The sequence below is a fragment of the Zingiber officinale genome, chromosome 9A, assembly GCF_018446385.1.
Source record: "Zingiber officinale cultivar Zhangliang chromosome 9A, Zo_v1.1, whole genome shotgun sequence".
Lineage (NCBI taxonomy): Eukaryota > Viridiplantae > Streptophyta > Magnoliopsida > Zingiberales > Zingiberaceae > Zingiber > Zingiber officinale.
Genome location: NC_056002.1, coordinates 108637009 through 108697956, shown reverse-complemented (window position 1 = coordinate 108697956; position 60948 = coordinate 108637009). Strand labels below are relative to the sequence as shown.

The 60948-nt window shown below is 38.2% G+C and overlaps 3 protein-coding genes and 1 pseudogene across 3 annotated transcripts; 1 reads left to right on the top strand and 3 right to left on the bottom strand.

The window, feature by feature from the left end:
* Window positions 1-10739: 10739 nt before the first annotated feature.
* Window positions 10740-12834, bottom strand: LOC122020902 (transcription factor CSA-like). Its single transcript, XM_042578947.1, has 3 exons — window positions 11860-12834; window positions 11276-11749; window positions 10740-11172 (listed from the first exon to the last, which is right to left on the bottom strand). The coding sequence occupies exons 1-3, from the start codon at window positions 12248-12250 to the stop codon at window positions 10997-10999; spliced, it is 1041 nt and encodes a 346-aa protein (XP_042434881.1). The 5' UTR covers window positions 12251-12834; the 3' UTR covers window positions 10740-10996.
* A 2112-nt stretch (window positions 12835-14946) lies between these two features.
* LOC122020223 lies at window positions 14947-22878 on the bottom strand (annotated as a pseudogene).
* Window positions 22879-23211: 333 nt separating this feature from the next.
* Window positions 23212-28968, top strand: LOC122019452 (probable protein S-acyltransferase 4). The gene is made up of 7 exons (XM_042576913.1): window positions 23212-23227; window positions 23496-23557; window positions 23664-23870; window positions 23984-24301; window positions 24406-24639; window positions 28435-28848; window positions 28942-28968. The coding sequence occupies exons 1-7, from the start codon at window positions 23212-23214 to the stop codon at window positions 28966-28968; spliced, it is 1278 nt and encodes a 425-aa protein (XP_042432847.1).
* Window positions 28969-29107: 139 nt separating this feature from the next.
* On the bottom strand, window positions 29108-30596 carry LOC122018572. Its single transcript, XM_042575923.1, has 3 exons — window positions 30358-30596; window positions 29704-30282; window positions 29108-29592 (listed from the first exon to the last, which is right to left on the bottom strand). The coding sequence occupies exons 1-3, from the start codon at window positions 30491-30493 to the stop codon at window positions 29225-29227; spliced, it is 1083 nt and encodes a 360-aa protein (XP_042431857.1). The 5' UTR covers window positions 30494-30596; the 3' UTR covers window positions 29108-29224.
* Between the last annotated feature and the right edge of the window lie 30352 nt (window positions 30597-60948).

Here is a 60948-nt window from a genome sequence, read left to right as displayed (position 1 = left end):
ATGACATCTAACTAACTTAAGCATTATCATGACATTTCAAATGATAGTAAATTAACTATGATGTCATGACATGACATATGACAAACAATATATGGCAAATAACATATAAAGGTATAAAAAATACTTAATTCTAGCTTTAGTTGTCATTTTTGATAATTTTGATCATTTTGTCATAAATTCTATATTCCTAAGTGTAATAGATCTAAAATCATATACTAAAGATTTTTAGATCACTATGTGCCAATTAGATTGACTCTAGAAAACTCCTCAAATGTGGTTGGCACATCCTAATCACTTAGGAATAATTTTTAATTTCATTTTCAAGGCTTGATTACACCTTGAAAATTCCTAAAGTGCCACCTTTTGTCATGAATAGATTAACTACCTATTCAATTAAGGTTGGCACACTCTAATCCATCTAGCGTGATGGAATCATGCTCTTAGGAACCCAATACCTATTTGAGCTCATTGGGTTCACTAAATATTCACTAGGGATGACTTCCCTAGCAACAGTCCTAACGACCCTCTTAGGCTTTAAAGCCTTGGCCATTTGGGACTCATCAAGATCAACTCTAGGGGTGACTCCCCTTGTGACCTTGGTGATGGTCTTCCTAGCCCTAGGTCTTGTTCCATAATCGAATGGAACATTATGATAAGTGGGCTTGACCACTTGAGACTTAGGTTTGTGACTCAACCCTCTCATGTCCTTGGGCTTTTGCTTTTGACCCTTAGGCCCTAAAGATGATTTCTCCAAATTCTTAAGGGTCTTTTCTAAAGTGTCAAGTCTTGACCTCAAGACTTGATTTTCCTTTTCTAATACCTCAAGTTTTAATTTGTCATTTTTCTTTGAGATATTCCTAGACATATGTCTAGTTGTTTTGTGATTTCTACCTAGGTTTTCCTTAACCTTAGATGAGTTAGTCCTAGGGTTGGCATTTCTAGTATTGTTCTTGTCTAGGCTAACATGTTTTGCATGTAAGCTATCGGTTTCTAAGATTATCATGCTTATCATTATTGACAATTGCAATAAAATTACTAGCATGTGTCTTATAAGGATTGCAAGAATGTGCCTTAAAGGATACCTTAGGGTTTGCCTTAGCTCCCCCTATAGATGTGTTTGGTCTCTTGTCCTTGTGAGGTTGTCTCCCCCTCGGACATTGACTTCTATAATGTCCCCTTCGCTTGCATTGGAAGCACACCACGTGCTCCTTGCTCTTGCGTTTCGGGACTCCGACTTCCTTGACCTTTGGTGCCGGTGGAGTCTTCCTAATCCTCTTTGGACATTTACTCCTGTAATGCCCATATTCCCTACACTCAAAGCACATTATATGTAATTTACTTGAAATTAAATTGCTTGAGTTACCTAGGGTTGAAGATGGTTGTATGCTTTCTTCTTCATCCCTTCCGAAAGTAGAGGCTTCTTCTTCTTGCTCCAATCTTGAAGAAGAACTCTCCTCCTCTTCTTCCATAGATGTTGAGTAACCCTCAACTTCTAATTCCTTACCTCCATGAAGTGAGCTATTTGACTCACTTGACTCCTCTTCATGACTTGAATTGGAGCTTCCCTCATGGAACTTGGCCAAGTTGTTCCACAATTCCTTGGCATTGTTGTAACCACCTATCCTACACAAGATATCGTTAGGTAATGAGAATTCAAAAATTTTCATTACCTCGTCGTTGATTACGGATTGGTGGATTTGTTCCTTCGTCCACCTCTTCTTCTCAAGAATTTCTCCTTCTTCATCCCTTGGAGGAACAAAACCTACTTGTACACAATTCCAATTAACTAAGTTAGTCATAAGAAAGTACTTCATTCTTACCTTCCAAAACGCAAAGTCGTCGCGATCGTAGAAGGGTGGAATCGTGACGTCTTCTCCAAGTCCATCCATTCTCTAGATCGTGCTCCCCGGGTGTTAATCCGATGAAGAGCGACCTCGCTCTGATACCACTTGTTAGGACCTTCGGCTGCGGCTAGAGAGGGGGGTGTGAATAGCCGACCCCAAATTCGTGTTTCTTCCTACGAATTAGGTTAGCGCAGCGGAAATAAAATAATAGAAACGAGAACGAGAAGATCAAACCTTAGACACAGTGATGTAACGAGGTTCGGAGATGATACTCCTACTCCTCGGCGTGTCCGTAAGGTGGACGAAGCCTATCAATCCGTCGGTGGATGAAACCCCGGATAACCGGCTAATATGAACTCCTTCTGGGTGGAGAAACCTCACCACAAAGTCTTTGCAACAGCAAAACAGAGGAGTACAACAATAGAGGAAGCAAACAAGAACAATAGAAATTGTAAACACACTTGCTTGCCTTCTCGTCTGGAGTCCGTTGATGAAGCAGCAGCTTCACGGATGCCAGCAGCAGGGAAGCTCACGCGAAGCTTCAAGACGTATGAGCTCAGCAAAGCTCGCAGAAGGAACCAGGAAGAACTTGCAGAAGCAAGAAGAATATCCTGTAGAGTCGCTCGACTCTTTATATAGCTGAACCTGCAAACTTGTGTAGGCAAAAGAAGACACAGAAGACCGAGATCTAGCCGTTGTCACTCACAACGGCTAGGTCTGGACCGATCAGGCTCCAACCTGATCGGTCTACACTGTCCCTGATCGGTCTTGGGGACCGATCAGGCTATGTCCTGATCGGTCCAGGAGGAGTCTGATCGGTCCCTGGACCGATCAGCCTTTCTCCTTCTTCTCTTCTGTTTGCTTCCTGATCGGTCTTCAGACCGATCAGATAATCCACAGAAGCATTCTGTTTGGTTACTGATCGGTCACCAGACCGATCAGCCGTATCACTGGATCGGTCCCCAGATCGATCCAGAGCTTGGTTTTTCCCAATACCAAGTCCCAAGTCTCCCACACCAACATTCGGTCAACCTTGACCTGTTGGTACATCATGCTTAGCATCTGGTCACTCCCTTGACCTGCTAAGACTCCCCACCAAGTGTCCGGTCAATCCCTTTGACCCACTTGGACTTTTCTCTTCGTGCCAAGTATCCGGTCACTCCCTTGACCTACTTGACCTTCTCAACGCCAGATGTCCGATCATCCTTGATCCATCTGGATTTTTCCTTGCCCGGCTTCACTCACCAGGACTTTCACCTAGCTTTACTCACTAGGGTTTCCAATCTGCCTGGCTTCACTCACCAGGACTTCCAAACTGCCTAGCTTCACTCACTAGGACTTTTACCTGGCTTCACTCACCAGGATTTTCCATCTGCCTTCTTGGTCTAGAGAACGAGCTACCGAGCCCTCCCTGACCTAGTCCGGAGAATGAGCTACCGAGCCCTCTCCGACTTCATCCGGTCCAGAGAACGAGCTACCAAGCCCTCTCTGACATAGTCCGGAGAACGAGCTACCGAACCCTCTCCGACTTCCACATCAGGTCCAAAGAACGAGCTACCGAGCCCTCTCTGACCATAGTCCGGAGAACGAGCTACCGAGCCCTCTCCGACTCCATCAGGTCCAGAGAACGAGCTACCGAGCCCTCTCTGACCACAGTCCGGAGAACGAGCTACCAAGCCCTCTCCGACTTCCACATGCCAAGCTTCCATACTTGTACTTCTCCGTGCCAAGTCCCTGCTTGGACTTTTCCCATGCCAAGCTCCCTGCTTGGACTTCTCGAAATAGATCAACTCAAGTCGGGTCAACCAGGTCAACCTTGACCAAGGGTTGCACCCACAACCTCCCAAGTTTTCCAATATTCTTGATACAACTCTTCTATTCTCGTCAAACATCAGAATAGAACTTTTCTATTCTCGTCAAACATCAAAATACAACTCGAGTCAGGTCAACCTTGACCTAAGGTTGCACCAACAATTTTAACACTGATGACATACGCCCTACCGAGCGGCGAGAGGTCTTCGTCTTCAATGACTTGGCTCGGATAATTTTTACGCCCGGCTGATCGGCCCGGGGTCTTCGACATTGAGTCGGTGCCTCGGATCTTATACATCATGGAGATAGGCCGCTCGGCAGATAATGCCAATTGTGTTTAACATTTTGCTTCCTGCATTTCAAATATACAACCAAACGGAAAATATACAGCACACATTATATTGGTGCACCTTTCACCCTGCCCCGGAAAGGCTGGAGATAATTTGCGCTTCATGGTTGATCCAAGTTCCAATCCATCTTCATCCGCTCGGCGGTGCTCCCCCTTGAATGCTGGTTGGATCATTGTCTCGGGGGAGGCGTCCGCTCGGGGATCATTGCCTCCGCTCGGCCACCTGATGCTGATGTTGTTTGTTGCTTCAGTCGCTCGGCTTGCGCATTCTCTCTCTGTTGCTCCACGAGCTTAGCTGCTCTTGCCTTGATTAGAGCGTCGAACTCCTTCGTGGAGAGCATCACCGTGTGCGGTCGTCCAGCCTCGTCCATTGCTTCCGATCGGATGCAGGAGCGTTCCCACAGACGGCGCCAAATTGATCCTGTCCGAAGGCTGAATCAACGGACGCTGGGCACGTGGCGCTCTCCGGTTGCTAACGTGGGTCTTCGAATGCTGGTGCGAACTTCCGGCGATCCTGCAAAGAAGTCGGGCCGGGAAGGGGTTCCCGGCGGCGACCCTCCGACGCTCAAGTCAGGCAAGCTAACCGTGAAGAAGTGGCTCCCAAAGTTGTAGAACGCGTACCTTCGGCGAAGGATGAGGGCCTTTATATAGGGCAGTAGAGAAGCGAGTGCACACATACAAAGGTGTACACGTGTCCTCAGCCCATACCCCAATAAGGGTCTGTCAGTGAGCTTACCTGACCCCATACTGTTACAGTCCAAGCATGTCTTCGATGGGACAGCGGAACCCCCTGTCGTAAGATTTGGAGTATGGCCTAAACGTAGAACATGCCCGCTGTCAGAAAAAGATGTCCCTTGTCCTTTTTTCCCTTTTGCTTCCGGTCGGGCGTCCGGCCGGCCCGCCTCCGGGCGTCCGACCGGCTAGCCTCTGCCTTACGTCCGGTCGGGCACATATAGTGGTCTACTTGGAAGACTCTCGGTGATGTTCTTTGTGGAGACTGTTAGCAGTATGCTACCTCATATTTCGGCCGAGCGTGCCCTCCGCTCGGCCCTACGATCCTGTACCATGAGCGTCGGGGCCCAGCTTCCTGCTGGGGCGCCCTTTGCCATCAGTTAGACACCGGTCAGACGGCCGGGTGTTCGACCCACCCATCTCCGGTCGGCCACCTGACCCTTTGACTTCCACGCGGCGTTGACTCCCCAGAACGGGGGTCCCCTGTTCTTACCGCCGGATCACTAATCATGTTTTATTTCTGTAGAAATTGATAATTTTCTTATTAGACTGATAACTTGGGTTATGTGAGGATGGGTATTATTTGTTTCTTGATGTTTGAGTATTGTCTTGTAGCCATCATATTTATGTTTAGCTTTATCTTTGCAAAATGCTCCAAAAGTGCTAATTGATAAAAGATATTTTGGAGTGATAGGCAAGTCCAGAATATGCCTATATTGGAGTAAAATTTCATAAATTTCAAAATAGGAGCAGTGCTCATATTCATAAATTGGAGTAATATTTCTAAACATGCTTATATTGTTGTGAGGTAGTTGGTAGTTTCATTATAAAAAAAATGTCAATTTTCTAAACATGACAATTTAACTATATTCTCTACATTCACTTTCATTTTTTCTTTTGATTTAGTGAAGAGGAAGTGAAGAAGAAGGTTTACAACGTCTATGTGAGTGATTCTTTAGATTTGGATGTGAAATTGACAAGGAGACATCTAACAAGCTGGAAGGTTTGTGTTAATTATGAGGAACTAATATTTTCTTTACTTTTTTTCTTTATTTAAAGAGAAAAAATAGTGTTGTTCTATTTCTATGATGTTTAAGTTTTTATAAACTGAGATTTGTTTTACTTTCTGTACTGAGTAACCAAATAGGCCATTTTCTATGGAAAGTTTTTGATTGCCACATGATGCCTTAGTCAATTTTAAATTTTAAAAATTTATAGCATTTTTAATTTTTCTTATTGCTTGGATTTCTATATATAAAATTTAATTCATTTATATCAAGTTTTCACTTATTTAGGATAAAAACATTTAATTCTTAACTACTCTATTGAATATATTGTTTAAGATACTCAAACTCAAAGTGAATATATTTGTGATAGGTTTTTATGGTGTTTTCTTCGTTCTTCTAGATTCCTATGCTGATGCTGACAATAAAGATTATGGAGGTAAATTAATTAGGCTACACTTCTTTATTATTTTTCAATTTGGTGTCAAAATTTTATGTTAAATTACTATACTTATCTTTTTGCATTCTTGAGTTAAAAATTTCTCTATTGTCAGTATTTTTTTTTTGTTAAGAATTCTAAGTGATTGTTCTTTCAAAACACTTCTTGTATTCTGAATGAAATTGATTACAAATAAATTTGTTATTCTTGGATAATTTAATAGTGTAGGAATGGAAAAAGAATTTATATATATAGTTTTGGAATTAATGTTTCATTCTTATTTTTAGGTTAGAATTATATAAATTTATACATAAATAAAAAAGTAATAGTCATTATAAGAAAAAAAATCTTTGTACAACTAAAAAGTTTCCTTATTCTATTTTTAGAAATAAGATTTTATAGATTACAATAACTATTACTTAAATTGATGAAAGGATAAAATTAGGACATAATTAATAATTTCACCTAGGGTATTTCAATAATTAGAGCCGGCTCTGTACTCTACCATATGTGTCGACTCCCATTGGCTCCTACCATTGGCTTTGTGACTCACGTATCAAGCTTTTTTTTCTATGTCATTGTCAACTATGAGGTTCCACCCTCTATGACTTTAACTTTCATTGTGTAATAAAAGTCACTCTTTCCTCTTTTGTTGGGTTAACAAACCGTTCAGTTTACTTAAATGAATATCATTAACTTTTTTCTTTCTTTCTTTCAGGATCATATAAAATAAGATTTGGACTATGTCCTATAATATCAAATTGAATCATCATGCCTGTCAAATCCCGTACCATTTCCATCTGAATTTGTCATTGATTGAAATCTTGTGATTCTAACAATTATGACAAAACTTACCCATAAGTAGTAAATTTGAACTCCTACTCGTCTGAACTACACCATTAAATAATTCTACGTTAGAAAAAATGTAAATGGAAAAAAAATGGTGGATGGAAGAGACTTCACGTGAGAACTTTAGTCCCATGTTTTAGAGTTAAGATGTAATAGTTGGTTTATATAGAATCATAAGTATTGAAGTTTTCTTTTTTAAGTATTGAAATTATGAGCATTTACATGGGGAGATATTCTCTCTCGCAAGTAAATTAATCAGTATTTGACCATGTAAATTAACGGAGACATTAATGTGTCAACGATAAGATGTTAATGGCGAATTCATAACCACTTAGATAATAATAACTGACCATTGATAATCGGTGGGATCATTGACGATCAGATGTTAATAGTGGCTGATCATTGATGACTGACAGGGTCATTCAACACAGCTAAAGGTTGACACTCCTATTTAAGGAGATAGTGATCATGAATAGAAAACTAGTGCAAGAGGCATAAGAAAAATAGATGAAAAATCTATCTACTTCATTTCTCTCCGCAGTGTATTTCGTTTAGTAGAATCTTGATGATAGCGTTCGAGTACACAGTCGGTTTGCCACTAACAATTAGTATTTGGTTGTATACGTGATTTTTTCCTTGTATTTTGAGAAGTAAACGTTCATTGTAACATCGAAGCACTATCGGAGAGGACCAATTTATTTTAGAAAACTGAGTTGAACATCGACCTTGACGAGGTCTTCTATGTTTCCGAGCACTTGAAAACCCATTTGGAATGGAGATTACTTCCCGAGAACTCTACATCAATTCTCGATCGGCTAGACAACCTCCTAAGTACTATGACTTTGTTCCCGAGCACTCGACCCATGTAGACTCTGCCACTTAGCAATCCGTCAGTGACATTCCATTCATACTCGGATAACTCGATAGCTCATATTTTCTATCAACGATTTGGGATTATCATATCACACCATCTAAATTAGGTAAGTCTAACATTTGAGATTATCATATAATTTTCAATTCAAAATATCCTTGGTACAATATTGTCTAACATTTTATCCATATGTTTACCTCTCTCTATTCTTTTATCCTTTTGAGTAACTAGATACGTTATCCTCTGAGTTATCCTCTGAGTAAATAGTCCCTTATGAGAAGAAGAAAAAACAAAAAAGGCCACCTTTGCTTGGGGCTCGGTTGCCATGACTACTGTTTAAGCTTCTCACGTGCCCAAGTCAGTGGGCTTTTGTTCTTTCTCCCCACCCTCCCTCCCTCCTTGGTTATCAGATCGACCTCAAAAGGATCACCAAATCTCTGCACTATAAATATTTGGCCTCAGTTATGAATCCCATGGATTCTGCTTCTGGTTTGGCAGTCTCATCTGTCACCTGCTGCTCCCCATAAATGGTGTCTCTTCAGTTTAGTTTGATGGCACTTTCAAACCTCTCATCAACCCTCTTCACAGACCTCCCCTCACACACGTCTCCATCATGCCTGCCCACTCATTGTAACTAAAGGAAAAGAGATTCACCCTTTTAATTCTTCTACCTTCTTTCCTCCTCCTACTGTTCTCACGTGTTTGAGCTTAATTTGATCACAATTAAGCTGACCGTCTCTGCTCTAGACTAAGACAAAGATAATCCACCTAACTCTACTTCTACAACCAACTGTAGCTGTCCAAGCTCTAGTACTAGCATCAAGATCATGCCATGCTTCGTTAACTTGAATTGTACGTGGGATTTAAGGTCGATTCCTCAGGCAAAACAGTGGTCTTCCGGAGTCGATGCAAACATGCATGTACCACCTCTCGTCTCATGAGAAGACACTTGAGTGTGCATTTTGAATTGAATGGATCTGAATACTGACTGAGAAATTACCGGAGGAAGCAAGTTACCGAAGAGTGAAAACGTTCGTTCCTTCATGTGACATTGTCTTCTTTGCTACCCTGAACATGAAGCATCTTTTCACCTCACTGTCAAACACTGGAACCACTGTGATCGCCAGTCTTTTTTTTTTTTTTTTCTCAACTCCCCTTCCACCACTTCACTGCTGTTTTCCTCACACATTCAGAGAGTTAACTGTTCACCACATGATTGCAGGTCTGCCCGTGTCTCAGCTTTGAGTACACCAAATGGTCCTCAGAGTTGGAAAAGAAGACAACAGAAAAGGTCTTCGCTTGCCTGACCAATGGCCAGGCATTTTTCCATGCCATTTATGGCGGGTGAAATGATGACCCCACACCCTAGCATTCTGGGCCAGGGGAGCTACGAGCCCTGTTACTGTCCCTGTTGCTGCGAAAGGGGGGCCGTTACCACTGACGGAGGGCAAAGGCTGTGGTTGCAGGGCAGGCAGTAGGTGGAGTTGTGTCAAACAAGTTGCTGTTGTTGCCTTTGGCCACATCTCGCTGGGACACTCTCAGTCTTCCACTCGGGATTCATCTTCCAACACTCTTTTAACCATTGGAAACTAGAGTTCTGTTTCAGAATGCTCAGGCCTATTTGATGCTCAATCTCTCCCTCTCCTTTTCATGGCTTGCAAGTTGCAATATAAAGTAGTTGTTTTGTAGAGTAAAAGTAAAACACTTGTTAAGCTTTTGTTCTGTCAGCAAAATAAATGTCTGATTAATTAGTAGATGTATTAGTCTAGTTCTTTTTTTTTTATTTGCAAGTATGGGAATGGTTTAGATCTCTTGATCGAATATAGGAATTATAGATATGAGAGTCTGAACCTTTTGGAACTATAGTTGTTCTTGTTTGTTTGAGACCGATGAAGAACAAGCCATAGATGAATTGCCTCCGTTGTTGTTGTTATTGTTAGATCAAGTGCGTAAGACCCGTAATTCAAAATGTTATGGTTAAAACATATTCTGTCAGACTTAGAGATGTATATACAGAAGTTCTCCATTTAACTATATTTACTAAGAATTTAATTCTAATTTGTGCCATAAAATACTTTATTTCCTATGTTAAATTGCGGTTGGATTTCTTCTTCTTCCACTTTCCCTGTACAATTGGGAAAACAACCTAACTATGTAACTGTATTTGATTCTTAGCCGAAGACAATGCAAAGACTGATCATCTGAAATTAATCACTAAAATGAAACAGGACAACAAGAGTCAACCTAACCAGAAAACGACAGTGAAAACGCTACAATCCAAAAGAACAGAAGATAAGTTTTGTCAAATCTCTTAAATGCATTGGGTGATTCAAGCAGCCATTAGTAAGTACTAACTCATGCTGCACTCGGCAACCGAAATTCTATAAAATGAACACTCCTGCCTTAGAATCTTCTTCCTTTTCCTCATTTCTAAGTTTGCTGCTCATTCGTCCAAAGCCTTTCTTCTCGTTTTTCTGCGTAGGAAATGAAGCTTAATTTATCTAAAAAAGAGACGGTGCAGCGGTTTGGTTGGGAGCTTAAGGCTCTTCCAGAAAGCAAAAGAAATCACTGGAATTTGAGACAATTCTTCTATCCGATGTTCCTCAATTGCCATTATGTCTTCTTCTTGCATGCCGACAGTGCAGTGAAAAGGAACTGGAGTGGGCTTAAAGATAAGAAGAACGACAAATCTGACAGCATTTTGAAAGCTAAGCTTGCATTCACAGCATCAATTTTCTTGATCAATGTTTTTTTTTCTTCATGTCTTCAGTAAGATAAGACAAGACAAGACAAGACAAGACAAGACAACAGAACAGAGAACGATTCAACAACTATGCAGCAAATAGTAGAAGAGATCAATCAAAAGTTTGCATGTGCCTTGGCTTATATATGGAACGTAGAGGCTTACTAGGAATGAAGGAAGGGGAAAGTTCATACATAAATTAATTAAAGATCCAAGCAGCAAAGTATAGGTTTGCTGCTGCTACAAAATTTCCCTTCTCTTTCACACTCGACTCCAAATGTGTATCTTTTACTCCTCACTTTTGCTTTGCTTTGCCCTGCTCTGGTCACTTCCTTTGCCTACTCCCTTATCTCCTATGTTGCACCAACACCAAGGAAATCAATGAAGGCTATCCTGATCTTCTCTCTTCCATGATCTGCTTCCCCTTGTGGCCAAGCGTTGCTCCTTGCAGAAGCCTCGGCAGTCGAGTAATTAGGATGATCGATCGCAGGTTCTATCTCCATGGGGGCGACTCCAGAGACATTCAATCCTGCATGTACAATAAACAAAGGCCTCATACGCATAGATATATATTAAGCATCACGGCATTGCAGCAATGGAACCAATTAGCTAAACAAGAACGTGTCCCGTACCACTGAAGATATCACAGGGAGGGAAGGATTGGGTTTGGAGAGGACTGCAGAAGGTAGGAAAAGTCCTGGCGAAGGAGGAATTGAGGGAGAGGTCAGTGCAGGTGGAGGCGGACTCGTTTCTGATGCTGGTGATGGTGGAGGAGTCACCACTGCAAGCATTGATGGGTATGTTCAGCTCCATCCTTCTGGAAACAAGGGTGTGAGGTGGAAGTGGAGGAGAGTCTAAGGAAGAAATAGCGGTGGGCTTCCTCCTCCTATAGGCAGATTGCTCTCTGTGCTTCCTTGCCATGATCACATGCCAATGATTCTTCACTGCATTATCTGTCCTCCCGGGGAAGAGCCTGGCAATCAGTGCCCATTTGTTGCCATAAAGCCTGTGAGCAGCCAAAAGTCTATCTTCTTCCTCCTCAGTGAAGGCACTTCTGTTGATCCTTGGGTCCAACTGGTTGAACCACCTCAGCCTGCAGCTCTTCCCTGTCACAACTCACAAAGCAAAGCAGAGGAGAATCATCAAAAGCCAGAACACATAAAAAAATGGGCAGCTGGTACAAAGGTTCGTCCATTCGACATGATTGTTTTGTTACCTGATCTTCCTTCCAGCTTCTCAGCAATCAGATTCCAATTCTGAGGGCCATACTGAGAGACAAGCTCCTTGAGCTTGGCATCCTCGGCTGGTCTCCAGTGACCCCTGACACAGAGCTTCTGCTGCTGTTGCACGCTCTCGAGATTGAAACTATCGTCGCCAGCTTGATCAGCTTCCTCGCCTTGGTTGCTGCTCTTCTCGCCCTTCTCATGGTACTCCTTTCCCTCTGCAAAACACTGCAATCCCCAAGCTTGTTCACCACTGCTAGCCAAGCCCTTCTCCCTAGAACTAGAAGGAGGAGAAGAAGCAGAAGATCCAACGAATGAAGGCAGAAGTGGTCCTCCAGCAAACAGCCCAATGTCACCAGCAGGTTTCATCTCATCCGAAGCCATTTTACTTCTTCAAAAAGGACCAGAAGAAGAAGAAGAAAAAAAATACAAACAAACAAAGAAAAGAAAAGAATTTAATGAAGCACTGTTGTTATTGCTTTCTCAGGATGTTTGAGGAACGAGACCTACACAACATGAAGATGGAGGAAATCAAAGGGTGAAGTGGGGGGAGACAGCATTAGCATTGATAGAAGGAAACCGAGCGTCCTCTCTCTCTCTCTCTCTCTCTCTCTCTCTATAACACACACACACCTGTGAGCTGTCTCCATGCTTCCCTTATTCTGAGACTGATAACACTGTGGGGGGTGTGGGCATTGGGGGACGCAACCACAGGGTTCAAAAGGGAGCCACTCGTGTGGGTGGGAAGTCTGAGTCTTCTCGCCATTCTCCTTTATATTGGAGCTGCACCCTGTCTCTCTCGGCCTGGGCAAAACCACCAGAACTCCCTTGTCCATTAGCAGGCACACACAATTCTTGCCAATGCCCCAAAAAACACAGTCGATTCAGATAAACACCAAACAAAAATATTGGCTGAAAGCAAAGGAAAACAAACAAATCTGCCCATAAATGGAGGAACTACTGCTGCCTTTGCTAGTTGGCCATCTCAATTTTCGTGGTACTTGTACAACTTTATTCACTGTACCCCTTTCCTAACTCTTGTCCTTTCCCATGACTCCTCCCAAACTTATCTTTAACTTCTCATTTCAGATTGCTTTTAATCGATCTCAAAAACATAGTTTTTTTTTTTTTTTTTTTTTTTTTGCTTTTCCTGTAGATCTTCAGGGAAAAAGACAATCAACCATGACATTTGACAATTACTGATTGATTTCTTCATTATGAAAGCAGCCACTATCTCACCAGTGACAATTCTAAATTTACAAGCCTTCGTTCATAATGTCAGCGAATTGATATTATTAACTAAATTTTGTTCTTATGAACACATGTTTGTAGAAAGGTTAAGCGTAAACAGTTTAAAGTGTTTGATTCCCTATACTATGCTCTTCTTTCAACTTCAAAAGGTTTCCCTTTCTTTTGTTTTTTCTTTAAGAGAGCTTCTCATAGGTAATCATTCTAACATTTCTTCCAAAAGTGGTATCTTGGAATTTGAACCTGTTGCCTTCTCTCAAAAAATATTAAGAGTGGCATGCAGGGTGGAGTTCCATTAGTTGTTTGGTAGAATTGACCAAAAAAAAAAAAAGAAGGGTAATTGATATCCCCCACAGTAAAAGGCCAAATACGATTCTCGTGTTTTTAAACCTAATATACATTATAACTGACGTTTTAATTCTAAGTCAACTTTGCAACTCATGAGATGAAAATTGTATCCTGCACTGCGAGTGAGACAGAGCATTATGGAGGAGAGCCGATTCTGCTTTTGCTGTACTTTCCACTTTCCCTTTATTAACTGGCTCGAGTAATTACTAGTTGGTTTTAAAATTAGTTCGAGTTAATCCCTGTCCCACCCTCGCCTCTTTATCAGTCAAAGAATAGTTTGGAGTTCAAGAAATTTGACTTGTTGAGTTATGACAAACAACAATCCGAGTCCCACGACATGTTTATGTTTTGATCGTAAAACACAACGTCCAAAATAATAATAATAATAATAATAATAATAATAGATTTGATTTTTGGACTGACTGATGACTTGGTGATTTTGACACCAAACAGATGCTGTGACGCCCCTTGTTTTGGACTGTTCAGGGGCCGTTGCAGGTAGGTGTTAAGGGGGGCAGCAGGGCGAGCTGCTTCCTTTCCACCTGCTTCCTCAATTTTTTTTTTTTCATTTATGTTATAAAATATTTCATTTATTTTTTTTATTTTGGCCTTTTATCCTCTGCATGTGTCATGAATTCTAATATTGCATGAGACGAGTCATCCTTTTCTTCTTGGTTACGTGTTGACGCACGAAATGGGAGACGACTGGGAGAGGGAAAGAAACGGCCACTACGGTCAGATTTGGAAGGACGTGGCGCATGTGTTGGTGGGTGGATGGAGTTGCACTTGAAACCGCCCACTGTCACCTTGCAACGGACCGTTTGATACGAGTCTCGTCCGTTGCGCATTTATAGAAGGATTGTGCTCCTTTTCGGGTACGTTTTCGTCGTCTCGTTATCTCCTATCGGGGGGTTTTGGACGCTTGTGAAACCGTTTTATGCTTTGGCTGCATGAATGGTTACAGGGAGCGGGCGGTGGCTACGTGTGTTCGTACAGTTGGTGCGGGGCTGCGTGAATGGTGACATGGAGATGTGTAAAAAAAACAAAGCCAAATTACAGAAGGAAGATGATTAAATAGGAACGAACAGAAAGATCATTTATCGAACCCAAACAAACTCCTTAAAGCTTATATATTGATGCCCATATAAAATATGTTGTTAATTGATTGATTGCCTAGAGAACGATCACTGGCACTGACCTAGGAATAGAATACTTTTATTTTCAATCTTATTGGCTGTATGGTCAAATGCCTAGGAACAAAAGGGTTATGTTTTCTTTTACTCAACTGGCATTATCTCAAAAGTCCCTTATAGCCAACTTACAAGCTCCACGAAAAACCATCAATCAGATACAAAATTCGTAGTCTTCAATGAGTCTTTTATGCTCGTTACCTTGGCACATTGAATGGTAGCTTCACTCAGCTCCACTTACAATTTTAACTTAAACGCATTAATCAAACATTAAAATCCTATTATTATTGCTAATCACAAGGAACCGACAATCATCCTTTGACAAATAGCTTAAATTAGGTATAAACAGTAGTAAGCATGAATGAAAATTAGATTCAACTCAAATCAATTTTCACTCAGAGCCCAAAACTCTTAACCTATCTTGAAACTCGCCCTTGAATTAGGCTACTGACACTCAAGTTAATTGGATCTAGGTCCTTCTCTCAATGCAAGCTATTAAACAAGGAAACGACACCCTCAAGTTGCCTGCTTCTTGAGGCAGAACTCTACCTTTTTGACGAAAATCTTACAATCTCCACTGTATATAGAAACATCTCCATTCTCCATACGCTACCCACTCCAACAACATAAACGAGAGTTGCACTGATCTATACATGATCATGAACATGATCATAATATGATATATCACAATAATATCACCATACAATATACATGATCACAACATGATAACACAATATCACATTAAGTAGCATTAGCATTCAACAAGAATGACAAGCCAATAAACCAAGGAAAGCTTACTTAAATAACTACTCTTTTGACAAACATCGACTATCAAAGAAGTAAAAATTATCATGTTATAGCAAACACACTTGTAAAAATAAATAAATAAATAAAATAAAATAAAGCATGATAGTAGTAATGGATACATTAAGATAACCGAGAAAATAAACAAACAATACAACAAGATAAGCATCTGCATACAATAAAAAGGGGTAATTAAATATCAAAGGTCCTACACAATTATACACAACCAAGCAGAACTAGTTAAATATGAAAAGCAACGGATACGTGATCATGTATCAAATATCCAAGGCACAACATCAAATATTCAAAGTATAACATCAGATAAGGTAATTAAATGAGATGGTAGACCTAAATTTCATAGGTGAATGGTCAACACGTTTGACTAGACAAAAAAATATATCCTTCAAATACAAAGACAATATAAATTGTTAGTAGCATATGCGTGCTCATGTGTATTCAGTTATCGTGTCAAGAATAGAGACAGCAAAAATAAGAATAAAACATTCCACAATATTAATACATTACAATATAACGTAATTCAAAGAGTATGCTTCTAATCCATAGCCTATGGCGCACCTGATATATCAGGCTCCACTATCCACTAAAATTACTTTTTCATAAGAGATGTTGAAGTAAACAATATGTCCCTTCTCTCAAACAGATGATGAAATGAATATCTTAAGTGAGAAGGAAATTACAAAGGACTTTTGTTGAAACCTTCATCTTCCCTTGGAAGCTTTGAGCACTTAATACTTGTTCGCATGAGAATTAAGAAAGATTTTATGCATAGTTACAAGTACAAAGATGTTCAATGGATCAATTTTGTCTACCTCTAGTCAATTGGAATGCTTCTCCAGTCGGCTATGTCATGGAATTATTTACCTTTAGTTAAATACTAAAGCTGCTAGTCAACTAAAAGTCATATCTAGTTTACTATTGCTCTAGCAGAATCATTTTGTTCGCCGACTCTCAGACTTAATTGACTTCCTAATCAACTAACATGTTTCAGTTTACTATTGCCACCAATGTTTCAGTCTATTGAAAGTGATTCTCCTTCACTTGGCTTACGCCCCCTATAGCCTATGCAAAGACCTAGGGCAAAGCTAAATCCATAAAATATTAGGGACTAGCAACCCCTTGGTCAAAGGCTTCAAAATAAACAATTAGGTAGTCTGCCCTACCCAGCACATTGTGTTTGATGTTGCTACCCAAACACAAACCTCCCTCACTCTCATATCTCCATGTCTTAAGCTCGTCGATGTTCCTTGCTCTAAAGCCCACTTCATGCAACGCTTATAGTCAATCAAATACACCAAGCACCTTGAGCTTGCATCACGTCGTCTAATCCTTCATCCTTATGAATACATCACCACTCAACACTCCACACGCTCTAGACTGTCCTCCAAGCTCTACCAAAGCTTAGACATTCATTCCAGGCCTCTAATCCATTGAGTGCAACCAACATACTGTGTCGAGTCAACCAACTCCGCAAGTTTTATGTGCAATATTTTAAGTTTGGGCACACGATGTATATATATCATTGGTACAAGTCAAACATAACTTAAACTCTTTACCAAAATCATCAAAACAACATATACAAATCTAACCACCTAGGAGCATTTGTTTCCACAACACTAGGATGCCCCTAAGATACAACACTACTCGAGTGGGAATTAACATCCTAAGTTCCACACTTGGAACATGGCCATTATCTATCTCCAGTATTCTTCATCCTACTCATGAAGTTGTTGCAACTTGAATTGCAATCAAGCTCACACTCATCTACTGAACGTATGTGACAAGCAATAAACACATGATAATGTGTGAAAAAGTTTGTCTCCAACTTAGAGTGCCCATCCTGACATCCTCTGAGCTACAAATGGTAGTGGTACTATTATTGGATCCTCATCATGATGCTCCTCCTTATCCTCATCTCCACCCTCATAATCCTCGAGACACTCAGTCCAAAATCGAGCCAAAGCAGAATGGAACATGTTAGGATGAAAATGTCCAATAAGCCCCTCAATGCAACCCTCTCTCCTCACAATCCTCTGGAAGCAGTAATGTCCAATACAAGCAGAGATAAACGACTTTTTCACTTTCACCTCCTTTCACTCTTTCCCCTCTCACTGCTATGGTAGTCAATTCTTCCACGCTTTGCCCATGTCCTTTCCCACCCTTTTCTCTTCTCACTTTCGCCTTCTGCTTCCTTCCTCTCAGGTACACAGAACTCAAGCGAGAGAAGGTGGCTATCCTGATCTAAGGATTGATTGTCTGCAAACAACTTATCCAATCTAAGAATTGATCATCTACATCTCTACGACTCGTGAAGCCTTGACACTATAATGACAAAACTTTACAGAATTTAAGGACATAATGGAATAAATAATGATTTCAGAATGGCCAATAATGAATAGTTTTAATGAACGAACAGACTATTCCAACTTGACCAAAACTTATAGGTGGTCTGTGCAGAGAAGAAACACACTGAAAAGAAAGCGAAAGTACTGACAGTTGACACCAAATCGTGCGATCTACTTTCGGTGCCTAGTTGCACAATATAATAATTCCAATGTAAGATTTATTTCAAAAATATGATAAGGCCACTGATCCAGAAGGGCAAGAGCTATGGTGCAAAATGGTGAATCAAGAAAAAGAAACTGAATCAAGAACTTAAAACAAAATCAAATTTTTGGCCAAGCAGCCAAATCATAGCATTTGTAATCAATAAACATTTTTGAAAGACAAAAATGTACTTTGATAAGTTGAATAGTTATTTTTCCAAAAATATTAATAGATTATGTAACCATTTACAGCCCAAACATCACCTTTAATTTTTTTTAAAAAAAATCATTTTGTAAGAGAATTCAGTACATAAACCAACACCTATAAGTAAAGTGGAAAGAATTTCTTGCCAATTTAACCAATTGCGTGACTAGAAAAATGTTGATGGTAGAACCAGAGTAAACGTATTAGTAACAGAATAATAATAAACTAAAAAAAAATCTTGAGTTTTAAATCAGCAAGGTCTTTACAAGAAACCATTCAGAGGACAGAGGATTTAAATAGGCCAATATAGTTACTCAAAATACTGCATAAGTCAAAAGGATCATGATAAACATTTTACCACCGAGGTGCTCAAAACATCATTTTAAATTATTGTAAAACAAGTTAAAAAATCATTTTATTGATCGCAGAAGCAGGAACTTCAGAAGGAGCAACATTCCAGTACAAAAAAGATTTATGTGCCAAGAAAGGATCTGCCATATAATTAAGTGTGAAAACATTTGCACAAAAGGTTTTCAAAATGCTGCCAAAAAAGAATTAAAAAAAAACAATAACAGGAAGAGGCTGCCAGAAATTTTGATTCAAAATTAATCATCTCATGGCCAGATAATTTTGACAGAAATAAATAGGTTTAGTAGAGAAAAACTAAGATTAATGATAATACTTCACTTCCTAAACTTGGCAATTTTGAAAATATAAACTAAACTCATAATACTTGCTGGAAATATAATGTTTTACCAATTGGGTTAGCATTTTAAAAGTTACGGTGGTATTTTATCATGGCAGAAATTGATGATATAACACAGCAACCTTTCTAATGAACTATGACCAAACAGTTGCATATCATTCTTCACAACATAAACAACCAAGATGACCTAATTAAAAGTATGATCAACATAAATAACCAAAATGTCTTAATTAAAGGTAAGTTCACTAAAGTAATAATCTGTTGAATAATTGAGATTTACAGGAGAATTAACTTGAAACATTAGTCATGAGAGTTGCAACTATTCACGGTCGACTATTGGGAACTTATCAGACAATTGTATTTTATAGAAAGCAATACAAAGGCTCCATGTGGATCTCAATGGAATTTCTCATTAAATTTAGCAAAGATAATTTTTTATTCATGTGAAAAGCTTTTCGGTACACTTGCACTATATTCAATGGGTCCCAACTCAAGGGTGTGTTTATGACAGGTAAATATCAAACATGCAAGTAAATTAAATTAGCTACACTTTTCTGGCTTCTTTAAAAAAACATTATGGATGAGAAAAAAAATTAAATTAGCTACACTTTTCTGGCTTCTTTAAAAAAACATTATGGATGAGAAAAAAAATGAACGGTGGGACTTGGAAAACGGAAACATAAACTACACAAGTAAACAGGGGAAGGAATCAACTATGATTGAGAAAGATCCAAGAATAGCAAAGAGCTTATAGAACTGAAGCATTAGAGTGTGTGCCTTCAAACACATCAAAAGCAATTCCTCAATTTGTTTGAAATTCTAAAGTTAGTAAGAAAACCATAAAAACAAAATCAATGGCGGTTGTCAAATCGAGGTTCATATCATGAATCAGTTTTGTTAATTGTTGAACCATCAATTGTATCGAACCGTCAATCTAAGGTTCAGATAAAAATTATAAAATCTATTAAAAAAAATTACTTAATTCAGAATAATTTCGGTATCTAATAATATGTAAAATAATATAATATTGCATTTGACAACATAATAGAATAGATTTGCTAAAAAAGATGTCATGTTGTGAGGAGTTAAATTATGTTTAAATACATCGTGAGTGCCTTGCCATTTTGGGTTGGATTGGACACCCTTTTGGGATGAACAATATAGAATAAATTCATTTGATTCATAACAAAATTGCACAAGTTCATGTGTCCCACTAATAAGAATGTACAATTTATAATTTATTTCATTCTATTAAGAATATAAATGAAATAAGCAATAGAAAACTTACTCACCAAATGTTTTTGACTTACAGAAATCATTGTCATCAAAGGTAGGTAACTTGGGCTTAACATGACTTCTAACTCACTAACATATCATTTTTATTGTCATTCTATTTATCAATATAAAAGGATTTATTCATTCTTAATCGATGATGAGTTCATAATTGGCTATCATCTACTTCGTGTCTCAATTTGAAGAGATGTTTTCATCCATATCATAGTCAACTTTGAGATTTCACTCTATTTAACCACATACTTCTATTGAATAATATAAATTCATCATTTCTTCCTTTCTTTTATATTAATTCAGTTTAGTTAATTCAGTTTAGTTTATAGTACATTTCATTTAATTTATTTTTTTATTGGTTAAATTTAACTTTTAATTGTTTTTTAAAATTTCAGAATTGTATAAAAATATAAGATTCATATTGAATTGAACTCAATCGTAACAGTTATTTCCAACTCGTATGCAAGAACCCTATTGTTTTATATACGAACCACATTGTATTGTTTGATAATTTGTGAATCATACGATTCTGAAAACTATGCTGACAACAACAATCAGACAATCCTATAAGGTAGCGAGTGAGTTCACTAGGGTACAATTGCACAGGAAAATATCAGGAACCAACAGGGCAACTAATAGTTGCCACTGCAAGCCAATAGACAGAGAAAGAAGGAAAAAGAAACTAGTTTGTATTGCTCATAGTGTCATGTTGTTGCAGCTCCTACTATACAAACCACAAAAAACATTCAATCGTATCCCCAAAATAAAATTTGGAAGGAAGAAGTGCTTCTGAATGAATCCTAAATCTACTCATAAACGTCAGCCAATTAGTAACAAACTGGTTGACAACATTGGCAAATATTAACTGGCAGTTTGTTCTGTCAGTAAATGATAACTAGACAATAAAAAATGTTATTTTTCACTCCCTCTTTTTTTTCTGTCTATACAAGTAATCGTATGGGAGAGGAAATTGTTTTTCATTCTATTCCTCATGTTTCTGTCCCACATCCTCTTCTCTCTCATTTTCTATCCTCACAATCCCAGTAAACAAAGCCTAATTGATTCAGATTGGAGTTCAAATATAAGCGAAAGGTCAGTAAAAACTGTTAAAATTTGATAGTAGTTATACCTGTGATTATCTAACGACCCAGGTAAGTGCCTAGGCCACCCGTTTGCCCGTGTCCTGTTTGGCTCCTAGCAGAGCTTCCCTGTGCGGTTGAGGAATTTCCATATCCACCTTGCGCATGTCCCTGTGAACCATAACCTCCCATCATCCCAGAATTCACACTCTCCCCAACACCACCACCACCATACCACCACTGCGCAAACAATGCCCAGAGTTGTTTGGCAATGTCCCAGTAGTTCCTACCACCCCACTGGACCGAAAATTACCCGGGATGTTTGTCAAGCCTAACCCAGATCCGTGGGTAGCAAGCCAAGCAGTGAGAGCCTGCCCAAATGCAGGATTCAACCCGGAAGCCATTGCACCTGCTGGCTGAATAGACTGCTTAAACCCCATTCCAGAACTTGCTGGAGCCATGAGGTGCCCAGCACTTGTGGCACTTGAGAGAAGACTCCTAACTCCACTAAAAAATGGAGGATTATCACTCGTTGGCAAATTTGGCCCAAACATTCGACCAGCCCCATGATGCAGACGACCATGTTGAGCCCCAAAACCATGAAACTGAAATCCCGGCTTATTTGGCTTTGGCCCATCGATTGCCTTCTGACAATGTAATATATGACCCTCAAAATTCTTGTGATGTTCCTCCAATGCTTTCTTCACACTGTCAATCGTCTTGTAAACAAATAAAGCAAAGCCCTTGGGCTTTCCAGTCACCTTATCCAGTCCTAGAGGCCCCTCCTCGACCTCCCCGTACTTGGAAAAGAACTGAAGCAGCTTTTGAGGGTCAAGCTCCGCCCCGACGTTGCTTACAAATATTTTCCTTTGTGTGTTGTCTGACACTTGAGGAACAGGTGGCGGAACAGGCCCTGCTGAGGCGAGCTGGCAGGCAGTCATCCGGTTGCCAATCTTCTTTTGGGGCGTCTGCAGGGCGCCACGGGCACCGATCCGATGCTTAAATAGAATAAACCCATAGCCCTTGGGTTTGCCAGTCGCTTAATCCATGACTGCGTTGCAGTCCTCGATCTCGCCATACTGGCGAAAAGCAGCAGTAAGAATCTCAGCGCTGGTGTCCCAACCGAGGCCGTGGACGAAGATCTTGCGATGGGAGGATCGAGGTCAGCGATGCGATGTATCTCCGACAGTAAGTCCGGGTGCTTCACGGCTGCGTCACGGAGAAGCTCGATGATGTGATCTTTGGGAAAGGGATCGAGGAGTTTCTGGATCGAGGCCGGGTCTCTGTCGTTCTCATCGTGTTCGTCGACTCCGCCTTTATGCGCGTTTTCGACGCCATTTCCCACCTCCGCGACACCTACGTCAAGGTCCGCGGAGAGGCCATCATGGATCTGGGGGTCCGAGTCAGCTCCAGACGGATGTTGTCCCTCTTGAAATTCAGTGACCGGGACATCTCCGGATGCTTGCTCCTGGAAGGCACCCGCTTCGGCGTGCATTTTCGCCGCCGCAGCGGGCGAGGTAAGCTTTCGCTTCTTGGCCACGGCGGCGGAGACAAAGAAAACGAGGCTAGGTTTCTGCAAGACGACTCGAAGTCGAAGTAGCCGTCGTCATTTAAATGTCCCATTTTTCAAATATCCTAAAATTTTCAAATTTCACAATTAAATATCTCTAAAAATAAAATTAAATGACCTTAGAATTGATTAACCTTTATTATTTGGTTGCTTTTATATTATATTTAAATTTGAAAATAGATAGTGTTTAATAAAAATTAAAAAGGTCTTATTATTCTGTGGTTAGATTTATTTAAAAGCTAAAAGTGCATATTAGATTTGTTAAATTTAACCGCTCTGCCTAAATGTTCGGCCTTTATATTTTGTTGTCGTCGCTTTTTTCCACCGTTCCATTGCGCATAACAATGGCTTGTAAAAAAGGCATGCTTATCGCCACGCCTTCACCGTCGTTGCCTCCCTGCGCAAATGCCGTAGACAAATTGGTTAATGGAGAAGAACAAAGACATTGCCTTAATTAAGCAGGGGAAAAGATCCAAACAAGGATGGGGGCAGCTAGCTAGTCGTGACCCACCCCAAACGTCCAAAGGAGAAGAGCAATAGAGAGGCCGGAGGGGAAGCTTCGCCCTCCCTCCCTCTTTCTCTCTCTCTCATTCGACCTTCGAAATTCCATATCTCCTTTGAAATATAGTTGTTATCTCCATGGAATCGCCCAGACTGAAGAGGTTGTATCAAGTTTGGCACGGAAACAATGTAAGATTAAGAGATCCCCGCGTTATTCTTTCGATCGACCTGAGACTCTCTCTCTCTCTTTCCAACTTTCTGTTATGAATTATGATCTAGAGTTATGTCCTCTCAGAGGTTCCTGTGTGGTGGAAGGTTGGTATTTGGTCCGGATGCTACTTCAGTATTCCTATCGATGTTTTTGATAGCTACACCAACAATCATATTTTGTACTCAAGTTATTGTCAAAATCCATAACCGCGAGATGAATCGAACTCAACCCCAAAGCCATCATATACTTGGGTACCCAGTGCTCATTGTCGCAATGATTCTCCTAGTCGCGGTAAGAGATCATCATGAGCTAGCTAGCTAGCTACTTTCTAACACAAAGTGTAGATTCGATTCGACATGATCAGTTTGCAGGAAACATATCTTTATACATTAATAACTATGCAGGACTTGACTTTCTTGATGTTGACTTCTAGTAGAGATCCAGGCATAGTTCCGCGGAATCTGTGGCCGGCACCAGAATTTGAACAAAGATTTGACGGCGGCACGAATCCACCCATGGAATGGCCCAATGGATCAGCCAGTCAAAACTTGAGGCTACCTCGCACCAAGGAAGTGGAGGTAAATGGATTTAGTGTGAGAGTGAAGTACTGTGAGACATGTTTGCTGTATCGTCCGCCTCGGGCTTCTCATTGTGCCATCTGCAACAATTGCGTGCAGAAGTTTGATCACCACTGTCCGTGGGTTGGCCAGTGCATTGGATTAGTAAGCCAAGCCACTCTGTGAGATTATATATAAGCATCACTTTTGGCTGAAGATACTTAACAATTTTTATGTTTTTTTGTAACTCTCTAAAATGTGATCTGCAGCGCAACTATCGGTTCTTCTTCATGTTTATACTGTCCTCGACCCTCCTCAGCATTTACGTATTCACTTTCTCATGGCTAAACATTCTCGAAGAAAAGAAGAACTACCACAATTCGGTGTGGAAATCCATGAGCGGCCAGTTTGTGTCACTTGCACTCATTCTCTATATTTTCTTTGTGGTTTGGTTTGTTGGCGGGCTCACAGCATTCCACGCCTACTTAATCAACAAAAATCAGGTGACCAGCTTTGTGTCTTTTCTTGATGAATAAAATCTAACAGTGCTTGCACCCTTCATAGCCGATCTTCTAGTGACTACTAGGTCAAAACTCAGTAAGTTCGATGGTTAAACGTAACATTCTTTCAACCACATTAAAGGAGAGTTTGATAAAACTCGAACTATATGTCCCAAGAAATAGGCTTAAGCGAAATAGGCTTGAAATAAACTAGTGTGTGTGCACACTTGGTTTCAAGATCAAAGCTCCCTACAAATTTATGCTTGAACTAAGCCAACCTACACATTGTTGGAATGAGAAGCCTATGGAAGAGAAATTTCACTTAGATGGAAGAGATAACAAGAGAACTTGAACTTGTATTGAAACCTCAGCTTTACTTGAAATCTTGATTTTGTTACAAAATGAGAGTTCACCCCTATTTATACTAGTTGTACCTCCTAACCAATGGTTAAGATTGTGCCAACACATCTTCCATCTAATGGTTATTAAAGCCTATTTAGAACTCTCAAAACTATTCCACTATAATATACTTATATAGATAATTCTCCAGAATGTTCTAGAATAAGCTACTCTATTCTAGATCATGGTTATTCTAGATCATGTGTTTATTTGTTTAATCTAATTCATTTTAGCTCAATCATAATAGCCCCAAATCATGTTTAATTTTCAACACGCTCTCTTAAACTTGATTTTGTCACTCTAAGCAAACTTCGCATCTTAATAAAGTCTAAATTTGAGCAGCTTAATAAAAATATCAACTACTTGATCTTGAGATTTTATGTATTCCACTCACATCTCCTTTCTTATGATGCATTCTCTGATATAGTGATAGTGTGTATCAATATGTTTGCTTCTATCATGGAAGATTGTATTCTTTGTTAGTGTTATTGCAAACTTGTTATTAACTCGAATCTTGGTTCTCTTCTTGTGATAACCTTTGCTCCTTCAATAAATTTATAAGCTAAATAGCGTGACAAACACATAAAGTCGCAGCCATATATACTCCTCTTCGCAAGTAGAAAGTGTGACAATAAGTTGTTTCCTTGACATTCAAGTGAAAGTTGTGTCACCCATAAAGAACACAAATCTTGTAATACTCTTTTGACCATCCATATCTTCACTCCAATCATTGTCATTATATCCTTCAAGTTTGAAATTGTCAAACGATGAATAAAGTAACCCAAAATCTATTATACCTTTGATATAACACAGAATTCTCTTAGCAATATTAAACCGGGTGGTAGTTGGAGCCTCTATATGGCGGCTAACAAGTTCAACGACATAAACAATATCAGGCCTTGTGCATGTCAAATATTGTAAGCTTCCAATCAAGCTCTTAAAGAGTGTTGGATCATCTCTTTATCCTTCATCATGCTTTGATAGCTTGATTCCACATTCTATTGGAGGTGTTTATGACCTTGTTGTTATTCATCTTGAACTTTTTTTAATATCTCTCTTTCATAACCTTCTTATGAGATGAAGATTCCATTATCCCTTTGGTTAATTTCAATATTCAAATAGTATGTCATGAGTTCAATATTAGTCATCTCAAACTCTTTAGTCATTGCTTCTTTAAATTCTCCAAATATGCTTGGATTACTTCTAGTGAAGATTAAGTCATCGATGTATAGGAAGATGATAAAAATATCTTTATTCTTATTCAACCCATAGTGGACTGGGTTGGCCCGCGATGGGCTAGCCATTGGTGGAGCAGGGCAAGTTGACCCATCATCTTGGCGAATTAAGAAATTCCCAACCCAACTCAACTTAAAGTAGGTTGCTGGCTCGGTGGGGCAACCTACGACCCATATATATATATATATATATATATATATATATATATATATATATATATATATATATATATATATATATATATATAAAAATATATAAAAGATTAAAAATTTTAAGTTTAGGTTATAGATTAAGTGAGACAAATCCACAAGCCCATTGAAATTTTCACTTTAATTTTATGTTTGGGAGAAAAATTTATATTTTTTCTCAACTCACGGGCCAACTCAAGCCTGCCGTGGCCCGATCTGTGTGGGTCGTGGGGTGATCCATGTGGGTCGTGAGCCTAGGCGGATCGGCTTGCCTTGACCCGCCTTTAAATGAGTTGATAAAATTTTAACTCAACTCACTTAAATTATTTGGTGGGATGAGTCAACCCGATGAACCTAACCCAAATTGATGACACTATGTATAGTGCATGCTCATAATGACATTTGATGAAGCCTTTCTTTTGCAAGTACCTATCTATTTAGAGATTCCATGCCCTTGGTGCGTGGTTTAACTCATAGAGAGTCTTCTCCAATTTTAAAACTTTATTTTCTTGTCTTTTGATTTAGAACATGATGGCTATTGAATATAGACTTTCTCTTCAAGAATTTCATTTAGGAAGACAGATTTCATATTCATTTGATGTATTCTCCACTTATTTTGAGTTGTTAAAGAAATTATTAGTCTAACAGTTTTTAATAGAGTAACGGGAGCAAATATCTTATCATAGTCAATGCCTACTCTTTAACTGTAGCCTTTTGCTACCAATCTCACTTTGCATCTTTCAACTTCTCTTTTGACATTCTTCTAATTTGTCCTGTACATCCACTTCAAGTCAATCACCTTGTATCCTTCAAGAAGTAGAGTTAGCTCTCATATGTCATTTTTCTTGATCGCCTTAATTTCTTCATCCATAATATCTTTTCACTTCTTACTCTTTATAGCTTCTTGGAAATACATGGGCTCGTAATTGGCAAAAAGATAAAAGAGAGTAAGATTATCTCGATTCTTAGTTACCTCATAAAGGTCCCATAAGCTCTTGGAGCATGATATTCTTTCACTTGAATTTTTACTTAAAGTTGATACAAATGAGTTTCGGTAAGTACTTGAAGTTGGTGTTACTGGTAGAGTAGTAGACTCCTCTCTTGTTTGCTCTATCCTTGCATGGCAAGGAGCATGCTCAAAAGCTATTGAAAATTAAACTTGATTTTCGGCTATTATGATTAGGCTAAAATGATTTGGATTAAACAAGTAAGCCCATGATCTAGAATAACTATGATCTAGAATAGTTCAAGTTCTTTGGTTCCCTTAGTCATCTAAGTGCAATTCCTCTTCCATAAGCTTCTCATTCCAAGTATCAGAGCCAACCTTCATATTGGGTCATCTTGTTAAACAAAGACCGTTTACTTCAACCAACAATACCAAACATCCAAAGTCATGAAGGACTAATAGAAGAGTGTGGCATTGAGATTGAATGGCTTCTTTTTCCATTTGCAAAGAAGAAACTCTAACCTTTGTTTCTCTGAATTTCAAGCAAGAAAAGACTCTAACCCTAGTTCCTCCTAGTTTGAATCCTTTAGACACTTTTCATTGATAAATCAGTCAAGTGAGTTCTCAATTGTTCTATTCTAATCTCTACCTCATGACTCCACACCTAGTTCCTCCCCACATATGATGCTAGTATGTTGTGGATAAAATTATTATAGATATGAAAGTGTTTGTTAAACTCTTAATCTAACTTGAATCTTGATTTGGGAAGTCGACTAGAGTAGACATATGAGAAGAACATAGTCAAGTCGGGACATGGGTTAGGTTTAGTTCAATTGAACCAAAAGGAGCTCAATTGAAGTGAGTTGATGAGGTTGGTTGAGGTGCAAGCAAGTTTGCTTAAGGTGATAGTGTTGATCATCACAGCAACTTATGTTTTAAGCATGTTAATGGGCATTGGTTCACTCTTTGTCTTTCATGCTCATTCTCTTTTCTTTTTAAATTACTTTACTATGCCTTGTTTTTCAACAGACAACATATGAGAATTTTCGTTATCGCTACGACAAGAGAGAGAATCCATACAACAAGGGGCTACTAGGAAACATAAAAGATGTTTTCTTCACAAAGATTCCTCCATCATTGAATGATTTTCGGTCTTGGGTGCTCGAATTGGATGCCTTCTCCACTGCTTCGAATGGAGGGATGAGCATTAAAAGATCAAAAGAGATGATTGACTTAGAAATAGGCAATGTGTCTGATTTAGGTAGTAGCAGGCAATTTTCTAGTGTCCTACAAAACTTAGATTGCAGTTCTATCGACGATAAGTTACAAGACAAAGTAAGAAGCAAAGAAGATGATTGTTATCCGTTAGCTTTCCCCGGTATCGAAGAACCTATCGACGAAGATCCACTATACTCCAAGTCCAGTTGCTTGAAGGGGAGCATGGTAATGGATGAGAATTCTGATGAGGAAAGTATCTCGAAGTACTAATCAGCTAATGTTGATGATGATCATCATCTCCTTACATTCCCCTTGCAGGTCTTCATCGGCCAGTGTCGAGGTTGATCTCCAAGCTCACTCATTCTTGTTAATGAAATAAGCTTAATTTTTTTTTTTTAATCTTTTTGACATTTTGTTCTATATTTTTTCCCATGTAAATAGTTGGAAATTTTGTGATCATCAGCTTTAGAAAGTGTAAAGTATAATTTGAATCTCGAACCCGTCCATCTCTAAAAATTAATCGAGCAAAATCTAAACAATTGAAAAATCAGAGTCCCTCGATGGGTGACAAACTACAACACGATCCACTACGCAACAGAGACTAGAAACACAGACTCTTCCTGCACCTACATCCAGACTCGAATGACCGTGACGGCAAATTCCAACACAATTCAAGCATGTCCACCACCAACTCCTCCACCATTTCCCACAGGATGTCAAGCTCCACCAACACGCCCAAATTCTCCACCTCTCCAAATCTGTCCTCCCATCTCTCGCCCACACTACGCTTGGCCGTCGCCCGACTCCTTCTGGGCCACCTGCGACACCGCGCCATGCCCCTGCCCTTGCTCGGCTGTGTGATCTCGACGATCGCGTTGCACTTGGGCGTTTCGTCGAACACCTTCCGATGGTCGAAGGAGCAGCTTTGAGCATCGTCGGACAATGTCACTTTATTGTTGTCGTCTCCTCCTGCACAATTAACTGATGCGTCAAGTAGTAGTTCGAGCTTCGCATACGGTTTTTTTTTTTTTTTTTTAAGAATTGTTAATGTGTTTGGGTCGTCAAAATTCTTGTTCTTACTACTATCTACGAAGAGGACGCTGGTAGGCGATGGCCTCGGGATCTTGGTCGCGATGAATGGCGTCGCCTTCTGCGTGGTACACTTACCATTTGGGGAGAGACTGTCGCGAGATCGAGGGGACGATATCGCTTCGAGAACCGAAACGGGGCTCGGTTGATCGCCGCCGTCGCAGCGCTCCTTGCTCGAAATACCAGCGCCGGGTTCGACCCGGCGCGCCGCCGATACGACGGGGGAGGCGGCCTCATTCGCGCGGACGGCCTCGATGATCCGCCTCAGGGCCCGGAGGTCCTCGTCGCACTTCTCCAGCGCATGAAGTAGCTCCTGCCGCTTGTCCTCCTCCGGCGGCGTGGCAGCCATCGAGGGGGCGGGTGTGTCCTCCTCGAGCCCCATTAGCCTCGCCACCACCGTCGGTGGGCGCCGAGGGCTGTCCGGAATCGCGGCGACGGTGGGCGGCAGTGGGATCGTCGGGCTCCACGTAGTCTCGCAGGTTCGCCGGCCGGCATCCATCGTCTTCAGTGTCGTCGGCGGAGGAGGCGGAGGCAAGGTAATCGTGACGGTGGAGTTCTCCGTTTTCTTAGCTGGAGCACACACAACGGCCGGAACGGTAAACGGCGAGACGGGGAGATTTGGAAACAGGTAGAGTTACCGCTTACCGGAGGTGAGGCGTTTGAGGGAGCGGTTGTGTTGACGGGAGAGGAAGTGGAAGATGCCGGACAAGCAGCCGACGCGGTTTTCGGATCTGATTTCACGGCGAGATGACGACGTTCGTAATGCCTCCAAAACGCCCATCGTCTCTGCAGTTGAGTCTGGTGACGGAAGTGCCGCAGCAGTTAATGGCCGTAGCAGTGGCAGGGCAGCATGCCCGCTAGCAGAGCCCAGCTATAAGGAAAGTAGAACGTGTCCAAAGTTACATAATTTGACCAGTCTAATACTGAATTAGACTAATGACTTAGGATTAAGGAAATTGTGCTAGTTAATGACGTCGTATTAAGATTTAAGGCCCACGAACGGACGGCAGTGATGGGAACTGGGAGCGGGAGATGGCCCCCACGTCGATCTTTTGCCATCTTCAATAAAGATTGTAAATAAAGAGAAAACAAAAAGAAGGAAAAAAAAAAAGGTGGCAAAGGGGGACCGAACCTCTTCTGATATTTATGGTATCTTATGTAAGTGAGTTGCTTTGCATTCCATTTATTGTTTGTTTTAAAATTGATTAACTGTTGTTTTTATTTTATTTTATTTTTATCATATTTCATTTTGTGGCATTCGGAATTATGCCCTTTTGTCGAATAAAGAAGAGTATATATATAGGATAATAAATTCTTTACCAATTAAATAGTAAGTAGAAATTCTCTGGTCCATAAATTATAGATCAGAGGATGATCTATTACATGAGGATCTTTGATTTGAATAGACTCTATCTTTAAATATGTGAGGTTCATTCAAATCAAGGATTAAAAAAATAGATCATCCTTTGATCCATAATTTGTGGATCAGAGGATCCATCCTCCTAAATAGCTAGGTAAAGTTAAACTTGTGTATTAAATAAGGAAGAATATGCAGAACAAAAAACTTAGTGAGTTAAACATCTTTAATTTGATTGTAATGTGAGCTACATTCCCGTGTAATTTATTAGTCAATTTTTTTTTATCATTTATAATTTATAATTTATATTGGTATATATATTTCCCAAGCTTAACAAAAAAAAATCTAGCTTATTGTTTGGAGTAGATAAAAAATATTAGATTCTAATTATTTTCTATATGAAATTTTATTTGGGCAAAAATAAAAACAGACGCTCTAGAGCATTCCATTTTAATTTTTTATTTTTATTAAAAGGGCACCTTACCCTTTAAAATCACATAAATACGTTATAACACACTGCGTGCTTCTGACATGTGCACTTCTATCTATACTCTTGCCTAAATTAGAACAAGTAGTAGGATCTATGGTTTTGTTAGAGTTGTAAATAAGTCAAGTTTTATGATGTTCAAATTTGTTTGATAAGGTAACCAAGTTAAGTCAAATCAAACTTAAAATGAATCAAGTTATTAAAATGTTTATTCAAATTTGGCTTGGGTTTTTTTATGAGCTTGAGCTTAGTTGAATCCGGTAAAAAAGTGATTTTGTTCACCCTAGACGACCCAATATCGTCGGCCTCACGACAGGATATAGACAGGTAAATCACGATGCATAGTGACCTCCTAGGTGGGAGGGCATAACCTAGAGCGATGAAATCCTTAAGAATCAACCTATGCCCAATTCGACAAGTCTGCTGATGTCATGGAAAATTCGCAAGTGCATGAAGATATTGTCAAGTAATAAAAAGATCGAATATACAGGGATTGTGAATCAATTACTAGTCAAAATGACAAAATAGATTATCTAGAGAATCAAGAGTGGTTGAAGTCACAAACAAGCTTAAGAGAATGAGAGTTGAGAGAGTTGAAAAAGTTAAGAGAAGAGAAAGAAAGGAGGAAAGAAAGAGCAGGGAGAGAGTAGACAATAGAGAGAGAGAAAGAATAGAGAAGGAAAGAGTGTGAGCGCAAGTGAATGGAGGGAGATGGTAAAGTTAGATTTGGGGATGATCTAGTATTTCGGGTTCATTATGATGCTAGTTAATGTCTCTATGTATTGTTCATCTACCTAATTCCATGCTTACATTCTTGTAGGGCATCTAACCAAAGTCCTGCACAACCCCGTGAATATCACATCGGAGAGTTTACCACAGTTTTAACGCCGTTAAGTAAAGAAGTAGCTCTAGAAAGTCTGATTAAAAGGTTACCCTAGGGCTTTCCCATCATACAATCACTAGAGTCATCTAATGTACTTTCTAACGATATATTAATGATATTAAGTAGAAGAGATAACCTAAAAAGTCTGGTTAAAAAGTTACCTTTTGTCACTAAGAGCATCAGGTCATACAATCGCTAGATTACGTAAATCACTTCCCAACATTAATTTCGGTAAAACTCACAAACTCTAATTAGCTTCCCTTGTAGGGATATGTGCTTTGTTTTAAGGGATGACATAGAGAGTAAGGAAACTCTCTATCACAGTGTTACTCATTCATACAACCCAAAGCACTTCCTTTACACAATGAATAAAACTCTACATCTACGTGAGTCATCCTCATATATATTTCATCAAACACATATAAGGCACAACACACATAGTGTAAGTATCCCGTGTTAATTTCGTTGTGGTCAACCAAGTTAAGTTAGACTCTACGTATTTGATGTCTTGCATCTAAGTGTGCAGAGACTTTTGAATGCAAGAAGTCGAGCAGAAGATACAGTGGATGAGAAGGATGACATAAGAAACGAGTCGACAGACTCGGTGCATCTGAGAGACGAGAAGCTATGAAAGAGTACGTCGGTGGAGCGAGAAGGATGTGCATGACATTTTCAAGGGATGATAAGCTAGAGCAGAAGGCTGCTCTAGGAGAAGGCCGGAGCTGGGTTCGAGCGAGTTCAACTCTCGAAGGTAGGAGGATCACCCAAGAGATCGAAGAAGAAGCCAATGATCGGAGAAGACACTAGATGAGTCAGCACTTGGCTGACTGGTCCGAGCGCCCGGACCCTTAAGGTGCCCAATAGGCGGCTTGTCACAAAGCAATTGTTGTGGATCACTTTCGGGTCCACGTCAGCAATGGTTCAGGCGCCTTGACCAGTCTGGATGCCCGGATATGAAAAAAATTCTATCTTTCAGCCATTGCGAAGTCGATAGAATTTGCATTGCTGGGGGCGTTCGGATAGGGTCCAGGCGCCTGGAGATGCCACATCAGCAAACGGTCACTTCGACCAGTGAGGCTATAAATAGAGCCATGGTTCACCTAGTTTCCACAACACTCGAATTGTAATCAATTTCTTTACTGTTCTTAATTATTCGTGAGCTGTCAACGTCTTGTATAAAGTTTCTCCGCCTCCGACTTGTGTTGAAGAAGGAGATAACTTAAATAGCTTCATTTGCCTTGGATTAGTAGCCTCCTCGGTTGTAAACCAAGTAACCTTTTTGCTGCATATTTCTTTCAGTTATTTCATTTATCTTTTATTGTCGAAGTTAACACCAAAAGAAAGAGAAAGGTATTTCAATTGTAATTGTAGGGCTAATTACCCCCTTTAGTCGACCACTAAGGGACCAACAATTGGTATCAGAGTAAGAGACCTTTAGAAGGATTAACTGTCGATTGAAGCAAAGAAGAAGATGGCCGGAGCTAGCATTCATCTGCCTAAGTTCGAGGGGGACTTTGTGTTAGAGTGTATATTAAAAGCCTAGCTTTTTGTAAACATTTATATTTGAAATAAAGAATCACATTGGTCAAATGTCTACATTTATATGCTAAGTGTAGTTGTTCAATTAATTTATATTATAAATAACATGATGTGTGGTGTCACACAAGAAGATCATGTTATCAATTCCTTATAAATTATAAACAGTAGCTCACGACTAAGATGAAAAGGAACAAACCATTGGAATAGTCGTAGTGTAATTTGGTATTAGTTTATCTTAACTATAAAATTACACTAGTACACTCTGAGTGTATTGAGCAGGACCATTTAAGGAAAGTTTTTTTATATTGACTTAATAAAAGAACTAGACCTTTTGTTATTATGGAAGTATGTGCTCTTAATCCCGATATAGTAATAAGCACATGTACTTAATATTATTTCTTTGACTTATCAAAGAGTGAGATTTAGCTCGATAAATCAAGAGGCCCGATAAGTTGGGAAATGATATTATTTATAGTATGTGTTGTTGATTATAGAAGGAAACTGTGTCCTAGTAATCTAGGTTGATAATGCCCCCAAGAGGAGCTTGTAAGGATTGTCATGTAAACCCTGCAGGTGGACTTAGTCCGACATGATAATAAGGTTGAGTGGTACTACTCTTGGAGCTAGATATTAATTAAGTGAGTTGTCAGTAACTCATTTAATTAGTGGACATTCAATATCTTAAACACAGGGAGACTAACACACTCACGATAAGAAGAAGCTTAAAATGTAATTTGAGATTGGTGCGGTAGTTCAATAATAATTCTTTAGTGGTATGAATTATTATTGATGAAATTAAGTTGGGTGTTTGAGGCGAACACGGGAAGCTTAATTTCATCGGGAGATCAAAACCAATTCCTCCTCTCGGTCCCTATCGTAGCTTCTTATTTATAAAGTGTTATACCCACTTATACTCACCTTGCTACCCAACCTTAGGTGGCCAGCCAAGCAAGCTTGGAGTCCAAGCTTAGGTCAGCCAAGCCAAAGGTTGAGCCAAGTAAAGGTGGCCGGCCCTAGCTTGGAGCCCAAGCTTGGTGTGGCCGACCATATAAAAATAAAAGGGATTTTATTTAAAATCTTTCCATATATGGAAGCCATGATTTTAAAAGAGAGTTTAAAATTTAAATCTTTCCTTTTATATCTTTCTACAAAAGATTAAGAGAAAGATTAGATATCTTTCCTTATTTGTAGTTAAAAGAAAGATTTTAATTTTAAAGAAAACTTTCCTTTTTGGAAATCATCCACATGTTTTAATCTAGAGATTTTAATTTATAAAATTTCCTTTCATAACCAACCATGAAGGGAAAAATTATTAGAGAAATTTTTATTTAAAAATTTCCAGAAACAAATAAGGAAGTTTTTATTTTGTGTTTAAAACTTGCCTTATTTGGAGCACATGAGGTGGCTGGCCATGTAAAGGGTTAAAATAAATTTTTAATTAAATTTTCCTTATTAACCAATGGCAAGGAGAATAAAGGAATTTTAATTATAATTCAATTTCCTTATATTTCAAGACCAAGGAATATAAAAGAGGGGGTAGAGGTGCCTCACCTCACAATATATCTTCTAGTATTTCTCTCCTCTCTTCCTTGGGGTGGTCGACCCTATTCTTCTCCTCTTCTCTTCTTCTTTAGTGGCCGGTGCATCCCTCTCTTGGAGTTCTTGTTGGTGTTCGGTTCTTGCTAGGAGAAGAAGGAGAGAAAGGAGGTTTTGCTCTTGCATCCCTTGGAGCTTGAAGGTTGGTGGCCGAAACTTGCAAGAAGGAAGGAGTCTTGGTGGTTCTCATCTCGATAGATCGTTGCCCACACAACACCCGAGATAAGAAGAGGAATACGATAGAAGATCAAGAGGTTGTTACTTACAAAGAAAGGTATAACTAGTAATTCTATTCCGCATCATACTAGTTTTTCCTTTGTAAGAATTTTGAAATACCAAACACAAGAGGCATATGATTCTAGGTTTCAAATTTGTGATTCGAGTTTTGTGTTCTTTTCTTTTCTTTTTTGATCTTGTAATTCGATTGTTCTTTTTGGTTAAACCTAGGGTTACTATAAGGAGATTGAATATTGAATTTCTTTAAAAGGCTTTGTCAAGAAAGTGGTGGATGATCCCATAACCAAGAAGGTCTAGTGCCTCACCATGTTTAACCTGGAAGCCAATTTTAGAAATAAATATTTAATCAACTTTGTAACATGGGTGGACTTGGATTAATAATGTTAAACATCGTTTGTGATCCAAGTCTAAACCTCTAAGAACAGATAAGTTAAATTTGGAATCAATAATGTTAAGTTCCGCTTGTGATTCCTAATTAAATTTCTAAAGAACACAATAAGTTGTTAGGAATGGTTCAGGACTTGTACAAAATGTTTATACAAGGGAACCGACGATATTCCGAGTATCAACCAACACTTTGCTCACTGGAAGAGAAAAATGGAGATATTTTTTAAAACTGACTCTGATATATTGCTAACAATAAAATATGATTTTATGGAACCTCGTGATAACAACGACAACACAAAAGAAAAAGATCATTGTACCAAGAAGGAACAAATAGAATTCGTGGCCAACGGAAAAGCAAAGTTCCATCTGCTCAGTGTTCTGCTACCTCAACTCCTCAAGCGGTCAACTAGACTCGTCCAAAGAATTCTGGGAGAAATTTCAGGAGCTCCATGAAGACAATCCGAAGTGAAGCTTGCACGATGGGACATTCTTTGGAGTAAGCTAACAAACCTCCATTTAGAAAAAGATGAGATGGTGGCTCAACTACACATGAAGATCAAAGAGTTGATCACCAGACTAATCAATCTCGGTGAAATGGTGAACAACCATAACTTAATCTGCTACGCACTTAATGCCTTTCCCAGAACTCTAGAGTGGACATCGATTATAGATGTGCATTACATATCAAAGGATCTAGAGGTAAGTATGCTAGAAGGTCTTTTTTCCAATATTAGAATTATATGAATCTAGATGTGCAAGTATAAGAAAAGAGTCAAGTCAGAATCTGGCACTGAGAGCTAATAAGAAGGATGAACTCGAGTCAGACTCAGATCTTGATGCAAACCAAGAAGCGTATATGGTTCGATGGTACAATTATAAAAAAGAATAACACATAAAGGATGATTGCCTATAGCTCAAGAACGAGAAAGACAGAGGGTCAAGTTGAACCAAGCACAAGAACCTCAAGACCACTTGGGATGAAAGTTCTTCATTCGAATCCGAGATAGAAGTCTATGCTGGACTAACACTGATGGCTTGTCACGAAGAACCAAGTAACTCGGAAGCTAGTATCAATGAAGGGGGAGCCACATCAAAAAGTGTAGCAATGAAGGGGGGAATCCAATTTCAAATCTGATATGATAAGTGAGGTATGTTTCTTACCTCCTAATCAGTTATACTTAGGAATAAAACTATGTCTAAATCACTCTGTAAACTTAAAACAAAAAAATTAAAAATTAAAAAAGAAAAATTTAGAATTAAGAGTAAGCTTAACAAAGTCTTATCGATTAGAAATTTTTGACAAATTAAAAGATGAAAATGAAAAAAAAGATCAAATAGAAAAACTAAAAAAGGATCATTTATACACACACGTTCAAAATTTTAGAAACTATCAAGGGCTAAATTGGTATTCTAAATATCACAAAGGTCAAATTTAAAAAATAATAAGAAAATATATTCTAAGAAAATTCCTGATTAATCTAGTAGGTAGGAATCGATATTGGGTTCTTAAATCGTGCTTAGGTTAAATCTTTATGCATGTTTTAATTTTAATTTACTTTAACATTTTGTTTGCATGCTTAAAATTATCTAATTTTTTAAAATAAAATGGTTCATAATCTTTCTCTTTGAAACTTGCACTCGAGTTACAATAAGAACTTCATAAATATATCTATATATATAGATAGCCATATGAAGTCTTATAGTGAGTCACTCCAATGAACTAGTTACCATAACTAGTATCCACGTTTAACTCTCGACATCCCAATGTCTTCAGCCAGTGAGAAAACAACTGCTTGACGAACCAAGGAGTATAACTTGTGCTAGTCTTATATAATTGATGATGTTCAAATGCATTAATTCGATGATTAGGGAAATTTTAATACGTTTATAATTGCATATGTAGAGATAACCACTAGTTGTGATCCAATTACAATTTCTCTCATACTATGAGTTATATTATAGAAATTCAGTAAATGAGTTTAAGACAATCAAACATATAATATTACTCAAATAGTGAATCTATATTTAGTAAAAAACATAAGGCAATTGCCTTAGGACATCCCTCAAAATCTAACACTCCCACTTGGCCTAATGTCAATCGCCACAGTGTTCTAAACTGTAAGCATGGACGTGACTCTCAAACTTGCTTTGTAGTAGAGCCTTTGTCAAAGGATCCGCTAGATTCCTTTCAGTGGGAATTTTCTCGAGTTGTATCTCTTTCCTACGAATGATCTCCCTGATCAGATGATAGTAGTGAAACACATGTTTTTATCATTGATGAGACTTAGGTTCCTTTACTTGTGCAATGACTCCGATATTATCGTAGTAAATAGGTAATACTTCAATGACGGATGTAGACCTGACCACGGTTCGGAACCGACGGTTCGACGGTTCGGAACTGCCGGTTCGACGGTTCCAGGCAGGTCGACCCTTAACCTTAACTGCCCAAGATGGTTACGGTTCACGGTTCAGAACTGGTGATTCACGGTTCGGTTCACGGTTCGTCACAGTTCGCCACGGTTCAAGATTAATATGTTAAAAAAAATTAAAATTAAAAATAAAAAATAAAAAATTAAACATTAAACATTAAACATTAAACATTAAAAATTAGAAATTAAAATTTATTAAAAAAAGGGCTTGCACTTATTTAAGTTGCTTACGTATCCCTTTAGGGGAATCAAAGCCCACGTAGTCCTTTTACATTTTTATCCTTTTACATTTTCATTCCCTTCCATGTCCTGTTCCTGTCGTATTTGTTCCTTCAGTATCAAAATCTTCAACTTCGTTATCTAAAAGTTGCATTCCTTGGATTCTTTTCTCCGCTCTGGTCCAATCGTCCAGTAATGCTTGGGCTTCCAATGAGTCGGGAGATAAAGTTGATCGTCGTTCATCTAATATGTTGCTGCCAGCACTGAACGTCTGCTCCATAGCAACAGTTGACACTGGATAAGTTAAAATTTCTTTTATGATCACAGAGAGAATGGAAAAGCTTTGAGCCTTCTGTGACCATCACTTTAAGATATTGAAATTTTCGCTATCTGCTTCATTAAAATCAAAAGAAGTCGTAAAATAATTCTCAAGTTCCTGTGTGGAACTTGAGGATCTTCGTGGATGTTTTGTCCGTTCTTTTAATAAGAGTTGTACTTTTGTAAGTTTTAAATTACTACTAGTAGTTTGTTGTATTTCAGAAATATTAATTAATATTCCATATTTTGCATAATATTGATTATAAATATCATATAAATAAATTCTAACATTATATATAATATTAACTGGATCAGGGGAAAAAGAATCTTTAATTAGAATTAAAACGTCATAATATAAAGTTAACATTTCTTGTAAAACTTCTAATTTAAATCTAACATCTAAAGCAAATGCAATTAAATAAATTTCAGGAATTAAATAAAAATATTTTTCCCATTTAGTTTTCATAGCTAAGATGCAAGGAGATAAAGATTCATTATTACATTTAAAACTAATACTATATTAGAAAAATTTTCTAAAACTAATTGAGCAGTGGGATAATAAACACTGGAAAGTTGTTCGGTTGCATCATTAAATACTTTTAAAATTTCATAAATACTACTACAAATATTCCATTGTTGTGAAAATAAATATATATTAGTATTAGTGTTTTGTGCAAAAAATGAACATAATAATTCTTTATATTGAAATGAATTTTGTAATTATTGGTATGTTGAATTCTAACGTGTTGGTACATCACGTGGAAATTTTTTAGGTCTCATTCCATTAATTTTACAAAACCTACCCCATTGTTTCATTATAGATGGATGAGACCATAAATAAGAAATTGTAATTCTAATTGGTTTAATATAACTTTCTAAAATTTTTAAACCATCTTGAACACATAAATTTAAAACATGGCATACACAATGAATATGAAAAAATAAACCTCCAATAATAGGTTGACAAACAAATTTTAGATAATCTATACAAGCGGTATTGGAACTAGTATTATCTAATGATATTGAAAATATTTTATGAGTTAAATCATATTCTTCTAAAATTAAACATAATAATTGTGCGATATTATGAGCATTATGTGATTCATCAAAAACTCTATAAGCTAATAATCTTTTTTTGGAGGTTCCAAGAGTTATCAATCCAATGGCAAGTCACACCCATATACGAATGTGTTTGCCAATGATCACTCCAAATATCGGAACATAAAGAAACTTTATTATCTAATTTACTAAATTCATCAATTAAATTCTTTTTTCCTTGTTTTACTAATTTTTTAATTGTACGAGTAAGTGTAGTCCTAGGAACACGTTTAGCACATGGATTAAGAGATTCTTTACAAAAATCTTCAAATGTGCATTTGGATCCAAAACTAAAAGAAAGATGTTCTACGGAAATAAATTTAGCTAATGATTCTTTTAATTTATTATCCGAATATAAAATAAACCGGAATCGGTACTACCGCTAGTTGAAGAAAATCTTGATAATTGTGTTTGAGAACCGTCGAGTCCATATTCTGTCGGGTGCTTCGTTTCTACATGTCGTTTCAACGACCCATAACCGCCGCCGGCTTGGAATTTGTAGGAACCTTTGCAGTGCTTACATTTTGCACGCATTTCTCACGACGGAAGAGTGACCTTCTCAAAATGTTTAGTGAAAATAGAAGACTTTAGAGGAGGAAGTTTCCGAACCTTAGAAGTAATTGCATCGGTACTTCCTTGTGTTTCGGGTGTCGGATTCGGAAGATGCTCGATCTCATCATCGGTGGATTGAATGTTGGGATCCTCCTCCCTCGGATTCATTATTTGCTTTCCCTTCCGAGCTCGAGATGATGCACCTCCACGACCTCCTTCCATTGTAATTGAAAATTGGAAACGAAAGCGTGTAGAGATTAGAGAATACGAAAATGAGATTAAGAGTAGAGAAGATGTGTGTGAAAAATGATGAAATGAACTCTCTATTAATAGAGTTTTGATAGTAACAGACACTAAATCATAGCCATTGATAAAAAAACGGTCAAATGATCCTAACCGTTGGAAACAAAATACCCAAAAAACCCTCCCAACAGCTACGAACCGCCAGTTAACCGGTGGTTCCAACAGCTATGAACCGTTGGTTAACCGGTGATTCAAGCCGTTTAAAGAAAAAAAGAAAAATTTGCGGCTGAACCGTCGGTTCAACCCGCCAGTTAACCGGCGATTCGTCGGTTTTACAGCCAATGAACCAGAACCGGCCCGACAACTTGCCGGGCTGGTTCCGGTTCGACCCTGCGAACTGGGTCAACGGGCAACCAGCCCGTTGACCCGGTTACGGGCCCGGGCCGGGTCCAGGCCAGACCCGGCCTGGGGTCAGGTCTAGGCGGATGGAACTACTCCAAGTTCAGTAACGAACTTCTTGATCTAAACTTCTTCCAAAGTTGCAATGTATTCCGTCTCACAGGTAAAATCTACAACAGTGTCTTTCTTGGAACTTTTTCAACTAACTATGCCTCCATTTAATATGAATATGAATTCAGACGGGGACTTGGAGTCATCCTTGTCCATCTAGAAACTAGCATCCGTATATTCGCGTATGATCATATCACCATCTCCATAAACTAAGAACATATCCTTAGTTCTTCTTAAGTACTTAAGGATCATCTTGACAATCACCCAATGATCCAATCCTGAATTAGACTGGTATCTACTCATAATACTTAGAGAATACGATACATCATGCCTTGTATATAACATAGTATACATGATAGATCTTATTGCGGATGCATAAGGTATCTTATCCATGCAAATCCTCTCATTTTCTGTGCCTAGGCACATAGACTTCGAAAGGTGAATTTCATGCCTTATAGTTATGAAACCTTTCTTGGATTCAGACATACTAAACTATTTTAGCACTCTGTCTATATATGTCGACTGTGAAGATTAAGCAATCTTTTCGATCTATCTCTATAGATTTTCATCCTGAGGATGTAAGTTGCTTCTCCCATGTATTTCATGGAGAATGTTTTGAACAACCAAACTTTAACTGACTGTAGTACTAGCACATCATTTTCTATAAACAATATGTCATCAACATATAATATTAGGAATAAGACTATACTCCTACTAACCTTTTGATACACACAAAGTTGTCTGGATTTTGTGAGAAATCAAACTATTTGATCGCCTCATCAAAACAGATATTTCAACTCCTGGATGCTTGCTTTAGTCCATAAATTGATGTTTGAAGCTTAATTATTTTACTTTTGTCAATAGATGTGAAACATACGGGTTGTGTCATATACACATGTTAGGATGTATACTAAAAGTCTAGCTTTTTGTATGAACATTTATATTTTGAAATGAGAATCACTTTGGTCAAATGTTGTATTTTATATTTATATGTTAATGCAGTTGCCCATTTAATTTATATTGTGGATAAACATGGTGCGTGGTGCCACACAGAAGATCATGTTATCAGTTCCTTATAAATTATAAATAGTAGCTCACGATCGAGATAGATAGGGGCAAACTATTGGAATAGTTATAGTGTAATTTGGTATTAGTCTGTCTTGACTATAAAATTACACTAGTACACTATGTGTGTATTGAGTAAGACCATTTGAGGTTGTTCGATTTATACTGACTACATAAAAGAATAGAACCTCTGTTATTATAGATGTACGTTCTCTTAATCCCTATATAATAACAAACACGTATACTTAGTATTTGTTTCTTTGACTTATCAATGGGTGAGATTTATTCGTTAAATCAATAGGCCCGATGAGTTGAGAGATAGTACCATTTATATGGTGTGTTGTTGATTATAAAAGGAAACTGTGTCCTATTTATTTAGGTTGATGATGCTCCCTTGAGAAGCTCATAAGGATTATCATGTAAACCCTGCAGGTGGACTTAGTCCGACATAATAATAAGGTTGAGTGGTACTACTCTTGGAGCTAGATGTTAATTAAGTGAGTGGTTAGTAACTCATTTAATTAACAGACATATGATATCTTAAACACAGGGAGACTAACACACTCATGATAAGTAGGAATCCATATTATAATATGGGATTGGTGCTGTAGTTCAATAATAACTCTTTAGTGGTATGAGTTATTATTGATGAACTTGAGTTGGGTGTTCGGGTCGAACACAGGAAGCTCAAGTCCATCAGGAGGCCAAAACCAATTCCTCCTCTCGGCCCCTGTTGTAGCCTCTATAAAGCCTCGCATTCACCTGTTTTGGCTTTGCTTCCTACCCAAGAAAGGGGCCGGCCACATCCTTGCTTGGTGCCTAAGCAAGGGATCGACCAAGCCTTGCTTGTTGCCCAAGCATAGGGCCGGCCAAGCCTTGCTTGGTGCCCAAGCAAGGGGCCGACCACAATAAAAGAAAAAAAAAAGGAGTTATGAAAAGGGAGATTTTTTCTCTCAACAGAATTCTAAAAAAATCTATTACTTTTTCTCCTTTTTTATCTGGCACAAAGGGTTATAAAAGGAGAGGAGGTTGGGTCACAACAATCAATCAATTAAGAATTGATAAGTTTTTCTCCACAACTAAGAACCCTCTCCTTTCCCTTAAGGTCGACACCCCATCCTTTTCTTCTTCCCTTTCTTCCCTCTAGGGCCGACACCCCATCTTCTCTTGGTGGTCGGAGCTTGGAGGAAAATAAAACCAAGAAACGAAGCACCTTGGTGGCCGGCGGTTTTGGAGGAGAAGAAGAAGAAGGAGGCACCTCTTTTCTTTGCATCCTTTGGTGGTAGGAGGCTTGGAAACAAAAAGGGTTCGGGTGTTTTTGTCTTGGTAGATCATCGCCCACATGACGTCCAAGAAGAGGAGAGGAATACAGTAGAAGATCAAGAGGTCTTTGTTTATGAAGAAAGGTACAACTAGTTATTTATTCTGCAGTGCAACTAGTTTTGTTTTCTTTGTATGGATCCTGAAATACCAACACAAGAGGCTAGCGATTTTGTGTTTCGACTTTGTGTTTCGATTTTGTGTATTGATTTTGTATTTTGATCTTGTGATTCGATTGTGGTCTTTGTAGCTAAACCTAAGGTTACTGTAAGGAGCTTAAATATTCAATTTCTTTGAAAGACTTTGTTTAGGAAGTGGTGGATGATCCTATAACCAAGAAGGTCGAATGTCTCGCCAATGACCTGAAAGTCAATCCTTGAAATAGATATTTAATCACTTCTGTAATATGGTTTAACTTTTGAAGAACATATGAGTTAAACTTGGATTAATAATGTTAAGTTTCGTTTGCAATCCAAGTTCAACTTCTGAAAACCACATGGGTTGCTAGGAAAAGTTCTGTACTTGTATAAATTTTTTTTCAAGGGAAACAAAACGGAATTCCGAGTAGCACCCAACAACACATCCTTGAGCAAATTAAGGAAAGTTATTTTCATATCTATTTGCCATATCTTATAATCATGATGAGCTGATATGGCTAGGAGTATCTGAATAAATTTAAGCATGACTACAGGTTAGAAAGTTTCATCATAGTCAATGTCTTGCCTTTGACGATAGTCTTTTGCTACCAACCTTGCCTTGTAAGTAATCACATTACCATCCATGTCAGCTTTCTTCTTAAAAACCCACTTTCACCCTATAGGCGTAATGCCTTCAGGTGGGTCCACCAAATTCCAAACTTGGTTTTCCTACATGGAATCCATTTTTAACTTTATGGTTGCAAGCCACTTATCCTTTTCTGAACTATTCAGAGTCTCTTTGTAATCAGCAGGTTCCTCATCCTCAATAAGTAACACGTCATTCGATTCTCTTACAAGAGATCTATATCCCTCAAGAATATTACGTGTCTTGCCTGATCTATGAGGAGATTGTGCCATAATTGGTTGTGGTTCTTGACTAGGCATCTCGTTAGTGTTTATTAGAGTCTCTTGAACTTTATTAAATTAAACCATACTTCCACTTGCTTCCTATAAAAGAAATTCTTTATCTAGGAAGGTAACATACCTTGAAACAAACATCTTTTGTTCTAATGGATGATATAATTGGTAATCCTTAGTTTCCTTAGGGTATCCAATAAATAAACACTTATCAGACTTAGCGTCCAACTTGTCTGATATAGTCCTCTTCACATAAGCAGGATATCCTCATATCTTCAAATAAGGTATAAGGGATTTCTTACTACTCCATACCTCAATATAAAGTAGTTGAGATTGCCTTCATTGGGAATTTGTTCAGCAAGTAAACAACTATCATGAGTGTATAACCCCAAAAGATTTTGGGAAGATTTGCACGATCCATCATTGACCTAATCATGTCCAACAAGATTTGGTTACACCTTTTCGATACACCATTATGTTGTGGCGCATATGGCGGAGTCCATTGAGACAATATACCATTATCCCTTAGATAATCTTGAAACTCTTGGCTTAAATACTCACCACCTCAATTAGATCAAAATATCTTGATATTTTTACCACGTTGTTTCTCTACTTCATTTCTGAATTCTCTAAACTTTCAAAGGCTTCAGACTTGTGTTTTATTAGATATATACCCATAACGAGAGTGATCATCAATGAAAGTAATGAAATAGCTACATGAGTTGACATTGGTCCAGATATATCGGTATGTACGAGCCTAAGCAACACATCAACTCGTACACCCCTTCCAGAAAAAGATAACTTTGTCATCTTGCCTTTTAAACATGAATTACATGTATCAAATGCATCTAATTCAAATGATTTAAGAACTACAATCTTTTACAATTCGGACATGCATTTCTTGCTTATATGGCCAAGGCGATAATGTCATGAGTAAGAGGTTATTTGATTATCTAATCGGACTCATTTATTGCTCGTATCGATATTGAATGCGTCACTAGATGTATCTAATGCATAGATGTCATTGTATAAAGTTTCAATGCCATAAAGAACATCATTCAGCGTTATAACAACAATTATTACTAAAAGTTAAATGAAAACTTTTTCTATTTAAAAAATAAATAGAAACAATGTTCTTTATTAATATAGGAACAAAATAACAATTATCTAGTTTTTAGACAAGTCCACTAGAAAGTTGTAATAAGTATATTTCGATGGCAACTACAACAACCTTTGCTCCATTCCCAACTCGTAAACTTGTTTCTCCCTTGATGGGTCTTCTGCTATTCCTTAGCCCCTGTATGTTATTACATATATGTAAGCCACACTCAGTATCCAATATCCAAGTGTCTGAGAAAATAGTATGACAATTAATAATGAAAATACCTGAAGAGGATAGGACATCAGATACCTTATTCTTTTTCACGGACTCAAGATAGATTTTGCAGTTTCTTCGTTAGTGTCTCATCTTGCCACAATGATGGCATGAGCCCTTTTGTGTAAGTTCTACTGTCTTAGCTTTTTTTGTTTTTCCCCTTAGCCTGATGTTTTTGTTTCATCTTAGAACCTTTCTTGGAGGAGTATACTAACATCATAGTTTTCTGTTCACCTTTAACAGAAGGCTCTACAGTCTTGAGCATATTAATCATCTCGGGAATGGTCAATTCTAAATTGTTCATCCGATAGTTCATCATAAATTGTGAATGACTTTTCAATAAACTATATAGAATTAAGTAAATACTTAACTCATGATCCATTGTAAAACTGGGTGATGTTAAACGCTCTATGTAGTCGTTTATCTTTAGTACATATTGTATTGTAGACGAACCCTCCTGCATCTTTGAGTAAAAGAGAAGCTTAGAGATCTTGAACCTTTCGGATCTAGCTTGCTCATCAAATAGCTCACAAAGATGATAGACAATATCATAAGCATCCAAATGCTCATGCTGTTTCTGTAGTTCAAGAGTCATAGCAACTAGCATGATACAACTTGCAAGCACAGAATCATCCTTATATTTCTGAAAGGCCAATAATTGGTCCGCAGTTGCATTGGCATCAAGGCTTGTGATAAAAGACTGATCAAGGACATAAGCTAGTTTCTCAGCTTTGAGAACAATTCTCAAATTTTGAAACTAGTTCAAGAAATTCGGCCTAGTCAACTTATTCGAGTCCAAAATCGAACGTAGATTAATAGAAGTCATAATTAAATGATTAACCTAGAAATATAAAAATGAGAATGTACGAGAGACGTGATATTATTTATGTAAACAATTTACATAGAAACCCATTTATTTATCAAATTTAAATACCCTTATTTTTAAATTTGGGATATGGTAGGTTTTCTCCAAGTGGGTTGATATCTACTATAGATAAGAATAATCTTGACTTTGGCCAACAAGTCATTCTTAGCTATAACGGTAGGTAACAAGTTTACCGATTGCATATCACTTATATGCAACTATTACATTATGCTAGCAACTAATTGATCTTCGCATAAACATCGGGTTGTTAACACATTAACAAGTATACATTAAATGCATATCACCCAACTTCACCTTTATTCACAATGATCATGGCTTTGGCACAATAAATCAACGTTTCAAGTTTAAAATCAACTCGTTAATCATAATATTGTATCTCTATGATTTGAACATATTTAATTTCTAGTTTAAGTTTGACTTTGGCCAACAACTCAAACAAGAACTTAAACTCGGGTTCTTAGCATATTAACGGAAGGTGTAGGTTTTAATATTGTGTAAGAGATTTAGTCTCATCTATATCATGCAAATATTCTATCTACATGACATTACACGCATGACATAAATGATGACATGACACATCGCACGCATGACATAAGTGATGACATGAAACATCGCACGCATGACATATCATGACACACCACACATATGGTAAGATCTAATTACATCACATGCATGACAAAATCTAATCATGTCATAATTAATGCATTTACATGGCATACAATATGGTATGAATATGACATAAATTTACATATATTATAATTCTATTTTGAAAATAAAAATATATTATAAATCTGATTTTAATAAATCAAGATTTATTTAATCAAATTAGGAAACTAATTTCTAAATTTAATTAACATATTTCATCTATAATTTTTCTATCAATAAAAAATCTTTAATTATTTTGGAAACAAATTTTCAAATTAATTTCCTAATAATTTAGGAAATAAATAATTAATATTTCTTAATTTATTACATAATAATTTAAATCTAGATTTTTTAATGATTTTTCAAATCTTTCCAAATTTGATATTTCATAATAATTTAGAAAAATTTTCAAAAATAGAATATTTTAATAAATCTAAAAATTCCAGAAAAGATTAATTCAATAATTTAATTTAGAATATCTCAAATCTAGATTTTTAACATTTTTTTAAATTTTTCCAAATTTGATATTTCCTAATAATTTAGGAAATTTTCTAAAAATATAATATTTTAATAAATTTAAAAATTCCAGAAAAAATTAATTCTATAATTTAATTTAGAATATCTCAAATCTAAATTTTTTTATAATTTCAGAATCTTTCCATATTTAGTATTACTTAACAAATTAGAAAATTTTTCAAAAATAGAATATTTCTTAAAATTTCAGAAAATTCCAGAAATGATAATTTCTAAATTAACAAAATATTTCTAAATTTAATTTTCTAAAATTATATTAGAAATTAAAAATAGAATTTCCTAGCGATTTAGGAAACTTCCAAAAATAAAAAGTTTTAATAATTTCAAAAAAATTATAAAATTAATTACAACATTAATTATGAACGGTAAACAATTTTATGATTATGTTGAAGTACAATCAGACTCTGATACCAGTGTTGGGATATGCCTGATGCAGTGCGTGTTAGACACGTTTTGTAACCATGCACAGTGAAAAATAAAATAATAATAATTTCTAATTATTACATTACATTCACCACATGCATACAAGGATACAACATGCCAAACATGATCACATAATTAAAATTTTATGGGAAGTAAAGTTACGCTAGGTATAATACCTTATGAATGACCTGTAACGATAAGGGCATCAACCATAGCGACGTTGTCGAACCTCGCCTCTATTCGTATCCACGCCGAGCTCCTCAAGACAACTCCTTGAGTACAAGCTCTCCTTTAGAAGTTATTAGCCACGAGCGAAGAAGAGGGATCAAGAGGAAGAAAAAGAGAAGCACTGTAACACCCACGAATTTTTATAAGTACATGAGAAATTATTTCCACTAGAACTTAGGAATAAAAAAAAATGATGTATAATAATATGGTAAGAGGAGAAGGTAGGATAGAGAGTAACATATGGATAGGAAGAGATAAAAATGTTAGTTAAAGGAGAGAAAAAAAAATGAAAATAAAGCAAGAAGCAAGAGAAAACCAAATTTTCTTACCTCTCCTTCCTCTTGGTTAAGAGAAGGAACAAGAAGAAGGCAAGTTGCCTTCCTCACTTCTCCCTCTTCTCATTCTCGTGGGAACCAAGGGAAGAGACATGGGAGAGTTAAGAAAGGGAATAAATGAAGGCATAAATTCCCCTTATGATGAATAAATAGAAAAATGAGAAAGAAAATCTCTCATTTTCTCCTTCTTCCTCCTCCTTCCTCCTTTTCTCTTCTTCACCGAGACTAAGAGGTCTTCCCTCTCCTTGATCCGAACACTAAGTCAAGTTTCTTCTCCAAGAAAACTAATTTTCAAGAAGAAATCTTCAAGTTCTAGCCCTTCCAAGCAAAGGAAAACCAAAGGAGACACAAGAAGAGGAAGCTCCTTCATTTCTTAGCTCCTAGGATATTCTTCTCCTTAAGAAAAACCACAAGCGAAAGGATGTAAGTTCCCCTCACCTGTGGTACAATAGCTATACGATTTTCATGTAAATATATTGCTAGAAAAACCTATGTTTGTTTCATGAGGGTTTCGGCCAAAACAAAAAAATAAGAAAGGTTCTAAGAACTTGAAAACCAACTAGGTATGTTCATGATGTTTCCTATGATATGTATCTGATGGTAAGGGGGTTAAACTAATATTTTCATGCTAGAATGTTTGGTTAGAACATAAGTTTATGGGCTTAGACTTTCGGCCAAGAAAGAACAAAAGAACTAGAAGAACTCTAGACCTAAAACAAAGCATGCTCTCTTGTCCTTATGATATGTACCTTATGGTAGATGGTGTTGTTAATGTTTTTCCCACTTGTATGTCAATTTAAACTTGATTCCATCTTCATAAACTTTCGGCTATGATAGAGTTGAGGGCCTAGAAGGGCTTTAAACCTAAAATTTAGCATGCTATGATTTTCATAAGACAAGATATGAAGCTAATATGACATGTCATGATCTTAGGTTAAATTGAACTATATTTTTTTTTATGCATATGATGATTCGGCCATGTTGAGACTTGAACCCTAGGGAAGTTTAAATCAAGCCTAAGATACTTATGATCTTCTTGATGAAAAGATATGAAGTAAACTAATGTTCTTATGTTGCTTGAAACTTGAATTCTTGTTCTACAACTTTCGGCCACACTTGTTTCTTTGACCTAGGATGCTCAAATTCTAAACTAAGTGGTCCATGTTATTCCTTGAAATGAATGCTAGGAAAATTCTTATGGTCTTCATGCTATTATGCCACTAGAAACCCAATTCCCATGCTTAACAAGATTCGGCCACATTAGGTGAAAAAGCTTGAGAAGCTTGAAACTTAGACTAAAAGTACTTATGGTGCTTCTCATGATATGTATTGGAATATTGGTATGAAGTTCAACATTTTTATGTTACTTGTAACCTAGAAACATGTTGCTAGGGTTTCGGCCATGTTGGGGGTTAAAGGCTTAGAGAACTTAGAACCTAAATCAAACATGCTCAAGTTGTTTCTTATGAAATGTGATGTGACAATTGTTAGGGTTTTCATGCTTGTACGATGTTTATAACCCAAAATAAAGGCTTAATGGGTTTCGGCCATGTTATGAAAAGGAAACTAGAAAGCTTGGAACCTATACCAAACATGCTTAAGATGTTCCTTATGTTCTAAGAAATGTTAAATGTTTAGGGTTCACATGCTATTTTGTTCCTTGCTAACCTAAGCCATCTCTACATGTTTCGGCCACCACTTGTTAATAGGGTTAGAGACCTAATTAGGTTCTCCCATGAACTTCACATGCAATGCTTTATGTTAAGAGCATGACATGCTGTGATGTTTATTTATGTATGTTAGGTCCAATTTCATGATATGCTATGTACTTAAGATCATGATATGCTGTGTGCTAAATTTCATGATATGCTATGTGCTTACTTTCATGATATGATGTGTGCTAAATTTCATGATATGTTATGGGCTTATTTTCATGATATGTTGTGTGCTAAATTTCATGATATGCTATGTGCTTATTTTCATGATATGCTGTGTGCTAAATTTCATGATATGCTATGGGCTTATTTTCATGATATGCTGTGTGCTCAATTTCATGATATGCTATGTGCTCAAATTCATGATATGCTGTGTGCTTAAACTCATGATAGGTTGTATGCTTAATTATGCATGTGTTCATGATATGCTGTGTGCTCAAAATCATGATATGCTGTGTGCTCAAATATACATGCTTTAAGCTATGCCTAAAAGAGTTGCTTCCCTATAAGTGGGATCAAGAGCACTCTTCATGACATGAATAGGACATGAGCGATATGGACTATGTAGATATGACATGCTATTTTACTTTTAAGGCTTGTACCAAGGGTGGGCTCCATAAGCGCCCCGGGGTCGATGGACTAAGAAACGGGCCTCGTTAGGGATGGGCTCCTAAGTGCCCCTAGGTCGATGGACTAAGAAACGGACCTAGTATATGTATGCCTTGTAGGGTTCAAGATTTGCTACCTTGGACCTACTAGGACGTGCGCATTTATGTACGTGGTACAAGCCGGGATCCCCTCTTATGTTGAGATTATGTTTAAGTATCTATGCTATACGTTTTAAAAAGACATGATGCATATGTTTCATGATGTATGTTTAAGAGTTCACCCTGCATATACCTTAGGAATATGCCATGATAATTATGATGATCATGTTTATGATATGTCATGCTACCTTGTGTTTATGCCATGATTATGCCATGATATCTATGATGATGATTATGACATGTATGATGATCATGTATGTTATGCCATGATATCTTGTGCTATGATGTATGCTTTATAATTGTTGATATGCTATACGTTTTTTTTTTTTGTGAGTAGGAAAGGAACTTACTGAGCCATGAGTGCTCACAGCTTACTTTCTTGTACCACAGATAAGGGCAAAGGATGGATGAACTAGGAGAGCAGCATGAGGGGCTAGCAGGATGTGTGTGGCAGTGACTGGCTAAAGAAGAAAAAGACCTGCTTTTATTTAATAGGAATTATGCCTAGTTTATATTACTACGTTATAACTCCATGACATTTTATCATGTTACTCTATATGTCTTGAAATAATGTTAAGTATGACATATGGACTCTATGTTTCAAAAATTTACAAGTAAGACTTCCGCTGTAATAAGTTATTAAGTTGTTAAGTATGGTAAGTAACCCCCGTCGCCTTAGCAGGAGGGGCGAGGCGTTACAGTTTGGTATCAGAGCCAAGTTAGCCTCTCACTACATACATGTCAAGCCTTCCTCCTGCCACTCCAAGTAAGAATTTATATGTTTAAGTTAGATTCTTTTGTTATGATGCTTTAATATTATGCATGTTTACTTATCCTGTTTGATTATGATAAGTCACAAGTTTAGGATAGGAATGCATGTTGGTAGAGTAAGAATGATAACGACCTTATGATAAATTGGATAGAAATAACGATAATTTATTGTCGTTTAAATGAAGATAAGCATGGCCAGGAGACCCAATACTCGAGCCGACGAGACAGCGACTCCACCGGATCTGACACAGGTAGTTACTGACCTCCAGCGTCAGATCGCGGAGCAACAACAATTGATCATGACTTTAATGGGTCAGCAAGGAAATCCTGCCACCCCGCCAGTGAATCAGAACGCAACGCCAGTTATTCCAGTAGTTGCACCAGTACCACCGATAGCCCCTATTCCGGTGGTCCGACAGGAGACCTACTTGATACAGTGGCTACGACTGAAGCCGGAGAATTTCTCAGGTACTTGCGAACCATGGGACGCCCAGGCCTGGTTCAAGACAGTGGAAAGCATAGTAGAATTGCTGGACTGGCCTGTAACAGAAAAGATCAAATGTGTATCATTCTGTTTTTCTGGAGACGCAAGGATGTGGTGGGAAAGAGTAAAGGCAAAGAGACAGATTAATCTGATGACCTGGACGGACTTCGAGATAGAGTTCCTTGAGGAGTTCTTCCATATGCAAGTGACGAACCGACATTATGACGAATTCACCGAGTTTCGGCAAGGTGACCTATCAGTGAACGAGGCAGTGAAACGCTTCAACCGATTGGCACGCTTATGTCCGGAGTTGGTTCGCACGGAAAGGGAAAGGGTCAGACTGATGCTGAAAATGCTCCGACCTGAGATATCACTGAACGTAGCTGGCGGAGTTAATAGACCGCAGACTACAGAGGAACTAGTCAGCAGTGCCCTGATCACGGAGCACTATCAGAAAGCAATGAACGAGAATAAGAGTCAGTCCCGAACAGACGGACAGAGACCCTCAGGCAGCAAAACAAACTGAAAGGGGACCTCTACCGGAAAAAGGAAGCAATGGGACAATGCTAAAGGTGGCCCAACGAATAAGCAACCGAGATACCCCCAATGCACTATTTGCGGAAAGCTGCATTCCGGAGTATGTCACAAGGGTTCAAGGAGGTGCTATAATTGCAGAGGGGAAGGACATCTGGCTAGAGACTGCACCAACCGGATTTAAGCACCCCCCCCAGCAGAATAACCAGAACAGGAGTGTTCCCTCACAACTACATCAGATGCAAGCTACCATTGAAGGGACACCGATTAGCCAAGGGAGATTGGAAGCCCCGCCAACTGCAAACGCCAAGGTTTCCTCGCTCACTAAGGAAGATGCGGCAAACGCCTCTACTGTCGTTACAGGTCAGCTGCTTATTTTCAGTCAGTATACTTTAGTATTGTTTGATACGGGGGCGACACACTCGTTCGTCTCGGCATCATTTATCAAGAGATTAGACATACCACCCCAGACCCTGGATATCACGTTCTTAACAACTCTACCATCCGGGGAGGTTATGCCATCAGATCATATGCTACGGGCTGTACCTATCCGGATCGCAGACAGGGAACTTTACAGCAACCTGATAGTACTCGATATGCGGGACTATGACATTATATTAGGTATGGACTTCCTGAGCAAGTACGGTGCGTCAATCGAGTGCCGTAAGAAGAAAGTAGTCTTCCATCCTGAAGCCGAACCAATGTTTGAATTAATTGGGGAATCTGGGAAGGAAACTGAAGGATTCTTATCAGCTGTAAAGGTGCAGAGAATGTTAGACGAAGGATGTGCTGGATTTCTGGCGCACGTGGTTGATGCAAGACAAACCGGGAACCAGAAGATAGAAGAGGTCAGAGTAGTATGCAACTATCCGGAGGTATTTCCAGAGGAACTACCAGGATTAGCACCCGATAGAGAAATAGAATTTACGATTGAACTAGTTCCGGGTACTAAGCCAATCTCTAAAGCACCTTACCGGATGGCGCCAACCGAGTTAAAGGAACTGCAAGAACAGCTACAAGAGTTACTCAACAAAGGACTTATCCGCCCTAGTCACTCTCCATGGGGAGCTCCGGTACTGTTTGTGGAAAAGAAGGATGGGTCTATGCGAATGTGTATAGACTATCGAGCGTTGAACAATGCAACAATCAAGAACAGATACCCTCTTTCGCGGATCAACGATTTGTTCGACCAATTGAAGGGAGCAACTGTTTTCTCGAAGATTGATCTAAGATCCGGCTATCATCAAGTGAAAGTGAAACAAGATGATATACCCAAGACGACCTTCCGAACAAGATACAGACACTATGAGTTCGTGGTTATGCCCTTCGGAGTAACAAATGCCCCTGCTGTATTCATGGATTTGATGAATCGGGTATTTGCAGCATATCTTGATAAATGTGTGATAGTCTTCATTGACGATATCCTCATCTACTCAAGAACCCAGGAGGAACATGCTGAACATCTGAATATTGTACTACAGATTCTCCGAGAAAAACAAAAAGTACGAATGGACGGATGACTGTGAGAAGAGTTTTACGGAATTGAAACGGAGACTGACCAGTGCTCCGATCCTCACTCTTCCGGAAAGTAACAAAGGTTTTGATATGTATAACGATGCTTCCTTACTAGGACTTGGAGCTGTACTCATGCAAGAGGGCAAAGTCATCGCCTATGCCTCTAGACAACTCAAAGTGCATGAAAGGAATTATCCCGTTCATGATTTAGAACTAGCAGCGGTGGTCTTCGCACTAAAAACATGGAGGCATTATTTATATGGAACCCAGTGCAAAATTTATACAGACCATCAGAGCCTGAAGTATTTCTTCACGCAGAAAGACCTAAATATGAGACAACGCAGATGGCTCGAGCTAGTCAAGGACTATGCTTGTGAAATCTTCTATCATCCGGGAAAAGCGAACAAGGTAGCTGATGCACTCAGTAGGAAGTCCGTCACTACTTGATATCGTTATTCTAAGTTCGAGGACGAACTTTCTATGAGGTATGGGGTACTGTAACACCCACGAATTTTTATAAGTACATGAGAAATTATTTCCACTAGAACTTAGGAATAAAAAAAAAATGAAGTATAATAATATGGTAAGAGGAGAAGGTCAAGGATTGAACCTTGAACCTCCCACAAACAATGGAGAAAGATTTATGGCATGATCACTACTAGGATAGAGAGTAACATATGGATAGGAAGAGATAAAAATGTTAGTTAAAGGAGAGAAAAAAAAAAGAAAATAAAGCAAGAAGCAAGAGAAAACCAAATTTGCTTACCTCTCCTTCCTCTTGGTTAAGAGAAGGAACAAGAAGAAGGCAAGTTGCCTTCCTCACTTCTCCCTCTTCTCATTCTCGTGGGAACCAAGGGAAGAGACATGGGAGAGTTAAGAAAGGGAATAAATGAAGGCATAAATTCCCCTTATGATGAATAAATAGAAAAATGAGAAAGAAAATCTCTCATTTTCTCCTTCTTCCTCCTCCTTCCTCCTTTTCTCTTCTTCACCGAGACTAAGAGGTCTTCCCTCTCCTTGATCCGAACACTAAGTCAAGTTTCTTCTCCAAGAAAACTAATTTTCGAGAAGAAATCTTCAAGTTCTAGCCCTTCCAAGCAAAGGAAAACCAAAGGAGACACAAGAAGAGGAAGCTCCTTCATTTCTTAGCTCCTAGGATATTCTTCTCCTTAAGAAAAACCACAAGCGAAAGGATGTAAGTTCCCCTCACCTGTGGTACAATAGCTATACGATTTTCATATAAATATATTGCTAGAAAAACCTATGTTTGTTTCATGAGGGTTTCGGCCAAAACAAAAAAATAAGAAAGGTTTTAAGAACTTGAAAACCAACTAGGTATGTTCATGATGTTTCCTATGATATGTATCTGATGGTAAGGGGGTTAAACTAATATTTTCATGCTAGAATGTTTGGTTAGAACATAAGTTTATGGGCTTAGACTTTCGGCCAAGAAAGAACAAAAGAACTAGAAGAACTCTAGACCTAAAACAAAGCATGCTCTCTTGTCCTTATGATATGTACCTTATGGTAGATGGTGTTGTTAATGTTTTTCCCACTTGTATGTCAATTTAAACTTGATTCCATCTTCATAAACTTTCGGCTATGATAGAGTTGAGGGCCTAGAAGGGCTTTAAACCCAAAATTTAGCATGCTATGATTTTCATAAGACAAGATATGAAGCTAATATGACATGTCATGATCTTAGGTTAAATTGAACTATATTTTTTTATGCATATGATGATTCGGCCATGTTGAGACTTGAACCCTAGGGAAGTTTAAATCAAGCCTAAGATACTTATGATCTTCTTGATGAAAAGATATGAAGTAAACTAATGTTCTTATGTTGCTTGAAACTTGAATTCTTGTTCTACAACTTTCGGCCACACTTGTTTCTTTGACCTAGGATGCTCAAATTCTAAACTAAGTGGTCCATGTTATTCCTTGAAATGAATGCTAGGAAAATTCTTATGGTCTTCATGCTATTATGCCACTAGAAACCCAATTCCCATGCTTAACAAGATTCGGCCACATTAGGTGAAAAAGCTTGAGAAGCTTGAAACTTAGACTAAAAGTACTTATGGTGCTTCTCATGATATGTATTGGAATATTGGTATGAAGTTCAACATTTTTATGTTACTTGTAACCTAGAAACATGTTGCTAGGGTTTCGGCCATGTTGGGGGTTAAAGGCTTAGAGAACTTAGAACCTAAATCAAACATGCTCAAGTTGTTTCTTACGAAATGTGATGTGACAATTATTAGGATTTTCATGCTTGTATGATGTTTATAACCCAAAATAAAGGCTTAATGGGTTTCGGCCATGTTATGAAAAGGAAACTAGAAAGCTTGGAACCTATACCAAACATGCTTAAGATGTTCCTTATGTTCTAAGAAATGTTAAATGTTTAGGGTTCACATGCTATTTTGTTGCTTGCTAACCTAACCCATCTCTACATGTTTCGGCCACCACTTGTTACTAGGGTTAGAGACCTAATTAGGTTCTCCCATGAACTTCACATGCAATGCTTTATGTTAAGAGTATGACATGCTGTGATGTTTATTTATGTATGTTAGGTCCAATTTCATGATATGCTATGTACTTAAGATCATGATATGCTGTGTGCTAAATTTCATGATATGCTATGTGCTTACTTTCATGATATGTTGTGTGCTAAATTTCATGATATGCTATGGGCTTATTTTCATGATATGCTGTGTGCTAAATTTCATGATATGCTATGTGCTTACTTTCATGATATGCTGTGTGCTAAATTTCATGATATGCTATGGGCTTATTTTCATGATATGCTGTGTGCTCAATTTCATGATATGCTATGTGCTCAAATTCATGATATGCTGTGTGCTTAAACTCATGATAGGTTGTATGCTTAATTATGCATGTGTTCATGATATGCTGTGTGCTCAAAATCATGATATGCTGTGTGCTCAAATATACATGCTTTAAGTTATGCCTAAAAGAGTTGCTTCCCTATAAGTGGGATCAAGAGCACTCTTCATGACATGAATAAGACATGAGCGATATGGACTATGTAGATATGACATGCTATTTTACTTTTAAGGCTTGTACCAAGAGTGGGCTCCATAAGCGCCCCGGGGTCGATAGACTAAGAAACGGGGCTCGTTAGGGATGGACTCCTAAGTGCCCCTAGGTCGATGGACTAAGAAACGGGCCTAGTATATGTATGCCTTGTAGGGTTCAAGATTTGCTACCTTGGACCTACTAGGACGCGCGCATTTATGTACGTGGTACAAGCCGGGATCCCCTCTTATGTTGAGATTATGTTTAAGTATCTATGCTATACGTTTTAAAAAGACATGATGCATATGTTTCATGATGTATGTTTAAGAGTTCACCCTGCATATACCTTAGGAATATGCCATGATAATTATGATGATCATGTTTATGATATGCCATGTTTATGCCCTGATTATGCCATGATATCTATGATGATGATTATGACATGTATGATGATCATGTATGTTATGCCATGATACCTTGTGCTATGATGTATGCTTTATGATTGTTGATATGCTATACGTTTTTTTTTTTTTTTGTGAGTAGGAAAGGAACTTGCTGAGCCATGAGTGCTCACAGCTTACTTTCTTGTACCACAGATAAGGGCAAAGGATGGATGAACTAGGAGAGCAGCAGGAGGGGCTAGCAGGATGTGTGTGGCAGTGACTGGCTAAAGAAGAAAAAGACCTGCTTTTATTTAATAGGAATTATGCCTAGTTTATATTACTATGTTATAACTCCATGACATTTTATCATGTTACTCTATATGTCTTGAAATAATGTTAAGTATGACATATGGACTCTATGTTTCAAAAATTTACAAGTAAGACTTCCGCTGTAATAAGTTATTAAGTTGTTAAGTATGGTAAGTAACCCCCGTCGCCTTAGCAGGAGGGGCGGGGCGTTACAAGCACACAAGGGAGAAAATAGATTTTCTCCCTTGTGGTGGTCATGACAACAAGAGGGGAAGCCCTCTTGTTAGCGGCGGAAGAGAGAGGAGAGGAAGATGAGAATTGGGTTTCCAAAAACCAATCAACCAAATAATAAAACTTGTATCTAATTCTCTCTACATCTATATATATATGCTTCTTTAATGAGTTGGCTTAGAAAGCCCAAATCCAACCCATTATCCCTTAACCAAAAATTAACCCATTAACCCTTGGTTTGGCTCACAACTAAACCAAGTTGGTTCATGACTAATTCATGATTAAACCAATTATGGTTCAACTCTACCATAAGAGATGTAGCCCATCCGCTCTTTCATTATGATAAATATTTTCATATTTATCTTATGTATGGTCCAACCAAATATTTATCTCTTGATCTAAGAATCCTATTCTTTAACTTGTTTTATATCTTTTAGAGACTCATAGTGCATGTGACCCAATAGGCTCCCAGTTTATCTTGGCTATCCATAATTAACTACTTAATTATAGAACGGTCATAAGTGACACCTAGTAGTACATCATGATTCCCAATTAGTCGAAAAATCATAGTTGATCTTAGAATTAATTCTAAACCCTTCAGCAGCTACAATGAGTTATGCATTGTTCCTTTCACTCGTCTTATACCCACTTGGTTTGGGATATGATCTATGTGGCTGTCCCCACTAGATTGACTATGTCACATCTAGCCCAAGTAATATTTTCTCATTCTACGGATTCAAATTACTCGTACATGTGTCTAAGAGTCTCGCACTCTTAACATGTGATGCTTTGGCCAAAGACTTTGAATAATAATCCTAACGAGTGTCCATAGGGTATACGTCTCTTCGCAAGGAGAGGTGAATCCTCTGTGGGCTATCCAAATATCTTCAGATATTTTGACTTATACCCAATCATCCTGGATCCACACCTTAATGAGGTGTTTGCTTAAGATGTCAAATTATAAGTCTCTATGACCAAGCTGACTTATATACCTCAAATCAAACGAAACTTGCACTCGAGTTACAGTAAGAAATTCATAAACATATCCATATAAATAGATAATTATATGAAGTCTTACAACGAGTCACTCCAATGAACTAGTTACCATAACTAGCATCCATGTTTAACTCTTGACATCCCAATGTCTAGCTAGTGATAAAACAGTTGCTTGGAAAACCAAGGAGTATAACACGTGCTAGTCTTACAGAATTGATGATGTCCGAATGTATCAATTTGACAACTAGGGAAATTCCAATATGTTCATAATTGCACATATAGAGATAATCAATAGTTGTGATCCAATTACAATTTCTCTCATGCTATAAATTGTATTATGACATTCAGTAAATGAGTTTAAAACAATCAAACATATAATATGTACTCAAATAGTGAATCTATATTTAGTAAAAATTGTAAGGTGATTTCCTTAGGACATCCCTTAAAATCTAACATGCCTATGGCGCTGGCCACGGCCGCCTATGGCGCTAGCCAGGCTGCCCGTGGTGCTAGCCAGGCTGCTCGTGGCTCTGCCCATGGTCGTCCGTGGCGCTGACCACGACCTCCTGTGGCATGGCGATAGAGCTTGCCATGGACCATGGCACTGGCCACGACTGCCGTGGCAAGGCAGGGCTCCTTTCCTTGGTGTTTTGCTCCCCATTTCACTCCAATTTTCACTCATGTAATCCAAAATAATCAGAGCAGTATCTAGGAATAATAAAATATGAAAATGAAGTATAAAAGCAAGTTATATCAAATTATGCAAGCAAA

What these genes read in the sequence shown, in the direction of transcription:
- LOC122019452 (XM_042576913.1), top strand. An exon ending in CAATGATTCTCCTAGTCGCG is followed by an intron (nt 23,871 to 23,983) that starts GTAAGAGATCAT and finishes ATAACTATGCAG; the next exon opens with GACTTGACTTTCTTGATGTT. An exon ending in GTTGCTTGAAGGGGAGCATG is followed by an intron (nt 28,849 to 28,941) that starts GTAATGGATGAG and finishes TTCCCCTTGCAG; the next exon opens with GTCTTCATCGGCCAGTGTCG.
- LOC122020902 (XM_042578947.1), bottom strand. Translation starts at nt 12,250, where the DNA reads ATGGCTTCGGATGAGATGAAACCTGCTGGTGACATTGGGCTGTTTGCT. An exon ending in GAAGCTGGAAGGAAGATCAG is followed by an intron (nt 11,750 to 11,859) that starts GTAACAAAACAA and finishes GAGTTGTGACAG; the next exon opens with GGAAGAGCTGCAGGCTGAGG. An exon ending in TCCCTGTGATATCTTCAGTG is followed by an intron (nt 11,173 to 11,275) that starts GTACGGGACACG and finishes TTGTACATGCAG; the next exon opens with GATTGAATGTCTCTGGAGTC.
- LOC122018572 (XM_042575923.1), bottom strand. Translation starts at nt 30,493, where the DNA reads ATGGGCGTTTTGGAGGCATTACGAACGTCGTCATCTCGCCGTGAAATC. An exon ending in CCTCAAACGCCTCACCTCCG is followed by an intron (nt 30,283 to 30,357) that starts GTAAGCGGTAAC and finishes TGTGTGCTCCAG; the next exon opens with CTAAGAAAACGGAGAACTCC. An exon ending in CGTCCTCTTCGTAGATAGTA is followed by an intron (nt 29,593 to 29,703) that starts GTAAGAACAAGA and finishes TTAATTGTGCAG; the next exon opens with GAGGAGACGACAACAATAAA.